This window comes from Perca flavescens, chromosome 9 (genome assembly GCF_004354835.1).
Source record: "Perca flavescens isolate YP-PL-M2 chromosome 9, PFLA_1.0, whole genome shotgun sequence".
In the NCBI taxonomy this organism is placed as follows: domain Eukaryota; kingdom Metazoa; phylum Chordata; class Actinopteri; order Perciformes; family Percidae; genus Perca; species Perca flavescens.
Window position 1 is genome coordinate 37,718,003 of NC_041339.1, and position 60,948 is coordinate 37,778,950.

The window sequence follows — 60,948 nt, forward strand, 5'->3', positions numbered from 1 at the left end:
AATTTACAAGCAACACCGAAAACTGCCATGAATTGTCAGAAATTGACGTGGGCCTTGCTTTCCAGTTGTCCCCCCATGACCCCCCCTCCCTCTAATTCTAGGGGAGGCTTTAACATGTAAATGAATATGCTGTGAGCTATACAAATGCAAATCGGGGTAGCAGAAGGGGGAGTTTTACCCCAGGTGACATTTTTCTAAAAGGTATTAACTTCATTTTAAGAAAATCTCTAAAAATAGATCTTTTTATTGTACTCTTAAATTTTAGCTTGAATTGATTTATTTAATAAAAGTATGCTAGATTAATTACTGTGTATGTCATTGGTAATGACTAATGTTATGTAAAAAAAATTCACAAAATAATTTATTTTAACAATTAGTTTTAATCAGGCTTTGCCACAAAGGTAAAATGTGCATTCCATGCATCAGTGCACCACTGAGCATAGTGGCATGACTACACTGACCTTTCTTTGGTCTTGCTCATCCAACATTGTCTGGTGGAATGGAGACAGAGGCTCCACTGGACAGTTTTCTAAGAGAAGTTTTCTGCTGACACCAAAACATTGTGCTTCACATAAAGCATATCAGCTGTGTCATTGCATGACAAGGTCCCAACCATTTGTCTTCTTAAAATACTGGCAAATTCAGCACCATATTCACATGTCCATGTCAAAACTTAGACTTCAATTGTCCTATTGTTATTAAGCTTTCCCAGTATTCTAATAAAACTCACTGTAATTCACCTCCACACCAGTGTGTGCGCTGTTTGCGCCCTGCTGGTTAATTTGTCCCGGCCCCTACAATGGGGTAAGCTTTGCTTCAGAACGCAAACCTCCGATGGCGCCATTTTGTTGCTACGACGCGATCACCTCTTGTTAGCATTACACTGACCGCCATTTTTTTTTTACGTCACTTGACTGCGAATAACTTTACATCTGAAGCGTTTAAAGACTCTATTTGTCCATTTTTTATTTCTAAAGAAACACGACAATGTATAAAAGGCTCCATTATCTTGTACCTCACGTTATGGCTCCGTAGCAGACGCTTTTATAAAAATAAGCTAACGATTGTGTCATAACCACGAGACTTACTGTTGCACAGTAGAGGAATTACCGTATAGTACAGGAGAAGCTTGCAGGCAGTTTCGACTTACATTAGCTGTTTAGGGTTAATTACTAATGTTAACTAGCATGTTAGTGATCAGTAATTAGCCTGTGTCTATGTTATCTCCTTACATATACCTACACTCTCCGTCTCTGTAAGATTGGGAATGATTGAGATTTCTCTCGGCACAGCTACCAGAAGACTTCACACTTTCAGACACGTTGCTCACGTCACATTCACGTTGTCTCTGTCAGTTGGAGGCTGCTCAGTAAAGCAAGAGATCACCGGAAAAGTTCTTCTAATATCCTTCACTGGTCTCAGACCAGAGACACGGGCTCTATTGGTCCATTACTGTCTATGGGCCCCTACCCCCGCCTTCACTGCTTCGATTTGAAAAAAAGTGGAGGGAGATGAGTCCGAGAGTTAGAGCAAAAGCTTCCAAAATATGGGAGTATTTCAGGTCAACTGGTAAAAGAGCTGTCTGTAGACTCTGTCAACCTTCACTTGGAAACACACAGGAGTTGTTCAAGATGTACAGAGCGTTTTTTTTTCTCCTCCATATCACCTCGTGGCTCCATAAAGATGCGCTCACAGAAAAGGAAAATACAATGTAAGTATGATTATTAATGAAACGGCGAGCTAGTCTGTACTTTTTATTCTTGATCGTACAATGACTGTCTTTGGATGTTAAACAGGCTACTTAGACTTGGCAGTAATGTTTTAAACTCCACCATGCACGCAGTTTAAACGCGAGCAGCACAGTTGTGTGCCTGGCTGCTTTCAGCGTGATTCATTACAGAGCTAAGCGGGAGAGTTGCTTTATAAAAGTGTATTTTTTGGTCTTGTAATTTAGAGGAAGCAGTCCGCCGTCTTCACAACTCGGAGATAAATTGTAGCAGGCGCTACGAACTGGAGCAAGAAAGAAAATGCTTTCATTGAATGAATTTCATTCATTATTCTGTATAAGGACATAGATAAGTTAATAGATACCGATCTAAACCATACATTTTTTTTTTACAGACTAACCTTGTCTCATAACGAGGCCGTGACCTATATTTGCTCGGAGCTACGTCTGTAAGTCCAGATTTACATGACGCTGATAATGACGCCATTGTGTGTATTTTTTTACTTTTTCATCTTTCCTGGTTTAATTTTACTGTGACTTATGTTTTTTTTTTATTATTCATACAACTCATTTAATTGTTTTCCAGCTGCCTGTAAGACATATTATGAGACAGCACGCAGGAGCTTCAGCGAGAACCAATAGGCTCGTTGGAGATGAACTGCGCCTCGCCTGTAAAGCGGACGAGAGCAGGCGGGAGCAGCCGGGGCAGTGACAAAAATCTGTTCTCAAGTCGGACAGTTTTCCAGGCGTTTCCAGCAGACTTCAGGCTGAACAGGAAGTGACATAAACACTGTGGTCCGATTCCGATTTAATAAAATGTTATCAGAACCATACATCATCTTGTACACAGTCTCCAGTTGTTTTTATTATGACAGAGTAGCTCTCAAAATGCTCTACATGTGATCTGTTGCTGGTTTTAATAAACACACACTGTAGATGATCTGTAATCTGAACAGATTTAGTCTCTCTGACTTCTAAACGTAACTATCAGACACACAACATGTGGTTTGTACAGAATATGTCTTTAAATCAGACAAATCGCAGTTAAAATCCCTCCAATTCAAAATCAATAAAAAGTTTATATAAAACGTCGTCATGTTGAGTCGATTCTGAACCAATCAGCTTTTAGATCAGCTAAGAGGCTGGCGTTTCCCAGCATGCCCTTGGTCCGCCTGGGTCCGCCTGGGTCTTGCAGTCGGTGGAGAGCAACTGCGGCGCTTGGCTCTCATGAGATTATCGTTACCCGCGTGTGCATGACGTCAGAGCAAGTCGGGATTCTATGCAGATTACAGTTACCAACAGCTCCGAGGCAGCCGCGGGTTGACGGTGCTGTAGGATTTGGCTACTCGTGAGCGTGGGATATTTGTTGTGTGTGCTGTATGTCTCCTATGCTTTGTACATAGTTTTTTTCTGATTTCATTTGTGTTTTGTGTCAATAAAGCTCTATCTTTGAATAAACAGCATGTTCCTGGCAAATCATTTTCCTTAGGATAATAATGACATGAATATACAACATAGCATACAGTACAGGCCAAAAGTTTGGACACACCTTCTCATTCAATGTGTTTCTTTATTTTCATGACTATTTACATTGTAGATTATCACTGAAGGCATCAAAACTATGAATCAACACGTGGAATTATGTACTTAACAAAAAAGTGTAAAATAGGTAGTCACCTGAAATGGTTTTCCAACAGTGTTGAAGGAGTTCCCAGAGATGTTAGCACTTGTTGGCCCTTTTGCCTTCACTCTGAGGTCCAGCTCACCCCAAACCATCTCTATTGGGTTCAGGTCCGGTGACTGTGGAGGCCAGATCATCTGGCGCAGCACTCCATCACTCTCCTTCTTGGTCAAATAGCCCTTACACAGCCTGGAGGTGTGTTTGGGGTCACTGTCCTGTTGAAAAATAAATGATGGTCCAACTAAACGCAAACCGGATGGGATGGCATGTCGCTGCAGGATGCTGTGGTAGCCATGCTGGTTCAGTATGCCTTCAATTTTGAATAAATCCCCAACAGTGTCCCCAGCAAAGCCCCCCCACACCATCACACCTCCTCCTCCGTGCTTCACGGTGGGAACCAGGCATGTAGAATCCATCCGTTCATCTTTTCTGCGTCGCACAAAGACACAGCAGTTGGAACCAGAGATCTCAAATTTAGACTCATCAGACCAAAGCACAGATTCCCACTAGTCTGTCAATTATGAATGGTCTAATGTCCATTCCTTGTGTTTCTTGGCCCAAACAAATCTCTTCTGCTTGTTGCCTCTCCTTAGCAGTGGTTTCCTAGCAGCTACTTGACCATGAAGGCCTGATTCAGTCTCCTCTTAACAGTTGTTCTAGAGATGTGTCTGCTGCTAGAACTCTGTGTGGCATTCATCTGGTCTCTCATCTGAGCTGCTGTTAACTTGTGATTTCTGAGACTGGTGACTCAGATGAACTTCTCCTCAGCAGCAGAGGTGACTCTTGGTCTTCCTTTCCTGGGGCGGTCCTCATGTGAGCCAGTTTCGTTGTAGCGCTTGATGGTTTTTGAGACTGCACTTGGGGACACATTCAAAGTTTTTGCAATTTTCCGGACTGACTGACCTTCATTTGTTAAAGTAATGATGGCCACTCGTTTCTCTTTACTTAGCTATATGGTTCTTGCCATAAAATGAATTCTAACAGTTGTCCAATAGGGGTGTCAGCTGTGTATCAACCTGACTTCTGCACAAAACAACTGATGGTCCCAACCCCATTAATAAGGGAAAATAATTTCACTAATTAACCCTGACAAGGCACACCTGTGAAGGTAAAACCATTTCAGGTGACTACCTCATGAAGCTCATTGAGAGAACACCAAGGGTTTGCAGAGTTATCAAAAAAGCAAAGCGTGGCTACTTTGAAGAATCTAAAATATAAGACATGTTTTCAATTATTTTACACTTTTTTGTTAAGTACATAATTCCATATGCGTTCATTCATAGTTTTGATGCCTTCAGTGAGAATCTACAATGTAAATAGTCATGAAAATAAAGAAAACACATTAAATGAGAAGGTGTGTCCAAACTTTTGGCCTGTACTGTACATATTTTGTTAATTCAACAGATTTTTACAGCCTTGTAAATACAAACACAATTTCACATGATGTCCCAGCAGCAGTTGAGAAACTGTTTGTTATCTCCGCTCTGAGGAAAAAGATAAACAGTAGAAAATCAATCAGGGTTTAGCATACAGTCCAATGAACAGTTCACTGCAAAATTACAGAAAAGGCTATTCTAAACTTGTGTGTTTTTTAAATGACTACATTTTACTACTCTTGTAATTATTATTCTGAGCCTGCTGAATCAGCATACTTACACATAATCAAACATATTGCATAAGCACACAGACAGTGTGGGTCAAATTAAAGTTAGGGCTCTTCAGCAGCAAGGAGTTTTCTCCACTAACATCAATAATTTTACTATGTGATTTTAATGTTTTTATAAATTTCTTGAAATTGATTATTATTAGTTATTATAAAAGTAAGTATATATTTTGGAAAGTATCCAGATCAGTCTTTGGATATTTGATTCAATGTTGTGGATGTTATTATAGATCTACAACATTGTATAAAAATTCACTTTAATCTTTTGAACTACACACAGGCTTGGGAGTTATGGGGCCCTATTTTAACAATCTGAGCGCACTGCGTGAAGCGCCTGGCGCTGGTGCGTTTAGGGTGTTTACGAATCCACTTTTGCTAGTGTAACGGTGGTAAAAAGGTCCATGCGCCAGGTTAAAGGGTTGTACTTACATGTCTTAATTATCATAGCTGTGTTTTGGGGGGCGTTTGTACCTTGGCGTATTGCTATTATGATGGAGGATTTGCTAAGCAGGAAGGAAAGATTTTCATGAGAAGAAACTGATCTGCTTGTGCATGAGGTGAATGCTGCGTTATTGACTTTAGACCAGGTTTTTGTTTGTCAGTGGCGCGATCACTTTCCTGTGCCTCAAAATAGCAATACACCCAGAATGCACCTGAGCACACCTCCATGTAAGACCAGCATGCCCAGAATGCACCTGAACACACCTCCCTATAAGACCAGCACGCCCATGGGGCGAACAGAAGGGCGCAGGTGCATTTGCTATTTAAACGACTTGGGTACTGGACGGGAAATTGCCAACTGCGCCGGTCTTAAACTAGCAACGACACTTGCATCGTGCTTTGCACTGCCTGGGTGCAAGATAGGGCCCATGATGATAAATACAAGCAGATTTTAGTCGACAAATTTGTCAAAATGTCAAAGATTCTGCCATACAATTTACACCAATGAATCTACTCCTTTAATATCTCTTTGTAGTAGGCCATTGCAGTCAACGTGGTAAATCAGTTAGCTATATGGAAAGACAAATAGCTTAGCTTAGAACAGTGACTATAAGCAGATTGAAACAGCTAGCCGGCCTCTGTCTGTCAACCCCATTGTGACGACAAGACTACAGTAAGTGACTGCGCAGAACACATAACCCCCCTTAATATCATATTGTAGTTTTTGTACAGATTAAACAAACTATAACATGTTAAGTAATTAGCCTCAGAGGTTCTGAAAGAGGAATTTTACATTTGGACTGTGCCAGGCAAGTTTTTCCCCTGTTTGCAGTCCTTGTGCTAAGCTAAGCTAACCGGCTGTAGCTTCATATTTAATGGACAAACATGAGAATGGAATAAATCTTCTTATCTAACTCTCGAAAATAAAGCAAATAATATGTCCATAAATGCCAAACTATTTTTTCAAAGAACATACAATGTAACTTTGTTATAGCCATACTCTTTTTGCAAATATTTTTGAGTTAGTATCTTACGTTTACTCCAGTTAACTGTTACATAATAGCAGCATTTTAAATTGCATTTAAGTGCACATACTGTGAACAATCAAACACAGTTATCAGTTGGCCACGTTTATTTTGGCTACAGTGAACATTCAGGCAAAGTTCAGTCCGGCTTTACATTTTTTTTTGCATTTAAAAGAGTTTTTCCATTTAGGATAAGGTTGATTTGTCACCCTTTTAGAGCTCACACTGAACAGTACTAAATTCTAACACTTTGCACATATGCCACAAAGCATCTGGCTACTAGGAAAACAAAGGAAGCTTCTTTGTGTGACTTGAGTATAAAAAATGGAATTAGGCCTTTGTCTTTGTGCTTAACTTTTATTCTGGATGACTCATTTTTATTTAATTTTTAATTACTGATAAGCCCCAATTTCCACCTTGAGCAGTCACAGTGGCCCAATCCCAAAGTGAGCCCTGAGGACTAAGGTCTAAGGACTCACAGACTTAATTGATCTCAGGTGCTAAGTGAGTGAGTGTGTGAGGCCACAAGGGCTCAGATAGGTATAAATGGGACTGGGACAGCACTTCACGTGTTACCTTGGCGATGTTTAATAACAAAGATGTTGCTGACACTTGCCGGTTTGGGAATTTAATTTTAAGTTTATTGCTTTCCACATGGCCAAGGCACAAGAGACGGCTGCCTGATTCCAACTTTTTTGGCAACAGGTTGGTCCAAAAATGTATTTACAACTTTCTTATCTTTAATTATTATTATAATAATAAACAAATTATTGTTTATTATTTTACTTAAGAGTACTTTATCAAGATTTACTCAGAAAGATTAATAAATCAGATGTGATGTAAACAAAATCTTACATACCATTACATATAGTATTTTTCTTTGTACAAAGGCTGACCAGTGCACCCCGTATGCCAGAGTGAACCAACATGTGCCAGTTATAGGGTGTATCTGGATGTCCAGAGAGGCCTCTCATGGCATTTTGAGCATCTTGAGTCAGAGGAGGGATCATGGATGGGGGCCAACGTTCAAAGTGTTGCTTTTTGTTTATTGGCTGGCCCACAGTGTTTCATACCGTGTGGCCGCAAGGGCTTTCGATGTGCCCAAGTCCACAGTGTGTAGAATTGTGCACAGGGTGGCCTTCGACATTCGTAGGTGTAAGGCCACCGTCATTTCCTTCCCTACTGCTAACATGCTGGGGGACATTGGAAGGGGATTTGGCCAGCTAGCCCAACATGACGCCTTTAATAATGCTGTGGGGGCCATAGATGGCTGCCACATTAGAATAAAACCCCCCCAAGCACAATCAGTATGATTATTTGAATCACAAGCAGTTTCATTCAGTGCAGGTTCAGGCCATATGTGACTCCTCTGGGAGGTTTATAGATATTTTCGTTGGTTATGGAGGTTCTGTTCACGATACACGTGTGTTAAGAAATAGCCCAATTTATGTTCATTCTTTGTACCCCACACCTGGTTATTTTCTTTTGGGAGATGGAGGCTACCCATGTCTCGAACGCCCCATCACCATTATTACGCCCTACAGACACCCACTACAAGGGAGGATGCAGGAGTGCTTTAATATGCGACATGGCAGGGCCCGGTCGATTATTGAGAGGACCTTCGGAGTGATGAAGGCACGGTGGCGGAGTACCTTGTTCAAGGCACTGGAGGTTAAGCCTGTATTTTGTTCAGAGATCATCCTGGCCTGTGCAGTCCTCCACGATGTGTGCCTGAAATATGGGGATGTCCTGGAAGAGCCAGAGACCCAGCCTGAGGATCCTGCCCCCCCTGCTCCAGTTCAACAGTTCCAGGAGAGAAGTGGAGCCCACATCAGAGACAGGCTATGTGCCCAGATTTCTACACCCCAACAACCTGGGACCATGTAAAGGCAGGCATCAGTTCTGTGGCAGCCTTTTTTGACATGTTGTATTAAAAATATAAGTTTGGGGTTGAGTAAAATGCCCTTTTATGTTTGAGCAACCTTGTGTTGTGTTAACCTTTTCTGTTCAATGATAAATATGGCATACTTTGGCTCATAAAGTTATGTATGACTATATTTCTGAGTTCTGTGGTTCTTGTGATGGATGCAAAATTTTCCAGGAAGTTACATTTTCATACAATATTCAGTTGTACGCCCTCAAATATTCTTACAATTAAAACTTAGAATCCACCTAATGCTAATCACAATTTAAACACCACACATGCAAATGAGGGCCAACTCAACTTTTAATGACATTGAAATGAGAAACAAAGTTGCCATTTAAAAATGTAAAAAAAAACGTAGGGTTCATGTCACAACTAAAGAAGACATCATCAAAAATCTATTTTTGCTTCTTAACCAATTCCCCAAATATACCTGTCAAAGTAGCAATTTGCTGTTCCCTCCTCGTGTCACGCTCTTCCTCTCTGGCATCCAGCTGCATCTCTCTCCTTTCCTGCGTCTCTGTATAGACCTTTAAGTACTCCACAACAAGGATAGCAATGCAGGTACAGTATTGATTGATTTTGTAAAGATGGAATTTCTTAGTAAAGATTTTTTTTGTTTGAATTATTCTGTACATTTAACTGGAATTCAGCATTTCAGAACTACAACCAACAACTATTTTCATTATATGTTAATCTGCTGATTATTTTCTTTCTATATTGTTTTGTCTATAAAATATCAGAATCTAAAGAAAAAATATATGCAGCTTCCTGGAGCCCAAGTCTAAAGCATAAATATGTTGGATTTACAATATAAAAGGGAAAGTAGCTGAAACAAGCTCGTTTTTTGTTTTTATTTCTTCAAAAAGTGTGTGTGTGTGTGTGTGTGTGTGTGTGTGTGTGTGTGTGTGTGTGTGTGTGTGTGTGTGTGTGTGTGTGTGTGTGTGTGTGTGTGTGTTCATTGACCTCTGTGGTAACTTTCAGACTTTATGGTATTTTTCTTTTGGACTGAAATATTGAAGTAAGAATGATTTACTGACATAAGCAACACAGAATTGTGCCATTTCTTTTTTTCAAGGAGAATTGTAGTGCGACAAGTCTACAGTTCTTGTATTGACTAAGTTGTGGCAGTGACATCATTGCTTCATTTAGCTGTCAGTCCAGTCAGTGTTCAGATTATTTCCCCTAGTATTCTAAGCTCTGAAAGCTTAAAAGTGCCATCATACTGTGGCTGATATGCAAAACATTAATTTTCTTCAGTGTTGGAGAACTTCTTTATTGAAACCATGCTTCCATGTTGCCTTTATTCTAAGTGCATTCAACATCATTTCATCAAGTATTCAACATTCAGACAAGTAAACAAATATGGGTTGCACTTTATATAATATAATAAGTATCCATAATTCATCATTTATTAAGCATTAGTTAACTATTAGTTAATGTTTTGTTCATTATTACTTATTTATTGTTCATACATAGTTCATCATGAGTAAAGTATTTGTTCACACAGTTTTAAATGGTTTGTTCATAGTAAATAAGCCTATCTTGAAAAATGTTTGTAAGTACAGTACAGGCCAAAAGTTTGGACACACCTTCTCATTCAATGCATTTTCTTTATTTTCATGACTATTTACATTGTAGATTCTCACTGAAGGCATCAAAACTATGAATGAACACATATGGAATTATGTACTTAACAAAAAAGTGTGAAATAACTGAAAACATGTCTTATATTTTAGATTCTTCAAAGTAGCCACCCTTTGCTTTTTTTGATAACTCTGCAAACCCTTGGTGTTCTCTCAATGAGCTTCATGAGGTAGTCACCTGAAATGGTTTTACCTTCACAGGTGTGCTTTGTCAGGGTTAATTAGTGGAATTATTTCCCTTATTAATAAAAAAGCAAAGGGTGGCTACTTTGAAGAATCTAAAATATAAGACATGTTTTCAGTTATTTCACACTTTTTTGTTAAATACATAACTCCATATGTGTTCATTCATAGTTTTGATGCCTTCAGTGAGAATCTACAATGTAAATAGTCATGAAAATAAAAAGGAAACACATTGAATGAGAAGGTGTGTCCAAACTTTTGGCCTGTACTGTATAATACTTCTCATAAATAAAGCATTTGTATACACACTCATAAATGGTTTGTTCATAGTAAATAAGGCTCTCAAAAATTAGGTTTATAAGTAGAAGTTTGACACTTTCTAAGTATTGTAAAAAACATTGGTAAATTAAATAATTTTCCCTTTATAAACTATCTACAAACTAGTAGTAATGTCGTTGTTTATTATTTGTAAAGCATGGTTCGTACATTCATTCAAATTAGTACAGCATTTGTAAATACAGTTAGTAAATGGTTGGTCCATAATAAATAAGCCCATGTAAAATGTTTATAAGTTGATTTTTTAATAATTCCTAAATGATGCATTAACCATTTGTAAATGACATAATTTTACTATTATTAACTAGTTACTCAGGAATGTATAAGGCTAGTTTAAACTAGGAAGTTGATGATTAACAGACTATCTAGACCTACATTTGCAACAACAAAATGTAAAGCCGGATTGAACTTTGCCTGAATGTTCACTGTAGCCATCTGATAACTGTGTTTGATGTTCCACAGTATGTGCACTTAAATGCAATTTAAAATGGGAAGTGTGTTCAGGTGTGACAGGTGGAATAATCAAGCCTGCATTTACTCAAATGTATTTTCATATTTGATATATTATATAATTTGGTACATTGAGACCGATGTAGAAATTCTCAGATGTGAACTCTTGGCCAGAGTGAGGCAAGAGGCCCTATGTGTGCTTTGGTTGGATCTGATCCAGATGTTTAAGTTCTGAGAATAACAAGTTAAAGGCCCTGATTGATTAGATGTCCAGGGTTGTTATGTATTTTGTAAGCATATAGCTGAATAACAACTTAGGTAATGTTAACCTATGACCTTTGGTGGGGGCCTACAGGATACTTGAGTGTATCTGAGCATGGGACCCTAACAGTGTTAGGATGAGATCATGAATACGGGTGTCCAGATAGGAGTTTCAGGATCAATGAGATTGTAAGGTCTATCCGAAGTTCGGAGAGAACACTTGGGTCTCTAGGTGGTCTCCATCATGAGAATCTTGTTCAATATTGAAAATAGCTGCCTATAATCTGAAATCATCGGAGTCGTCATCTGTGAGCATCTCCATCATCAATTTCCAGAGAGTACCATCTGTCAAGGTGCATTCTGGGCGTATTGCTATCTTGAGGCAGTGGGAAGTGATCGCGCCACTGACCAACAAAAACCTGGTCTAAAGTCAATAACGCAGCATTCACCTCATGCACAAGCAGATCACTTTCTTCTCCTGAAAATCTTTCCTTCCTGCTCAGGAAATCCTCCATCATAATAGCAATGCGCAAAGGTACAAACACGCCTAGTTTTTAAAGGTAATGGGAGATGACACTCTGATTGGTTTATTAGGCCCCCCAAAACACAGCTATGATTAATTAAGACATGTAAGTACAACCCTTTTAAACAATGTGCCTGGCGCACGGACCTTTTTACCACCGTCACACTAGCAAAAGTGGATTCGTACACGTCCTAAACGCACCAGCGCCAGGCGCTTCACGCAGTGCGCTCAGATCGTTAAAATAGGGCCCCATAACTCCCAAGCCTGTGTGCAGTAGTTCAAAAGATTAAAGTGAATTTTGATACATTGTTGTAGATCTATAATAACATCCACAACATTGAATCAAATATCCAAAGACTGATCTGGATACTTTCCAAAATATATACTTAGTTTTATAATAATTAATAATAATCAATTTCAAGAAATTTATAAAAACATTAAAATCACATAGTACAATTATTGTTGTTATTGGAGAAAAATCCTTGCTGCTGAATAGTCTTAACTTTACTTTGACCTACATGTTCTGTGTGCATATGCAATATGTTTGATTATGTATAAGTATGCTGATTCAGCAGGTTCAGAATAATAATTACAAGAGTAGTAAAAGGTAATAATTTATAAAAAAACACAAGTTTAGAATAGCCTTTTCTGTAATTGTGCAGTGAACTGGTCATTGGACTGTATGCTAAACCCTGATTGGTTTTCTACTGTTTATCTTTTTCCTCAGAGCGGAGATAACAAACTCCACTGCTGCTGGGACATCATGTGAAATTGTGTTTGTATTTACAAGGCTGTAAAAATCAGTTGAATTAACAAAATATGTATATCGGTTGCACATATTAACATCTTATTCATTAAATCTATCTTCAATTTAAAGGTCTTGTATTTAAAAGTTCTGTTTTATGTTCAAAGTATTCAATTACTAAACTAACTTGTGTACAGAATGTTTTCATGTTCAATCAAACCAATCTGTTAGGACTCACGCCATTGACCTATACAGCTTAGATATGTTTGTTTTATCAATTCTACATCTAAAATCTAAAATCTGATTTCTGGTGAAAGTATTTTGTACATCATTATTCCTGCTCCTGCTAAATATTTGAAGTACATTTACTACTGTACATTTTTGAAAGCAAAAATGGCAAAAAAGCAGAAAAAACTGTTCGAGCACAAAATAAATTGTATTTGATCAAATAATACTGTTCATCTTTACCAATAGCTTGAATGGAAAACATTGTACAGTGCAATTCAAACAAGTTGAAGTTGTATATATTGCATATATACCATAACCTTATAAAACACACTCACTAAAACATATGCCTTATGACAAATACTAAATAAAAAATAGCGTTTTTTTATTTATTTATATTTTCAAAGCACTTTGAGCACCACATGTCAATTGCCATTCAGTTCCATTGTACTACTATTGCCAATAAATCCAACTCACACCAAAATGATTTAGATTAATACATAGGAATACAGGTAAGAGGGGAAAATAATTGTTTTTCATTTATGCTAAACATAACATGCACCTTGACACGAGAGAGAAAATTGAAGAGGAGGACTGGTGAGACATCATAGAGGTGAAGTGGGGATGGTGGGGGGGGGAGTGGATAAAAGGAGGGTGCTTCAGATCGACAGTCCAGAGTGGATCAGGCTGAAGGATGAGTAGGACTCTGCTGTGGCTGCTGGCCTCTCTGGCCTTTGTCTCTCTGACTTCTCTGGCTGATGGAGCTGCATTGTAAGTAGACCTGCCTTACCTTTACACCCCAACCCCCCCAATGTTGTTGTTGTTTAGACTGCAACCAATAACAATATCCAGGGTCCTCTTGTATTCCAGTTAGCATTTTGTGTCACAAAAGTCTCTGTGTACTGTGGTCTTTGAAATGATGCCAATGAGTTGGCCTTATTCTTGTTCAGAGTTTGCACAGCAATGCATTAAGCCAGATCATGGGCGATTTTAGACCCTTTTTAGGGGGTGCTCAAGCCCCCCTAAATCTAATCTCAGGCCCCTATATATTATAATAATACAAAACGTTTTTTTTAAATAAATTGTATTGCTTCAAGTGAGAGTTTGTGAACATGTCTGTTAGTGACAGAGGACAAACAAATACAGGTTCAAAGGGCTTGAAACAGGTTTAATGTCCTGTGTGTCTGTCACCGATGCTATGCACCTGTAACCCAGTCAAGGAAAGGAAACGTAGTGTTGGCCAATCAGATGAGGTTGTTCCTTTGGCTGAGTCTCTATCTGATCTGTCAGAGGGAGAGCAGGAGTGCGCTTGGGAAGTTTAAAGGTCGTAGTCCCCAGAGAAGAAGTTGGTCATTTCATGGTACAGGTCAGAACCTACTTAATTGATTTTAAATTGCATAATACCACTATTGCCTGGATTTTAGATTACCTTTTAGCACGACCACAGTTTGTTAGGATTGGTAACAAACATTCTGATACCATTCTAACTAATACTGGAGCACCTCAGGGTACAGTTTTATCTCCCTTTTTATTTTCTCTTTATAATGCTGACTACAGGCATAGTCAGCCATCTTGTTGGGTACAAAAATTCTCGGATGACACTGCTTTAGTGGGTTTACTTAATCAGGGTGATGATCTTGCCTACAGAAGAGAGGTGCAGTCTTTTTACACCTGGTGTGAGTCTAACTTTATGAAACTGAACGTAGGAAAGACCAAAGAACTTGTTATTGATTTTAGGAAGAAAAAAGAGAAGGTCCTTCCAGTTACAATTAATGGGCAGTTGATTGAAATTGTGCAGTCATATAAATTCTTAGGTATATACCTGGACGAAAAATTAAACTGGAAGGAGAATACGAATGTCCTAATGAAGAAGGCTCAGTCGAGATTGTTCTTTTTGAGAAAACTTAGATCATTCAACATCAGCACAAAGCTCTTAAATGTTTTTTATCAAGGGATTTTGGCTAGCGTACTTTTTTATGCTGTACTGTGCTGGGGAGGCAGTATATCTGTTGAGGACAAAAATAGGATAAACAAGTTAATCAAGAGAGCTGGTTCAGTTATTGGTCTTAACCTGGATGTACTGCTTTTTGAAGGGCATCCATTACACCCTCTGTTCAAAGGACTCCGAAGCTCTTTCAGTGAGCGATTGGTAATGCCTCGGTGCTCTAGTGAGCGCATGAGAAGGTCTTTTGTTCCCGCTGCGGTTAGATTTTATAACCTACACTGTTAACCGTTGGATATTATATTATTTTTGTCTTTTATAATTTATTTATTTATTTATTGTCTCCTTATCACGGTCTATTGGTCTACTAGTCCAGAATTATTTGTTTGTTTATTTGTTTTTTAGTTGTGTATTGTGTTCGATTGCTGTATGGTTGGTGGCAAACCAGTTTCCCTATCGGGATTAATAAAGTTTTTTCAATTCAATTCAATTCAATTAAATTCAATTCAACCCAAATTGAAACGTAAGCAACTAAAATTGTTGAATGTTAGAACATTGGGTCAAACTGGTCGTTATTACTGGCACTTATAAAGTGTCAGGTTTAGTTCCATCATAGTGTCAAAAAACGTTAGCTGACATTCTTCAGTAGCTAGCTCAGAGAGGATCAGCTAATGAAATTACTGATTTAGCGGGGAGGGGGGTTAACACTTTTGCAAGGCACTGTATTCGTGTCACATTCTCATTAGTGGCTGAGCCCCCCTAAAGGTCTGATCCTTGAATCACCCCTCAGCCAGACAGAGCAAAGGTCTAAAGGCATGATGAAATGTTTTGTTGATCCAGTACTGGACTTTCATTAAGGTAGTCAACAGGATAATTGCATTGTATCTGGCGCATGAGCCTCACCTTCCGTTCTCTGTGTGTTGCCATTTAAAAAATTCCTTTGGTTTGAGCTATCAAGCTACAAGCTTAAAACGGCAAGTTTTAAACAGTCCCTCCAGGATTTTCACACAAATTCAACCAATCACCGTGAATTCGGTGCGACTCGCAATTTTGACCAATCACTGCAACTTTTCCGCAAATTGACCAATAACTGGAGTTTTCTGTCACTTCAACCAATCACAGCAGTCCCACGTGCCAGACTGTTCTTAAGTATGTGACTCTGAGGCGTACTCTGAGAGCCAATTTAATTTCAATTAAATTTATTTATAGTATCAATTCATAACAAGAGTTATGTCAAGACACTTTACAGGTAGAGTAGGTCTAGACTACACTCTATAGTTTACAAAGCCCCAACAATTCTAGTAGTTCCACCAAGAGCAAGCATTCAGTGTGACAGTGGCGAGGAAAACCTCCCTCTCAGGAAGAAACCTGGGACGGACCCAGCCTCTTGGTAGGCGGTGTCTGACGGTCCCGGTTGGGGGTGTGATGAACTTTTGCAATAATAGTCACAATAAAGATAATGGATCAGTGACTAGAAATAGTAGTTGTAGTAGTTCATGGCGTAGCAGAGCACTGCAGGGTGTCACAAGACGTAGCAGGGTAGAGCAGGGTGCAGAGCAGGACCACGGCGACAGGCTGCAACCATAATTTAGGGGCAACCCTAATCCAAGGGTTCTGGGCGAAAAGAAAATATATGGACTCCGGGAATAAACTCCTAAGAGTTAGGTTAGTAACAAGCATTTCTGGAACATGGAAGCACACAGATGGAAAGAGAGAAGAGAGAACAGGTCAGTGTGTCAAAGCAAGTCCCCCGGCAGTCTAAAACTATAACAGCATAACTAAGAGAGACAGGGATTGGGCTGTACTGGCCTGGCTCCCTCTACTTTGATTATATCAGTGATTATATGGTAGATGAGTCTAATGACTATGAAGAGAAGCAGAGAAGAGAATGGTGCCATGTCTGGCAGTTTTTCAGCATCGTTTTGAGACAGGATATTCCTAATTTTGGTAATGTTACGAAGATGAAAAAAGGCTGTTCTTGAGGTTTGTTTTAAGTGGTCGATAAAGGATATATCCTGATCAAAAATAACTCATAGATTTCTGACAGTAGTGCTGGAGGCCAGGGTAATACCATCCAGAGTAGCTATATCTTTAATAATGAGGTCTGGAGGTGTTTAGGCCCCAGCACAATAACTTCAGTTTTGTCTGAGTTTAACATCAGAAAATTGTAGGTCTTTGATGCATCCTTGCAGTTTAGCCACTGACCAAGCTGGAGTGAGAAAGGGTTGACGTAACATACGTACTTTGCCAAATTCATTTCCTCGTTTCTGATATGAAGACAAATCGTGTGTGAGTCGAACATCTCACATTACCAACAAAACGTACAGTGAAAAACCGTGCAAAACAATTCAGACCGTCCTGCCAACCTGTAGACACTTTAGAATGGCCACATAGGACTTGCTCTTGCTGTCTTTCATCTGGTGTAAACAATCCCAACAGCACACAATCTCCATCAACAGTGTGTTATGCAACAGCAAGCATTCATATCTCCAGCTTCAATGTTTTTCTCTTTTCTTTCTCTGACTTTCACAAAAGACATCATAAATGCATTTACACATTACAATTCTATTTTAGTTTCTTTAGTGTGATCATATAGTATTATTTTGTAAGTTTTTAAATAGAGCAGCAAAAGCATTATTTCAATAGCAATACTAAAACATTCTGAATGCACATTGGAACACCATTTTGTTTTCTTTTTACGACATATTGCCGTAGGGCAAAAACCGTGTAACAATATACAGTAAATAACCCACTTTCAACAACACCTACGTTGTGTCAAAATCACAACAGCACACAATCTTCATCAGCAGCGTGTCATGCAACAGAAAGCGTTCATATCTGTGTAGCAAAGAGTAGAACAATTACCATCTGAAATTACTAGAAAACATTACAGCCGAGAGCCAGCCAGCAAGTGTGTGGCTAGCTAACTACCATTAGCTTGGCATGCTACTAAAAGTGCTACTCGTGGATAAAGTTACTATAACATTCAGATGACATGCTAGTAGCGCTAGCCCTAGCACAGTTAGAGAGCTTACAGTTTATAAAGAGAGTCTCTGCAGAGGGCTGCACGTCTTTTTCAGCACTGTAGCATCTGTACCCCAATCTTCGTTTAAGTAGAAGCAGATTCCTCTGCCTTTCGTTTTCCCCGAAAGCTCCATGTTGTGGTCCGGATGAATTGGAAACCAGGCAGCTGAAGTGCGCTGTCCAGGATGCGTTCACAGAGCCAGGCTTCAGTGAAACACCGGGCGGCGGATCTGTTAAATTCCGAGTTGTTTTGGTTGAGAATCAGCAGCTCATCCATCTTGCTGGCGAAGGACTGGATTTTTGCCAGGTGGATGGATAGAAGCGAGGTGCATAGTCCCTGCCTCCTTAATTTCACCAGTGCTCCTGCTTGTTTCCCTTGTCTGCGTCTCCGGCAGATTCCATGGAGAAGTGCAGCACGTCCAACTAGGATTTGAATAGAATTTTCTGGGTTTGCGAAAACCAGAGAAAAAGTTCCTAAAGAGGTTTGCTTCTCTGGTAAAACTTACTGTTAAAAAAACGACAGAAAATGTAATGGACGCACAAAAACAAACAAAGTATGCTACTAAGAGGGCGCCAACTTGCATCTTAACCCACCAGGTGGCTCCAAAAATATATGTAACCAAACTTCTGCTATACATCTTACAGATGCCTCAGGCACATCTTCCTGACATCTGTTATACGTAGTACAGATTTCAGGAAGATGTGCCGATCAATTGATCCTGCATTAACCCATTTAACAAAACTGGTCAGTATAGGTCACACAAAATTAATTTAAATATCTTTACTAAATTACATGAATTGCTAAAGTATGATAGATAAATCATACACAATTACTAATAATAATACATTTTATTTATAAAGCGCTTTTCAGGGTACTCAAAGACAATTTACACAAGTTCAAATTATTATAGAAAATAGCACACAATAACACATTAAAAGCTATTCTGAAAAAAAAAAAAAAAAAAAAAAAAAAAACTTTTGATCATGTAGATAGATTTTGAGATCATTATCCTACTGTGGTCTATACTAAGGGCTAATCTACAAAAACATTATTAAAAGCTTAACACAGTGTTTTTTAAAGTCTGAGAGTCTCAGGCAAAGAGCCGGGGCACGTTCAATCTCAAAACGGCCCGTTTCCTGGGAACAGTGTGAAACGCCTTGAGTTATGTTTTCTCTCGTTTGGTAGGCGTGTCTCTCGACTGTTGGCTGTGTTCCAGGTCATACTCGATCAGTAGAGATGTGTCTGTAAACCCCAGGTAATAAAAACGTGCCCTTGCTCACAACAGGATGTCCAACGCACCCTGTTTCAGTTTAAAAAAACGCCACTTGGTTAGCCTTCCTCAATTTTTGGATGCCTATGGGATCATGAAAATGTTATTTGAACCCAAAGACACGGAACAATTGAGCCAAGAATAACATGTACTTATTAAGAAAATTCATTATTTTTCTTCATCTGTAGGAGTCACTGAAATATACAGTATTTCTCTCTTTTGACTACACACTTGTGAGCTTGTCACACTACTACTACTGAAGAAATTCAAGTACTGCTCATCACATCATCCACTGTCTATCATAATGGCAATTATTTCAGTAACAAATAAAGGTCCGTCTCTGCTACAGCCTCTACTCCAGTCTGTTGCCAGTCAGGGAAGTCCTTGATGGCCCTCTCGGCTTCGGACTCAGGAAAGTAGGATTCCTCGGTGCTGCTGTGGCAAGAACCAAAAATTTGGGTTATATTCGTGATTCGATGTGTAATTCGAATGCATGGAAGTTTTATTTTATTTGTTTTATTTAATTTTTTTTTAAGTTTTTGTTTCTTCTCCCTTTGTTTTTAAGAAGTGGTTGAGTCATAATTGTAACGTAAGTTTTTTTTGTTTTGTTTTTTTGTAGATGTGAATAGAAGACCGGTTTCATTAAGTAGAATACGCCAAGCCAAATGTTGTTAACATAGTTAAATTCTCTGCTAAATTTCTTCTCAGAGGCTTCAAAAGCCTTTCAATATAATTAAACAGAAAGGCCATTTGGTCAGTAAGAGGAGCTGCAGTCTGTGCAGTTTCATTTTGGGTGAAGTTCAAGATCCACAGGCTGTTTACTGTAGAAGGGATACAGCTACGGAAAAAAAGTTACGCAAAAATCCCGCAAAATATAGACTAATATCATAACATATTTGTTATACATTCACCCAGGAAAACACAACATCGTTACTCTAGAGTTTTAATTCAAACAACAATCTGTTTCCTTAACTTAACTAGTGGTTTTGGTGCCTAAACTTAACTCTCTGTATCCCATAGCCTTGACCGCTGTTAAAGTGCCATTCTGACAATATGTATTTAGATCACTTCCTAAATTAAAGCTTTAAATATCATGTTCTACATTGTCCCATAAAATAGGCCATAACTTTCTCTCTAAAAGGGCTAACATCAAGGTTTCACGGTAATCACAATTATTTAAAAAGTATTTACTTTTGATAGCAAAGGTGCCATTTTATGCTGTAAAAATGCAAGAATAAAGCCGTTAACACAAGTATACACAGAAAGTTTAATAACACGGTATTCAGAGTATGCACAGAGGAGTTATTGATATTGCATAATAAGGTGTACATGAGTAAATTGTCACATATGGTGCACGTGTTGATTATAAAGTCTGACAGCAGCAGGAAGGACATGTGGTATCTCTCCTTCACTGCACATTAGTTAGTTGGAAGTTTTACTGACTTTTGAATACAAAATTTAACCTACGACATTAGCGTTAACGTTAGCTAAGCTCACGTTACTGGCCTGGGTAACATTAACGTTATGGTTAGCCAAATTACGGTAAGATTAAATTATGGAACAACAGCAAGTAAATTAACTTACTACAACTGACATAGCTAACGTTAACTTTACATTCAGGTTCAGTCAGAGTAGTACATTTAGCAAGCTAGAGCAGGGATATTTAAATTTAAGCATGCAAAAACGTCGAAATATGTGTTACATTAAGCTGAAATAGTGCTTACCATGGGGTTTAACTGTAGCAACAAAGCAGTCTCCATCCTTACTGTTCAGTCTGGCAACTTTTTTCCTTCCTTCATCGAGTGTGGCGCGAATATGTTGCTGGGCAGAATTCAGATTCACTGTCCATCACATCAACAATGTGTGTAAAGTAAAAGACATCCAGACGCTCATTAGACGATGCTTCAAAATGACCAGCAATCAAGTGTAACAACATAGTTAATAGTATGTTGCTGCCATGTATAAGTATGTAACTTATATGTAACTTCCGGAAAATTGTAGGTCGGCACCTACTCTCAGCTCTTTTAAATCAAGGCTGAAGACCTGTCATTGTCATTTAATTCAATGTACTGGATTGGGAATTTTATTCCTGTATTCTATTCTATTATTGTTAATAATTTTTTTAATTTTTTATTAATTGTTTTTAATTCTCTATTCATTTCTGTGTTTTAATGTTTTATGTAAAGCACCCGAATTGCGCTGCTGCTGAAATGTGCTATATAAATAAAATTGTCTTGCCTATAGATTTCCATCATAATAAGACATCCAGACGCTTAGCAAACGACGCTTCAGAATGACCCGCGATTAATTGCAGATGAAGCGATCTTTTCCATACGTCGTGGCGACGTTTGTGTGCTTATTTGGGAGGGGTCAGCGCCCTTCTACTTCTAGTCCATTGCGACTTATCTTTCGAAAAAATATCAACGTTAGTGAATGGGGACAGGCAAATCATTTTTTGATCCCGTTTGAATTGAGCCATATAGCTTACAAATATGATGTTCGTCAATTTAAAAGATAATTTTTCAACCGAAGAAAGTCTCAGTTTATTGTTGAACTGTTGAAGTATAAGACTGTGAAAATACGTAAATAGTAATACTACACACTTCAATGTTGCATGGATGATGTCTCGCTGAAGCTACGATGTGTGTGTGTAGTTCACTGAGTGGTTTCACACTAAACTAAGTGGTACTACGACAAAGCTACGGCTAACTGAGACTTTCTTCGGTTGAAAAATTATCTTATAAATGGAAGAACATCATATTTGTAATCCGTGGTTCAATTCAAACTGGATCAAAAAAATGTTTGCCTCTACCAGTTCACCACCATTCATAGTTTTTTTTTCGAAAGATAGGTCCCATGAGGTCCACCGGAAGGGCCGGGGAAAAAAACATAATTCTGTTTTAATAATTAGGTTTTTTTAGACTTCCTATCATTATAGCTTTTTTCTTGTGAAATACTGAAAATGTTCCCTTCTTCAAGCACATACATATCTTACAGAAAAAGTCACACTTAGTAATAATAGCCGACAATAGCCAATAGCTGTGACGAAGGGTTACAAGGACATTTTTAAGGGGTCACATACAAAACAGGTCAGGAACTACTTCTGTAAGAGATTCACTCTTAAAACCTTTGTACAAACAGATACACCTGTAAACCATGGGTATAAATACTGGCAAATCTCCATTATAATGTGTGTGTTTTATACTTCTTTAAATAAAAAAGTTTGTCAGTACATCATAAACAGCATGTGGTCACCTCTGCACAGTGTAGTATAGTCCCATTAATATCTTTCTCTGTCTCACCGCTGTTCTGCAGGAAGCTGATGTCTGCCCCTAACTTGTTGCGGGTAGGAACAGCAGAAAACATCTTTGTGGAGTGTCAAGACTGCACCGGGGGAAACATCCCGGTTCAAATCCACGTGATGAACCATCCAGCCAAAACCAGAAGGCTGACATCCACATCTGTGACCCTTACCAGTGAAAGAAACTTCCAGGAGCTCGGGCAAATTACGGTAAATGAAATACTGTCAATGTATACATGTTACTGTTACTTAGCTTCATTTTCTAACACGACCAATAAGAATCTAGAAATGAGTCCAGAAATGTACATGATGTACCCCAGCCTGCTCCTGATGCACGTACTGCTTATGTCTCATCATTCTGGTTTCAGATCCCTGCTGACAGCTTCAGTAAGGCTCCTACCATGAAACAGTATGTGTACCTGCAAGCTCAGTTCCCTGACAAAGTGCTGGAGAAGGTGGTCTTAGTGTCCTTCCAGTCCGGGTACATCTTCATCCAGACTGACAAGACCCTCTACACCCCCAACAGCAAAGGTGACTTCAATACTAGGCTACATAACTGTTAAGAAACACACTGAGAGACTTGTTTTTCCTAAATGGAATGATTGTACTGTAATTTAAAGTAAAATAAACCCCTCTTGACATAAGCGGATTAGTAAATTCAAAAATAGATACACCATCCTCCAACCTTCAGCAGCTCTTTCTTTCTCTGTCAGTTCTTTACAGGATGTTTGCAGTGACCCCCCGTATGGAGCCCATAGAGAGAGATGCCGAAGCCCAAACCGATGCTATTATTGCCATTGAGATTGTGGTATTGTATTTTTATCTTTGATAAGCACAGATTGTAATGTAATGTTATGTAGTCAGCTGAAACTGAGAGCATGAAAGCATCTTAATGAGGTGATATCACACAAAAAAACAGTAGATTATTTCCCTCCAAATGACCGAAATTAAAAAACACATCCACAGTTAACCTTGTGTCTTTGTTAGGTATCTGGTGACTCTAATAAAACATGTCCTGCTACTTATTGTAAAAATAAAAGAAAGCAAAAATAAATCTAGTCGTCAGGTTGCACATTGAACTCTTCTTTCAGTGGAGATGGTTTAGAAATACCTGAAAAAGTGGTTGGTAGACAAAAGACATGAATAAAATATACCGTGGACTTACTAAATCTATTTGTAAACTGGCTCTGCTCTTTGTTTATGGTTGTTGAATAATGTTTATTTTTAGACCCCTGAAGGCATCATTTTACCATGTGATACAGTCTTTTTGAGATCAGGGATCCACTCTGGAGGTTTCCCACTCGCTGAAACTATCAGGTTAGTATTTTATTTTTAATTACTGTCTATACATTCTGTTCTTTAGTGGTGCATTTAGATGTTAACATGGAACACAGGCGACCTTAATTGAAAACATAAATGTCTTAAATCAAGATTATGCAAAGCAAATGTCAATATGTTTATATCTTTCTACGATGACAATTGATAACATGAAGTCACACTGCGCAGTTTGCTGACCAACCTGAGAACTTTAAACCTGTTTTATTTCCTCAACTTCTGTGTTTCTGTAGTCATTGCTCTCTGTATTGTAGTATAAATGTGAAGGGTATCTCAATTGGTGTAAGACATAAATAGCTTCAGATTCACTTCTAATTGAATATGTATATTTTTTGCTTATAAATAATATTAATAATGATAATAATTTTAATAAGTGTGTGTGTGTGTGTAGTACCGGACTGTGGAAAGTGGTGGCGAAGTTCAAGAGCAACCCACAGCAGAGTTATTCTGCAGAGTTCGAGGTCAAAGAATATGGTTAGCCCCATGACAGCACTTTTATTTAACGTATTAAAGTATTTATATTTAACATTTAAAAAACTTTAACATTATTTTATTTTAATACCCACAGTAAAACTCCTTTCATGTTTCAGTGCTGCCCAGTTTTGAAGTTAAACTGATACCTGAAAGCTCCTTCTTCTACGTGGACAGTCGAGAGCTCACCGTCAACATCAAAGCGAGGTAAGTGAAGGTTCTGGTTTCGTGGCTAGAGACCTGATTGGGCGATTGATTGCAGGAAAGAATAAAGGGGGATGTTCAGAGGCTGTTGGGCCTCTTACTCTTTTAGTCTGTTAGTCAATTGATGTTTTTTTTTATTTACTTTCTTTTACTTACCTTGTCCCTCTCTTGTGGATTTAGCTATCTCTTTGGTCAAGAGGTAGACGGGATGGCCTACGTGGTGTTTGGGGTTATGCAAGACGATCATAAGAAGAGCTTTCCAAGTTCTCTTCAGAGAGTGCAGGTGATCACATACTTTGACGACTGTTGATTGTTTGTTCTGCCGTATGCATATATGTTATGCAGCTTGGCTTGTATTTCAAGATGCATTTTTCTATTATGTCACATTAGATAGAGGGAGGTATTGGAGTGGTCAAACTGGAGAGAGAGCACATCACACAGACTTTCCCAAACATCCTTGAACTGGTGGGGAGGTCCATATATGTAGCTGTCAGTGTGCTGACGGAGAGCGGTAAGAAAGAGAGTCATGGGGTCCTATCTTGCACTCAACGCAATTGCCTTTGTACACCGACGCATGTATCATTCCTATTTTGCACCTGACGCACAGCGGACTTTTCCCTCCACAGACAGTGGTACTAGTCTAAAGTCAGTGGTTCTAGTCTAAAGTCAGTGGTTCTAGTCTAAAGTCAGTGGTTCTAGTCTAAAGTCAGTGGCGCTAGTCTAAAGTCAGTGGTTCTAGTCTAAAGTCAGTGGTGCTAGTCTAAAGTCAGTGGTTCTAGTCTAAAGTCAGTGGTACTAGTCTAAAGTCAGTGGTGCTAGTCTAAAGTCAGTGGTTCTAGTCTAAAGTCAGTGGTACTAGTCTAAAGTCAGTGGTTCTAGTCTAAAGTCAGTGGTACTAGTCTAAAGTCAGTGGCACTAGTCTAAAGTCAGTGGTTCTAGTCTAAAGTCAGTGGCACTAGTCTAAAGTCAGTGGTTCTAGTCTAAAGTCAGTGGCGCTAGTCTAAAGTCAGTGGCGCTAGTCTAAAGTCAGTGGTTCTAGTCTAAAGTCAGTGGTTCTAGTCTAAAGTCAGTGGTGCTAGTCTAAAGTCAGTGGTGCTAGTCTAAATTCAGTGGTACTAGTCTAAAGTCAGTGGTTCTAGTCTAAAGTCAGTGGTTCTAGTCTAAAGTCAGTGGTACTAGTCTAAAGTCAGTGGCGCTAGTCTAAAGTCAGTGGTTCCAGTCTAAAGTCAGTGGTGCTAGTCTAAAGTCAGTGGTACTAGTCTAAAGTCAGTGGTACTAGTCTAAAGTCAGTGGTCCATCCATCCATCCATCCATCTTCGTCCGCTTATCCGGTGTCGGGTCGCGGGGGGAGCAGTTCCAGCAGGGGACCCCAAACTTCCCTTTCCCGAGCAACATTAACCAGCTCCGACTGGGGGATCCCGAGGCGTTCCCAGGCCAGGTTGGAGATATAATCCCTCCACCTAGTCCTGGGTCTTCCCCGAGGCCTCCTCCCAGCTGGACGTGCCTGGAACACCTCCCTAGGGAGGCGCCCAGGGGGCATCCTTACCAGATGCCCGAACCACCTCAACTGGCTCCTTTCGACGCAAAGGAGCAGCGGCTCTACTCCGAGCTCCTCACGGATGACTGAGCTTCTCACCCTATCTCTAAGGGAGACGCCAGCCACCCTCCTGAGGAAACCCATTTCAGCCGCTTGTACCCTGGATCTCGTTCTTTCGGTCATGACCCAGCCTTCATGACCATAGGTGAGGGTAGGAACGAAAACTGACGGTAGATCGAGAGCTTTGCCTTCTGGCTTTTTTCTCTTTTTCGTCACAACGGTGCGATAGATTGAATGCAATACCGCACCCGCTGCGCCCGATTCTCCGACCAATCTCCCGCTCCATTGTCCCCTCACTCGCGAACACAACCCCAAGGTACTTGAACTCCTTCACTTGGGGTAAGGACTCATTCCCTACCTGGAGAAGGCATTCCATCGGTTTTCCTGCTGAGAACCATGGCCTCAGATTTAGAGGTGCTGATCCTCATCCCAACCGCTTCACACTCGGTTGCGAACCGATCCAGTGAGTGCTGAAGGTCGCAGGCCGATGATGCCATCAGGACCACATCATCTGCAAAGAGCAGCGATGAGATCCCCAGCCCACCAAACTGCAACCCTCCCCACCCCGACTACGCCTCGATATCCTGTCCATAAATACTACAAACAGGATTGGTGACAAAGCGCAGCCCTGGCGGAGGCCAACCCTCACCTGAAACGAGTCCGACTTACTACCGAGAACCCGGACACAGCTCTCGCTTTGGTTGTACAGAGATTGGATGGCCCTGAGAAGAGACCCCTCACCCCATACTCCCGCAGCACCTCCCACAGTATCTCCCGGGGACCCGGTCATACGCCTTCTCCAAATCCACAAAACACATGTAGACCGGTTGGGCATACTCCCAGGCTCCCTCCAGGATCCTTGCGAGTGAAGAGCTGGTCCGTTGTTCCACGACCAGGACGGAATCCGCATTGTTCCTCCTCAACCCGAGGTTCGACTATCGGCCGAACCCTCCTTTCCAGCACCTTGGAGTAGACTTTACCAGGGAGGCTGAGAAGTGTGATACCCCTATAATTGGCACACACACCCTCTGGTCCCCTTTTAAAAAGGGGAACCACCACCCCAGTCTGCCACTCCTTTGGCACCGTCCCAGACTTCCACGCAATGTTGAAAAGGCGTGTCAACCAGGACAGCCCCTCCACACCCAGAGCCTTGAGCATTTCTGGACGGATCTCATCAATCCCGGGGCTTTGCCACTGTGTAGTTGTTTGACTACATCAGTGACTTCCGCCTGGGAAATCGACGACAATCCCCCATTATCCTCCAGCTCTGCCTCTAACATAGAGGGGGCGATTAGTCGGATTCAGGAGTTCCTCAAAGTGCTCCTTCCACCGCCCTATTACCTCCTCAGTTGAGGTCAACAGTGTCCCATCCTTACTGTACACAGCTTGGATGGTTCCCCGCCCCCTCCTGAGGTGGCGAACAGTTTTCCAGAAGCACTTTGGTGCCGACCGAAAGTCCTTCTCCATGTCTTCTCCAAACTTCTCCCACACCCGCTGCTTTGCCTCTTTCACGGCAGAGGCTGCAGCCCTTCGGCCCTTCGGTACCCTGCAACTGCCTCCGAGTCCTCCGGGATAACATATCCCGGAAAGACTCCTTCTTCAGTCGGACGGCTTCCCTGACCACCGTGTCCACCACGGTGTTCGTGGGTTACCGCCCCTTGAGGCACCTAAGACCCTAAGACCACAGCTCCTCTCGCCGCAGCTTCAGCAATGGAAACTTTGAACATTGTCCACTCGGGTTCAATGCCCCCAGCCTCCACAGGGATGCACGAAAAGCTCCGCCCGGAGGTGTGAGTTGAAAGTCTGTTGGACAGGGCCTCCTCCAGACGTTCCCAATTTACCCGCACTACACGTTTGGGCTTACCAGGTCTGTCCAGAGTCTTCCCCACCCTCTGACCCAACTCATCACCAGATGGTGATCGGTTGACAGCTCTGCCCCTCTCTTCACCCGAGTGTCCAAAACATACGGCCTCAGATCAGATGAAACGATTATGAAATCGATCATTGACCTTGGCCTAGGGTGCTCTGGTACCAGGTACACTTATGAGCATCCCTATGTTCGAACATGGTGTTCGTTATAGACAATCCATGACTAGCACAGAAGTCCAACAACAAACACCCACTCTGGTTTAGATCAGGGAGGCCGTTCCTCCCAATCACGCCTCCAGGTGTCTCCATCATTGCCCACGTGTGCGTTGAAGTCCCCCCAGCAGAACAATGGAGTCCCCCACTGGAGCCCCATGCAGGACTCCAGTCAAGGTCTCCAAGAAGGCCGAATACTCCGAACTCCTGTTTGGTGCATATGCACAAACAACAGTCAGAGTTTTCCCCCCCACAACCCGCAGGCGTAGGGAGGCGACCCTCTCGTCCACCGGGGTAAACTCCAACACAGCGGCGCTCAGCCGGGGGCTTGTGAGTATCCCCACACCCGCCCGGCGCCTCACACCCTGGGCAACTCCGGAGAAGAAAAGAGTCCACCCCCTATCCAGGAGTATGGTTCCAGAACCAAGACTGTGCGTAGAGGTAAGCCCCACCAGATCTAACGGTAGCGCTCCACCTCCCGCACCAGTTCCGGCTCCTTCCCCACAGAGAGGTGACGTTCCACGTCCCCAGAGCCAGCGTCTGCCGCCCGGGTCTGGTCCGAGGCCCCTGACCTTCACTGCCACCCATGTGGCATCGCACCCGACCCCAACGGTTCCTCCCACAGGTGGTGGGCCCATGGGATGGAGAGGAGTTGCCACGTAGCTTGTTCGGGCTGTGCCCGCCGGGCTCCGTGGCAAACCCGCCACCAGGCGCTTCGCCGACGAGCCCGCCGTCTGGGCCTGGCTCCAGACGGGGCCCCGGGCTTCCTCCGGGCAGGGTCACTCCATCTCTGCTTAGCTTTTGCATTCGGGTTTTTGAACCATTCTTTGTCCGGCCCCTCACCTGAGACCACTTTGCCTTGGGAGACCCTACCAGGAGCACAAAGCTCCAGACAACACAGCCCTCAGGTTCACAGAGACACACAAACCTCTCCACCACGATAAGGTGATGGTTCACGGAGAGTCAGTGGTGCTAGTCTAAAGTCAGTGGTGCTAGTCTAAAGTCAGTGGTACTAGTCTAAAGTCAGTGGAGCTAGTCTAAAGTCAGTGGTGCTAGTCTAAAGTCAGTAGCGCGTTATTCAGATGCTATTTTAGGGGCGTATGCTTGGCCATAATGTAGCGTGAAAAAGAAAAATATTACTGAAAATGCGCTTCAGGTGTTTGGATAGATCAGGAGGAACTTGACAGTACAGTCCTAAAAAAGTCCCAGCATTCTTTGTGGCTTGTTGTGTTTTACACAACATTTCCATGAATCATGGATGTGTTGATGACATAAATGAGGAAATATTAGAGGATTTAAGGAGACGTGATGTTGAACTACGGCGGGATTGGACACGCGATGTGCTCCTGGTGGAGCGGGTGGATGGAGATGGAGTGGGGGGGAGGAAAGGGCACAACAGGAGCAGGTGGTGTGTTTGGAGGCCCACGCTCCATGGCTGCAGTAATCCTCTCCAGACTTGAGGAGATGCGCCCGAGAGGAGCAGCAACATCGCCACCCGGCCAAGACGGCATTTATTACTTTGCCGAATCTCAGACAGCTCCGCTGGCGGCGCCAGGCTAATCCGCCCGTTATAACAGCAATCCGCCATGGAACAGCCTGCTCTTAAAGGGGATGTGAGATGACGCTCTGATTGGTTATTTCCACGTTACGCCCAAACCACACCTAGCTACTTCAGACCAACTCATTTTAGATTTGCGTTGAGCGCAAGAGTCATTTATCCCACCGTATCATAGCAACAGCGCCAGAGATCCGCCCACAAAGCTACTTGCGTTTCATGTTTGATACTTGCGTTTCAGTTCATTAAAATAGGGCCCTGAGTGTTTGTGCTTGTTCACTATGTGTGATCGTGTGTGTGTCAAATTAACTGTCAGTATTATTATTATTATTATTATTATTATTAATGTCATTGTTTTTGTTTTTGTTATTATTATTATTATTATAGCAGCCTGGGCAACATGTGGATCATCTTTTGAACCATGTACACACTAGATGGTCTTTGGCTAGCAATGGCAACCAGAGCGTTGTCCTTCTCCACAAAATAACTCAAATCAGCAATGTGGACAATAATAATAATAATAATAATAATAATAATAATAATAATAATAATAATAATAATAATGATAATAATAATAATAATAATAATAATAATAATAATAATAATAATAATAATAATGATATTAATAATGATATTAATACTGATAGTTAATTTGACCCACACATGATCAAACATTGTGAACAAGCACAAACACACAGTCTCAAGAAAAATACAGATTTGAGGATACGTTGTTCTGTATCAGTTAATCTAAAAGAAAGTAAATTGATGTTAAAATCTGTTGTGTGTTTCTGCATTTATTGACAGGTGGTGAAATGGTGGAGGCAGAGTTGAGAAGTATCCAGATTGTTACATCACCTTACACTATCACCTTTAAGAAAACTCCCAAATATTTCACCCCAGGAATGTTCTTCGATGTTGCGGTAAAGTACTTATTAAAAAATTATACAAAAGTATGGTTACTTAAATAAGAAAAATCCTACAGAAAATATTTCATTAGTGAATACAGTTACTCTAAAAAGCACAGATACAAACACAGATCGAAATATATTCTGAATATAAAAGTTGCATAACTGTAATTAATATGAAATGTTTTCATCTGTCATGGATTGTCATTATGAAACAAAGGCTGATTTTCTCAAACAGGTGAGATTCCAGAGAAAAAGAGAAATTCACCCATTTGGGTCACTATATACTATCTTCTGCAAGCCATTACACTCAGTGCACAGCTAGTGCAGTTTGCATTGAAACTATTCTCATAACATGAGTGAATTTAATATGTTTTAATAACATTTTTTCTGATTGTTCAGCTGTTTGTGTCTCTGATGGCAGGTTGAAGTTGTGAATCCTGACGGCACTCCGGCAGAGCGTGTTCCAGTGGTGGTCGACCCAGGCCAGGTGCAGGCTTTAACCACAGCCAACGGCATGGCAAAGCTTTCCATCAATACAGAGGCGAGGGAACAAAGACTGACAATCACCGTAAGTTTTTTATATATATATTTTTTGCATTGCAAAACCGTTTAGCAAAGTATGTTTTACAATGATGTAATAACTCTTTATTTATTTATTTTTCCCCCCAATCTCTTTATTTATTTTTCCAAGTTAGTGAAATTCACATAAACAATGTATCTTACAGATAAGTATTAACAAAAGGAGCTTCAAACCCATATACTGGATCTTCCTCACACCTGTCTTTCAGGTCCCTATAGCCCACCCACAAAAAAACCCACAGCACTCATACTCGATAGAACAAATCAAAAAACAAAAATAAATAAATAAATAACATTCAAGAAGGGAGGGAGGGGGATTATCTCAGGGCTCAGTTAAAACTTGTCAGTTTCTTCATTGATAACTAATGTGTTGACATGGTCTAAAAAGGGTTGCCAGAATTTTCGGAAAGTCTTAAGGGAGCCTCTTAAAGAATACCTGATCTCTTCTATCCTTACACATTGCAGTACCTCAACAATCCATCTGTCATGTGTGGGAGGGAAGGAGTGAGACCATTTAAGAATAATGAGCATCCTAGCGAGGAGTGTGGTAAATGCAATCACCTGCTTTGCGGTTTTAGACGTGATGAGTGTGGGAGAGATTCCGAAGAGGGCCGAGAGGGGGTCGAGGTGTACTGGTTTGACTAGGACTGTGCTAATTGTACCAAATACTGCAGACTGATCAGCGTTTATCAGAGCTGGCATGATTTTTTCGAGGCAGCAGGCCAAAGCTTAGCTAAAATCATGAAAAATATACATTCAATAGTGAAATATCCTGTAACTGTCACTTTATTATTTACAATAAAGTGATAGAGGCCTCCGACAGCGTGGGGGGTAGGTGACCCTTCAATACCGCTTCATTGAAATCTCTAACCAAGTAAGGGGCAAGCACAGAAGAAAAAGCTGTGACTTGTTTCTTTGTAAGGATTTAATAGTTTATTTTATATCAGAAACAGTTAAGGGTTCACCAATAGTAGCAGCAACCTCTTCATTAACCTAGGGATATATTAGATGATCAAGGGGATTAGGACCTTCCCAGTCATGAGAGGAGGACTAAGAATTAGATTAGATTAGATTCAACTTTATTGTCATTGTGTAGTGTACAAGTACAAAGACAATGAAATGCAGTTTGCGTCCAACCAGAATTGCAAAAAAAAAGCAGAAAAGTGCAATGTGATATACAAAGTAAAGACAGGTGGTGCAGAAGAGTAAAGGTTGGCAAAATAATCAGAAAACGCGTGGCAAATTACTGTAGGATCTGTCAAGATGTCTCTTGAAGGAGATTTAATTCTAGGGACTAGTCTAGAAACACTTGCCACTCGAGCCTGATATCCAAGCAGTTTGCTCGCCTTGTGCCCCTTCTCCAAAAATTGCTGTTTCGTCTGCAATAGTTGCCTCTCAACCTTACCCGTGTCATATTCAGATTTAAACTGGAGCTGCTTTTTATAAGCCAGAGCAGAGGGACTGGCAGAATATTGGATGTCAAGTCTTTGGATATCGTCTGATATTGGCGCTTGCTGGAACTTCTTAAAGTAGGATACAAAAGACATAATCTGTCTCCGTATATACAGTATGCCTTAAAGGCCTCCCACAGTGTGTTGTTACTGATTTCTGCGTGTCATTAACGTCAAACAACTGAATATGTGAAGTTAGAAAATCAGAGAATTTGGGCTCACATAGCAAATGGGAATTGAAGCTCCAAAATTTAGAAGGCTGACTTCCGTGAGGAAAATGGATATCTATGGAAGTAGTGGTGTGGTCGGATATTACTATACTGTGGTATTCACAGGAAATGATGTTGTGCAGAAGCCTTTTGTCAAGTAAAAAATAGTCAATTTGTGAACAAGTGGGATAGACGGGCTAAAAGAATGAAAATCATTTTCCAGTAGGGAATTTGGTCCTCCAAGGATCTACTAGGCCCAGGTTTGCCGCATGAAACCACTCAGAAAAATATTATGGTCATTGGGATTAGGCATAGCAGCGAAAAAAGTATTTATACATTTCTCATCATCCCAAGTCGGGGCATATATGGAGGCCAGGACCACCGGAGTACTTTGTAATATGCCTGATACTATTACATATCACACATTGGGATCAGAAATAACAGTGGAAAAAAACAGTGGATGGTTTGAAGCAATGTCCCTGTGTATAATAATAGCTGCTACTCCAGCCCTCTCGAAAAATCTAGAATGAAAGATTACTGTTACTCGCGATTTCGGGTCTGTTTAATGTCAAATAACAAAAATGTTGACCTCTGTAGGGATCCTTCCCGTAATGTTTTCAGACATTTGGAATAATAATCTGAGCATGTCGTGGCAAAACAAGCGTGGATTTTCTGAATTGAGGTGTGCAATTACAAATTATCATTACATTACAGCTTGTTTCACCAGCGCCGACAGCAACGGTCTTGCTTAAAGGGGTGATAGAATGATTAAATAGGGTATTTTACACTGTTCCTTAAGGTCTCCTAATTGGGTATGTAACATTGGTTGGGCTGAAAATTGCCCGAATGCTATTTTATTAGGCCCTTAACTACCCTGTGAATATGGCTCTATTTGGAACAAGAGCTTTTCTTCCAAATATGGTATGCTCATGAATATTCAGAATGAGCTACGCGCTGATTGGTTTGAGCAAACTTCATAGAAACACATGGGAGACTCGACAGCAGGCCTCATATTTCAGACACGGCAAAGTTATACATTGTTTGTCGGGCTATTTCGTTATTAAATTCACTTCTGAGACTTTTTTAAGCGAAAAATCAACTATATAAAGCTCAAATATGGGCCGTTTTACAAAAATTGATGGCTAATTGCAAATTTGGTAAGACTGTGTGTCGGAGTTCAGCCGCTGGTGCTGCCTCGCGGCCCGCCGGTGCTACACAACATCTAACTAAATGTCTTATAAACCTAACAACGGTGTCCGATTTCAAGTTAATTAATATTTGTGAAGACGAGGTGTTTCGTTAGCTGTGACTGTCCCTTCAATCCTAGCTACGGATCACGGATAGTTAGCTTCCTTTTCGGCATAATTCGAGTATATTTACAGTTTGAATTTCGTCACGCCACGTATACAACATCTAACTAAATGTCTTATAAAGCTAACAACTGTGTCGGATTTCAAGTTAATGAATTTTTGTGAATTCCAGAGGAATTCTAAGAGGAGGCTAGCTAGCTCTCATTGATAGAGCTCCATCCAGCCGCAGGCTCTATCAATGAGACTCACGGACAAGCAGCGTTTATTTCCCCAATCGTTTGTTTAAATAACTCAACACATTATAATTACACACATTAAAAGATTAACTGGAACCTGTGGTAAGAGAATGCTGGCGTAACAAGCTCGCTAGCCGCGCTTTCACTCACATACACCGGGCATTTAGCTAGCAGGAAGAGGGGAGCTGGAGGCCCTGGAGCTCTGTCAGAGCAGCGGCGTTTCGTAGTCCATTAGCCCAAAGCGGTGACTTTGCGTGGGTATGGAGTGCTGTGGGCTGCCAGCCGTGACTGAGCTCCATCTACCTCATAGCAGGCCGGGGTCTGTGAAGGAAGGCAGGCCAAGCGGCGAGGCAGCTACACAGGCAGCACCGGCCTCTGAACTCCGACACACAGTCAAAATTTGCAATTACATCACTTTTCGTAAAACGGCCCATATTTGACCTCTACATAGTTGATTTCTCGCATAAAAAAGTCTCAGAAGTGAATTTAATGGTAAAATAGCATATGAACAATGTATACAATTGCAAAGATCTGCACGACGTAGATTCAGAAGACTAACTGATCTCAGGTCAGCTGTGTAGCCTATGCAAATGTTGGGGCGTGACAAAGAGAGAGACTAGAGCCAAATGAGGAGGAGCCGCAATAGTTGACATCAACTAGGCGGCTCGTTGAGATTCGCCCGTTTTCAGAGGCAGTTTCAAATAGTGAGATTTGCAGAGAAAAGAGGTGTCAATGGGATTTAGAGGTTCTATGTATGTCCTAGTTACCCACTAAACTGTCATTATTCAACTATGACAAGGTAAAATCAGTTTTGCATTCTATCACCCCTTTAATACTGGACTAAAGGCCTTTTTACGGTTCTGCGGAGGCTCCACGCAGAGCTTTCGCCGTAGCCTAAGTAAGTGGCCTGATGTTTATACTTGTGCACTTGTGTGTAGGTCGAGCCGGCATGTGTGTGTGGAGTGAGGGAGAAGTGAGAGACTGACGATAATTAGGTTTGGAGCAAGTACCGACTCCGAGTCCTAGTGAGAGAAACAAAGTGTCTCCCCTGTTCTTTCTGACCACGGTGGGAAATCTGGAGCAGGAGAAGTTACCCCTCTCCTTGATTTCATGTTGTTTATGGAGAACGAGAACCAGGACATGAGTCTGGGGAAAGGCAACCCTACCAAGCCACGACCGAGCGACGTGCGTCGTGCGACGTGCGTCGTGCGTCGTGTAGTTACATTTTTCGAGAGATGCACGTCAGGCTACGGCGTAGGGTCCGGCGTAGGGTCCGCCGTAGGGTCCGGCGTAGGGTCCGGCGTAGGGTCCGGCGTAGACGCAGAGGGGTCTGCGAGGGTACGCCTTCGATTCTATGCATGACCATAAAAACCCTTAAGATTGTTGTTCCCATCAGTCCCTTCAACCAGTTACCCTTTAAAACCTACAGTAATCAAAATTTTTTATATTCACTTGTACTGGTCTAATCAAGTAGAGCTATCACTGAAGATTTCACGGCTGATTTTCTTGGTTCTGCTGCTCAAACATTTTTACTGTACAGTATGTAAATGGTGAACATACTGTAGTCGAGCATCTTTAAGCAAGACCAAGATATCTTCTCCAAAACAAAGCTATAAGGGACCGTTCGGTATTTATGGAATGGACCACCGGAGGATAATAGGGGAGGGTCATGTCTTTTTATTCTTTGTTAATGGGAGGGTCATCCAATTTTTTTTTGTCTAGGGGGTAGGGTCACCCAGCTTTTGTAATCATGAGAACAGCAAAATTTCAAAGTGGCTTGTGTGGTGCATATTTATCCATGTAGCTCCATGTAGCTCTCTCAGTCTCGGCCCCTATCGCTAGCAGTCCCTCCCTGTTTAGTCCGCCAGACATGAACTGTAGCTTAGAGACCGTGGGATTTCCCAAACTGAATAAATCCCGCTCGCACATATAAACATAAAACTGCTTTGCTGGCTCCGTTGTGTTGTAACTAACATATCTGCTGAAAAAATAATTGTATTCATTAGCATGATTGCCATACTGTTTAGTTCAAAAACATCCAAAACACTGTACGAAAACATAGTGGACCAGATGCAGGCTTTTTATTATTTATGAAAAGTCAAAGCTCGTGCCACGGACAGCACCAAGCCAGCAAGGCATTAGACGGGAGGTCTGCAGGCTGCAGCCATACCTGACTCAAATATCCTTTCGGTCCCGGTGATTATTTGTTAAATTGTGCAGTCCTTTGTTGAATGGTCTTAATGTTTTATTGTTTTATTTCATGTGAATACTAGTTTACTAGAGGACTAACTTAGTATTTGAAGTAATGCAGGAAGTGTGCATTTAGTTTCCATGCTTATTGTGTTTCCACAACAATGTTAGTGATTAAATCTACTGAAATGGCCACCACACCATAACAGAGGACTGTGATGTGTAAAATGAGAATGCAGAGGTTTAATCACTTATGTCATAACTGTAAAAAAATAAAATTGACAAATGTTAATCTTTTCCAAGTGCTAACCAGTACAAAATGCAACAATACATTGTTGGGAAACTCCTCCGGTGGCCCCTGAAATAAATAACGAATAGTCCCTAAGGAAATGGAATATAGGCGATGATTTAATGGTAATGTTCTGTTTCTGAAGATGATTTGATTAAAAAAATATTGAATAATGCAGCTTTAGGTAATATAAACAGAATAGGGTAAGGTGGATGAAAACAGCCATTGTCAACTTAAGTTTAGATGTAGTTTGAGACGATTCTTATTGGATGTTAATTTAATTCAATTCAATTTTATTTATAGTATCAAATCATAACGACAGTTATCTCAAGACACTTTACAAATAGAGTAGGTCCAGACCACACTCTAAAACTTAAGCCTGGCTCACACTACAGGAGTTTTAAAATCCTAACCGATTTTAAAATCTGGTTGCAGCACACAAATCTTAAACATGCTCACACTACAATATTTGAAAATAGTGGGGCATCACACACTACAAGATATTCTTAAGATAATCTTGCCAGATTTAGCACCTCACGTGACGCGATCTCACAGGGAAGTGCACGTAAATAAAATGGATACTGTGTCACAGCAACTTGCTTTAGTAATACTTATTCTTTGTACCAATAAGAAAGAAAAGAAAATAAAACGAGCGTGGAGGAGAAAATGGTTCGGGAGACGGGGTGACCATGGATTGTCTGTTCTTCAGCATGTAGCAGATGATCATTGACCTAGATCTAATGTTTACATTTGCTAGCTAGTGCGCTAGCAACTTTGTACACTCAACCGGTAGGTCCAAATCTGAAGCGACCTCTCCCCAGCTCTTCTCTTTATCATTCCCATTATGAGACTCTTTTGATGAGACATTAAACAGGCACTCGTGCTACCATCCTTTCTTCCAACTCAGTTGTCCACCGGACCCGTACTACAGCTGCTTTCGCGGACATTTTCAAAATTTTCCGTCTCCTTGCAGACCTGTCTCTCATTGGCTATTGTGGAAGTACAGACGTAATCATAGTCGTTTCACGCCCGATTATAATCCTAGATATCAAACATGTTTGATATTATCGGGGCGGCCCCATGTGTCTGCGAGCAGATCGGGAGGTGCAAGATTCGATCTGTGAACGCCTCACATTACCAGATCATCTGCGCCGAAAATCGGAACCGATCGAGGTCCTCGACAGATTCTTGGGAGGGGTAAATTGGGCATAAATCGGCCTAAAACTCCTGTAGTGTGAGCCAGGCATTAGGTAGGCAGTGTCTGATGGTGCCTCGTTGGGGGTGTGATGAACAGTAGAAGGTTGTAATAGTTCATGGCGTAGCAGGGAACTGCAGGTCGTAGCAGGGTTTAGCAGGGTGTAGCAGGGTGTAGCGTACCGTGCTCAATTAAATGACAACATTTAATTCAGCTATGAGACTAAACAAAGTAGCATACCAATGGCCGGCTTTTTGTTGTACTGTCAAGCTATTGTATGAAAATTCTCGTCAATTCTTGTTATTGTATGTCTTTTTGTTAGTCCATAAAAGTGATTATTTATCACTAGGCTACTGTGAGGCAAGGTCTCCACAGGATAGGATAGGATTTTTTATTCAGCGGTATGTGTATGCTGACCTGTGTGTGTTGTTAATTGCAGGCAAGGACCAATGATCCTCATATTACACATGAAAGGCAAGCATCAGCCACCATGGTAGCTCTCCCATATATCTCTCCAAGCAACAACTACATCCACATAGGTAAGAGACATCCTGAAATAACATTAGATGTTGAAAACATGTGGGGGCTTTGGCGATGTATGCACCATGCACTACATCTTTTTAGTGTCCAACATTCATCACAACATGATACATTTGCAGGTGTGGATACAGCTGAGCTGAAATTAGGAGACACCCTGAAAGTTGCCCTCATCCTCAAGAGGCAGGAAAATCATGACAATGACATCACATACCTGGTGAGATGTTTTACACCTGCATGTGTGCATATACAAGTCTTTTTGTTGCATCCCACAACCTGTGTAGTCTATACATCTCGGATAAGAACTGATGTTATCTATGTCCATAGATCCTGAGCAGAGGTCAACTGGTGAAAAATGACCGTTTCAAGACAAGAGGCCATATATTGATTTCCTTTCCAGTCACTGTTACCAAAGAAATGCTGCCATCGTTCCGCATCATAGCCTACTACCACACAAATGGCAATGAAGTGGTATCAGACTCTGTTTGGGTGGATGTAAAGGACTCCTGTATGGGCTCGGTGAGACACAGATAGTAAGATGTGTGTGTGTAGCGCCTCTCTAGCGTGGCTGGCTATAGTGAGAGGTGGCTATCCTGAGTTCTTTTAAACTTCTATCCAATTAATCAAATAAGTATTTTCAAAGCATTTTCACATATATTATTACACAACAAATATGTAACATTTTAAATGCTGTATTTAGTGAAACATGAACATTACCCAATATGCAAATAATAACTTCATTGCTGAATCTTAATTTTTTAACCTTGAATTCTATTTATTAAACTATGAAATGATTTATTCAAATCTGTATATCTTATATTAATGAATACATTTCGGGGTTACATGTGTAACTGCTTTAACGTTGCCTCATTCATTGACCTCCCCTTTACATTAGCTGAGGCTGGAATCATCCAGACCCTATCCGTCCTATGAGCCTCGCAAGATGTTTGGTCTGAAGATCACTGGAGACCCAGGGGCCACAGTGGGACTGGTGGCAGTTGACAAAAGCGTCTATGTCCTCAACAACAAGCACCGTCTCACCCAGAAAAAGGTAATTTCTTAATCTTATATTTAACAAAAATAGTTGACAGTGGTTTTATTTAAAAATGCTATGTATAGCATAGCAGATATATATGTATAGCAGATAGTATATCCTGCAGTAAATACATTGCATGTGTCAATGCGTCTCGTAAATGTGTTTAATGCCGTAACAGAACTGTCATGTGAGTTTATAGATATGTCTGTTTAACTTGTGTAACTAGTGTAACCCTATGTCTTGTCTGGTTGTATTTGTGTGTGTGAATGACTTTCGCTCTGCTCAGGTGTGGGATATTGTAGAGAAGTACGACACCGGCTGCACACCAGGTGGAGGGAAGGATGGAATGGGTGTGTTCTACGATGCTGGGCTGTTGTTTGAGTCAAACACAGCTTCGGGGACTCCCTACAGACAAGGTGACACTGATTTTTCTTCCCTTCAGCATTCCTTTCAATGTCTAACTTTGGGTTAAGCCCCCTCTCGTATTTACAGACACACTGATATATCATAACGAGTCAGGGCCCTGATTCATACTCTCACCAGAGGTGTGCCTGTGCCACCCAATATGAAATAAATTATAAATTATTTTCTTCAAAAGACAACATCCGCCATGCAGAGTCTGCCTACCAATGCTGTGGGTCTGGTGAGGGTAGAGAAAATATTACGGACCATATAATAAATGCACAGTGCGAGTATATTAAACAACAATAAGGTGCTAGCTGTTTAAAATAAACTAAACAAAACTGTCATCACATACGTGTCGAGGCAGCTATAGTCGCCTCAGGGAGCGGGGCATCCACCGGGTCGCCTAACTGGACAACTGGCTACTGCTGGCGTGCTCGGAAATGATGTTGGCAAACCTGATCGATGGGGGTCAACAAGGAAAAGAGTGAGTTAACACCGAGAAGGGACACAACTTTTCCATGTCTGACTAAATTTGCTCACAGGGAGTGGATACTTTTAGTTCCACTCTGGCACATTTGGTTGGGAAACAGGTCTGTACGGTCTGTGTCTCAGGCTATTGGGACTAATGGTGTCAGCACTGTTGAAATTTTTAGCATTGGATGGCTTTTCTTAGACTGAACCCTGTGCACCACGGACCCCGCAGGGTTATGGTGTTAGTAACAGATAAACATGTGAGCGATATCTCACTCTGTTTGTGCATCCTGCTTGTATACGATTCACCCCTGGTAACCTTCGGGCAACCCTAAAGCCCAATCCTGCTTTTGTACCAAAATGTGGCAAGAAAAAGGACCTGCAAGAAAAGGGGGACCAGTTCTTTCTTTCTCACCGGATAGTCGACGCTATCACACTGGCCTGCTTCAGCTCAGGTCTTAAGGTTGGAACTGGGTTGTGGGCACATTCCAGCAGAGGTTGCAAAACATAATACACGTGGTTTTTAAAGGTATCCCTATCTATTATACAGAGCAAAACTCACGTCTAGTTACAGCTTGGTTGGGTTCTCATAAAGATATTATCTGCGTTGCGTTTCCAGAATTGAAATGCCCGGCCCTCAGCAGGAGGAAACGAGCTGCTACTATAATGGACATCACAACCAGCTTAGGTAAGAACCACAGCTCTAAACCAGCCAATAACCCCATATACAGTCATCTTCTGTCACACAGTTCAGGCTCTCCACAATCTCATTGTAGTAGTTGTAGTTGGACATCTTGTGTCGTTGACTTTTACAATACTTACCTTTGCCATCCTATATATTAGTGGAAAGATAAAAGTGAGTTGAAACACTTTTTACTTCATACGTCATTTACTTCATATGTCAATCTGTTCCTTCATACTGCTCTTTTCCATACTGAAGAGACAGGGAGCCCTCATTTCTTGCAGGTTTTCCCCTCCCTTTTCCATTTTATAGAGTGTGTCCCATGTTGTACTGATTGTGATTTTGCTCTATTTTATTAAAACTGACCTGACTAGAATATTAAATAACAAATAGAAACATTTCTAACAGCTTTCCAGTTCAGAATTCTTCTCCCCCTGTATCTTCTTACCTCATTTTTAATAACACTTTAGATGAGGAAGATGACAGTTACGTGGACAGCGATGAAATTGTTTCTCGCACCAGCTTCCCTGAAAGTTGGCTGTGGTCAGACTTCATACTGCCTGCTTGTCCTCATGAAAACCCTAACTGGTGAGTCAACTACAATATAGACACAAACAATACACCGAGTGTTAAAAGTGTTAAAACGTGTATTTGTTTCAGTGACACTACAACATTGATGAGAAATTTTCCTTTGAGAGAATCAACGACATCCTGGCAGTTCACTGGCATTAGTCTGTCAAGAACTCACGGTGAGGATTCAGTGACTAAAAGCTTCCTTGTTCTTAAGTTGGGCCTTTACCCTTAATCCTCTCCCATCTATTACAGTTCTCTCTCTCTCTCTCTCTCTCTCTCTCTCTCTCTCTCTCTCTCTCTCTCTCTCTCTCTCTTCTCTGTTTCTTTACTTGTTTTATCGTTTTTTTTTCATCTCAACTTAAAGGAATCTGTGTTGGGGAGCCATTAGAGGTCATTATCCGGAAGGAATTCTTCATTGATCTCAGGCTGCCGTACTCTGCTGTCCGTCAAGAGCAGCTGGAAATTAAGGCAATCCTCCACAACAACAGCCCTGATCCTCTCACTGTAAGTCTGTGTTACTCTGCTCTGGTGTTTCAGGTCCAGACCTTCCTCACTTAGAGAACTGACAACCGTTAAGGTGATTGTGCAAGCAGCTTATAACGACATACTGTATATTAGCGTTTGTTGTTAGGTGGTCACTTTTAAAAAAAATTAACCACCTTTTACAGACTTTTTCTACTATTTCATTGTAGTAGTTTTACGTGACTCATTTAAAGTCTCAGATGTTTTTCTGACCATTACTAAGTATTTTTGCTTAAAGTCATGTTGTTCAGTTTCCTGATGTTACTGCATGTTTAAGACTGCAACCGTAACATTAAATAGAACAGTCATGTGATTAAAACTGCAACTGCGGTTTAGTGCATGCATATATATATATATATATATATATATATATATATATATATATATATATATATATATATATATATATGTATATATGTATGTGTGTATATCATTTTGGGAGTCATTGGCAATCAACCTATTCTGTCAGATAAGTATGAGCATGTGTTCCAGAAGACGTGCTCAGCAGTGCTGCGGAGATTTTTCATTCATTCATTTTTCTCAGGAGTTTGCAAAGAAAAGTGCAAAGACAACAGTACATATTGGACTGACATACAGTCTCTTTCTCCATATTTGCCCCTTTTTTAAGGTGCTTGTGGATCTGACTGAGGAGGAGCATGTATGCAGTTCAGCTTTTAAACGTGGGAAGTATCGCCAGAAAGTCAAAATGGGGGCCCAAACTACACAAGCTGTACCCTTCATCATTATTCCTATGAAAGAAGGACAATATAACATTGAGGTCAAAGCAGCTGTTAAGGATTCTTTGCTCAGTGATGGAATCATCAAGAAGTTGCTGGTGGTGGTAAGAAAAAACAGACTCCATCTAGGGGGTTTAAATCTTAGTCATATCATATACAAACTGTTCTCTTTAATGTTCAAGCTGCAAAAAAAAAAAACTTTAAACTTAACATATACATTTACAGCGTTATGGTTTGAATGTACAGTATATGGATTTTATAGGCAGTCAATTGCTTGATTTGTCTGGGCTATCCAAAATCACTGTTATTATCCATTAAATGATATGACAATGCTATGGATAGGGTTAGGCAGAAAAACGACTTGGTTAGGTGCAGGGAAAGAATCATGTTTCGGGTAAAACATTGTGGAAATTCTTTATTAGGAATAACCCCTTGAGATGTAGCATCTCGTTTTCAAGGGGGTCCTTAAAGGCAAACATTTGGGTTAAAATAAGTACTGCTTGTTTAGCTTTGTTGTTGTGGTTACAGTAAAAACCATGTGTTAAAGGTTATTAAATTATAGTATGTTTAAAAAAAAACATTGACTGCCGGTTGGAAACAGTAAACCTGTAAACTCCTGTGTTAAAGTCAGTTAAAGGAATCCTTATCAGACAGAATAAATCACTCCAGAATAGTTGTAATTTCTCATGTTTGTCCTCGCTGTTGTTTTTCCAGCCTGAAGGCGTACTGGTTAAATCTCCTCAGATTATACTCCTAGACCCCACTACTAAAGGTGTAGGTGAGTTTTCCCATTAATTAACCACAATATATAGTAATTTATGATTATGTTTTTACCATTATCTACCTAATACCCAACTTGTCCACTGTTTCTCCCTTTAGGCGGTAAACAAGAAGAAACTCTCAACAGTGGAATTCCTTTAAAAGATTTGGTTCGAAACACACCTACTAGCACACAGATCTCGGTGACAGGTCAGATATTATGTTATATTTCGGCATGTTATATCATACAGTGGCTGTACAATGAACTCTGCATAGGTGTTAAAGGTCCAATATTTAATATGTGTACTGTAATAAATCCAAAAATGACCCCAAAGCATCATCAGCTATTAAGGAAATATGCTATCTTTTCTGACAACAATGCTAATGCCAGTATTTTCTCCTTTTGAAATTTTCGTTCCCTGACTAAATTTCTGTTTGTGTTTTGGGCTGTGTGTTGTTATCAACTGTCCAGTTTGAACATGTAAACCCAGCGCGCTACAGCTGTACTGTTAGTACAGCCATGAAATCAGCAAACAAAAAAAACGGGCTCAATGGAGATAGATTCTACCCGACCTAAAAAAAGCGGCATGTTTCTAGTTGCGTGACCAGAGACAAACCCCGGGTAAATATTGGAGTTGTTTTTGAAAGATGGAGACAGCCTGGAGCCCAAAAGGAGGCCAAGTTGGCTGATTTCCTCCTGAATGGAATGGTAATAATTAAGAAAGAACCCATTAGTCCGACATGAGTTTAACCTTCTTCTTTATTCGCGAGCGTACACGTTTTTAGTCATTCACTAGGCAAACACAGATGACGTCACGACTGCGACCACGGTGGCCTGCAGTTGCTTATCATTACATCTCCCCTTTAAGTGGGTAAACTAAAATTCTTAACCTGAGATACACATCTCATCACATGAACATTGATATCATGAATTTAGCATTCTTTAACTCTACTCTGGGGTAGACTTCCCTTGGTCCACAGCAACGTAGGCATTATTCTGCCCTCGATAGTTGCTGTTCCTATGTGGATATGTTGAACAGTCCTTGAGTGGTTGCGGTGTAACCTCAGTGTCACCACATTGTGTGAACTCAGATATTTAAACAAATTTCTGCATTCCGGTGATTCATCACATCTTTTCTAAATAAGTACTAATAACGTGTGACATACATTTATCATAGAACATAATGTCATATTGGTTTAACAGTCAATGTCTCGTACTCATTATTTCTTTACTTTGTTACACAAACTCTATAGAACAGAGGAAGCCAAGTGAAACTACACTATGGGCTAGATTTACTAACACTAGCGCAGTTTGCGCTGCGTCTGTTTATGCGAGTTCGGTAATAGCACCGGCTAAGCTTCCACATTTTGCGTAGTATTTATTAACCCTGACACCCATCAGCCAATCAGCGTCTTTCTCCGCCCACTATACTGTAAATTGCACTGTAGCGAAGCGGTACTTGTGCTATGATATGGCTGAGTGCAGACTGTGATATTCCCACTGCTGATGCTAGGACTGTTTGAAATGATCCTGCTGCCAATATTTGTAATGTAGCGAGGAGTTTAACAACTGCTGGAATGGGATGTGAACAATCTGCGGTTTTACCCAAGTGTCCCTGTTTGTAAATAGCCTGCATCGGTTACGTCCGTCTTTGCGACCAAATAGCACAAACGGCTTGATAAAAGGGTTTCAATAAGCTAAACTGGTCATTTTTATTCAATACACTTCACAGGTTTGGGTTTGGAGAGTTGTTCATCCACTGGATTAAAACACTGTACACATCACCCAGGGCCACCATTACCACTAACGGAATCACTTCGAAGAGCTTCACACTGCATCAGGGCACCAGACAGGGATGCCCTCTCTCGACTTCCCTCTTTGCCATTTTCATTAAAACTCTCGCAGCAGCAATACGACAAAACGGCATAATCAACGGAATTCAGATAGCCAACGAACAACACAAAATCAGTTTATATGCAGATGATGTTTGACTTTATTTACAGAACCCACACTTAAAGAAAAGTTTCATATCATCAACAGATTATCCAATGTCTCGCATTAACCTATCAACTGGAACAAATCATTTGTATTACCCCTCTCAGATAACACATTGGATTTTGGAGCTCAGGACGCTTCCCTCCGACTTCACACAAGCAACATCAAGAAAATCGAAGAAGAATATAAACGCTGGTCTAAACACCCACTCACACTCATCGGAAGAATAGCTGCAGTCAAAATGAAAACCCTAGCCCTGATTAACTACCTTTTTTTCTATGATCCCCATCACTCCTACAGACAAATGGTTCAAAACTCTCAATTCATTAACAACACATTTTCATTGAAAAAAAAAAAAAAAAAAAAACAGAATATCACTTTCAACACAACAAAATAAAAAATCACATGGTGGGCTTGACGCACCAAAACTTCCATTGCTACTTCCTGTCAAATCAATTAAAGTACATGGTTAAATGGATCAATATACATAAGCACAATTACCTGTGGCTGGAACTGGAACAAAACCAATGTACAAACATCCCGATTGAAGATCTCCCCTTCCTCTCACAATCAATCAAGAAATCCAACTTCTGCCAACACATTACCATGTATTCAACTCTGACAGCCTGGTGGAAAAAGAAACAAATCACAAAACCATCACTAGAAATAAACAAGTTCACCCCACTCTGGCACAATCCAGTGTTCATGTTACAGAACAAACCTTTTTACTTCTCCACATGGGCACAAAAAGGAATCACACACCTTCACCACCTGTTTGAGAACAACCATTTCATGTAATTTAACACATTCACATATACATACGGGGGTTGGGAGAGAAGAATTGCTTCAATATGAACAACTTAGACTTAAAATTAAAGACAAAATCGGACTCACCAACAACACATTACAACCCTCTCAGCTTACAGAAGAACTTATGAAAATTAATAACTTAAAAAAACTAACCTCCCGGCTATATAATGATTTCCAACCTAAATACAACAATAACACTCCCAACAACCAAGTGGGAAACTGATCTGGCCTTCTCTCCCAACCCTGATTACTGGGAACAAATCTGTAAGAATACCTTTTCCATGACACAAACCTGCAGCTTATACAATACAAAGTCATTCACAGAACTCACATCACCCAAAGGAAAATGTTGACTCTTTCTGGATCACGGTCACTGAGACACTGTCCACCACCCTGAGCTACAGAATCCCATCGCAAAAATTCATGAATCCGTTGTTCATTTCTCTAGCTGTCGCTAAAAAAATAGTCCTCCAAAACTGGAAATCAAAGAAATCTTGCCACATCAATCACTGGACAAATGTAATCTCAGAATACATTTCAATATAAAAACATAATGGACACAGAAAGAAGCAAATGTCAGCCTTTGAAGACACCTGGTCCCCATTTCTAACGTTTCTAATTTCAACAAAAACATAATTACAAGCTGTGTACATTACCAGACATATAACTCACTCCTCCATTATGTAATACCCTGCCCTCCCTATTTCTTTAACATTATTTATATCATTTAATTATTTTAATTATTTATTTATTTTTCTTACAGTTACTTTACTCATACACACATGCACACACTATCCACACTATCAACACTTATGCATAACTTGTTTTTCCAACTCTCTTCAACACGCAAACCGTGACCAGCTAATGTGAATCACGGATCATTCTACCCAATCACCAATAATATGTCCTTGTGTTTGTCAACTGTCCTGTCCAGTCCCGTCTTGTGAGTTCTGTTATTGTCCCGTCTCACTTCCCTCTGTTGTCTGTTTCCGTACATGGTGCTTTAATCCCCCCTGCCCATCAGATGGATCCAGGGTCTCACTCAAACAGGGTGAATGGTTATGGTAGGGCAACAGTTAATTCACTGAATGTAATTCTAAATCTCAATATAACATACTGTGTATATAAAATATATTGCTTTATTAAAAATAAAGTTGTCCTCCGAGGAGGCGGGTGGTGGTAGGAAAAAACAAAACAAGACAAAAAAAATACAATTAGCTTCAGGCTAATTTATCACAGCTATTAGGGATGGGCATTTTATATAATTTCAACATTTGTGTAGCCCAAGTTGGTTCCTCGCTGTAAATCAGGAAGAGAGGACCTTCTGTTTGCAGTGTGTTTAGCGAATGTTCCCATTATTCTAAGCCAATAAAGTGTGTATTTCAGTCGGGTGGAAAAGGACAGCAAGGTAATGGTATTTTTAGCGGTTCCTATCATAATTCTAAGCCGACGAAGTGTCTGTCTGGGGTTTGGAGAGGCCGGCGAGGTTGTGGAGTTTTTAGCGGTTCCGACGGTAATTCTAAGCCATAAAAGTGTGTTTGTCAGTTGGGTACAGAGCTCCGCGTCAGCACGGCTTTTATGATTATTCAATATAGCCAGCATCTAACGTTAGCTACTCAGCTGTGCTGTGGAGTAATGTCTGGCTATGTGAGACAAGCGTCTAGGGACATTGTTGGATGCGCCGGTCTCAGCCAATGTGAACTTCGAGTCTTGGGAATTTGTACTGCAGTAATTATTTTAAACACTAGTTGTCAGTATTATATATTGCACCTTTAATTGGTAAATGATCACCTAACTAGTTTTGGGAACCTTTTGTTTGTTTAATTGTTTCTTCCTGTTGATATATAATAACATTTTGTTTTGTGTGTGTGTGTGTGTGTGTGTGTGTGTGTGTGTGTGTGTGTAGGGAGAGAACAGGTTTCTGCGCTGGTGGAGAACGTTGTTAGTGGGAACTCTATGGGTACTCTGATCGTCCAGCCCAGCGGAAGTGGAGAGTCGAACATGGCCGGCATGACTCTACCAGTCATTGCAGCCACATATTTGGACAAAACCAACCAGTGGGAAACTGTGGGCCTTCAGAAACGTAACGAAGCCCTCCAACACATCAAGACCGGTGGGCTCAAAGATGTATTTATTAGCACAGATAACAGAAATATTAATGATTGATTGATTCCCCTCCGTGTGGGATTTTAAAGTTTCTGATTGGCAGAATTGGTATAAAAAAGCAGTGTGGTAGACAGTCATGCATGCTATATCCTTGCCCCACATAAACTACCTAGAGAGAATTAATAATCTGAATGCCACACATAGACTCATAGACCATGTTTTAACCAGGATTATCAATCAGTACGAACAGAAACCTATGCCATCAGAATCATTTGGCAGATGCTATAATCACTGAATGTAACAGGACTTCTCAAAGTGGCTGTGTGTTGTTTGTGTCCAGGCTACCAGAATGAGCTTGTCTTCCGTAAAAGTGATGGGTCTTTTGCTGTGTTTCAGCAGAAAGAGAGCAGCACCTGGTGAGGCATCTAAACATCCATGAACTCATATATAATTGTTTGCACACCCTCCTCTAATTTAGATTCTCACAATGTGAGGATGGTGTTTGTCATGTGTGAATAAATGAAACTAAGCTTCCTCTCCTCTCTAAGGCTGACAGCTTATGTTGCCAAGGTGTTTGCCATGGCTAACAATCTGGTGGAAATGCAAAGTCAACACATCTGTGAAGCCATCAGGTTTCTGATTCTCAACGCACAGCAAACTGATGGCGAGTTTCGAGAGATTGGATTTATGTACAGTAACACAATACGTGTGAGTGTACTGATTTCATCGACAAAAATTTTTCATCTTGGTGCTACAAAAATAGCTAATTAAGATGAAAACATGATATGAGTAAAAATGTGTGTGTGTGTGTGTGTGTGTGTGTGTGTGTGTAGAGTGGGGTGGTAGAAAGAGAGTCAGATGCCTCCATGACAGCCTTCTGCCTCATTGCCATGCAGGAGTCTCGCCCACTATGTGCTGCCAGTGTTAATGTGAGTACCTCACATCAAAACAATGTTTTCTCTTTCTCCCTCACCTCTATCATTTCTTCATGTACTGACTCCACACCAGTGATAACGAAACAAAGACTGAAGCACTGAACCACTATAAAGCATCTGACCATTTGCAAAGCCCCACCCCCCCTTAGTTACTGTTGCTACTCCATTCTCCTTTCTAGCTTTCTCTTCTTGCACAGGACTGAATGCAGTTTCCAATAAGAACAGGGACAGGTTTTTCGACTCAAAATTAATATTCTTTTTTTTAATATTCTTTTTTTATTTGGTTCTTTATTTCAGACATAGGAAGACTCAACAAAACACCACTAGCCTATATGACAGATTTTAATACCAGGTGGAAAAGGGTCCCAGACACCTCTCTGATATGAGTGTGACGTAATAAGGCCTCGTCTCTGTCGGTCACATGATTGTGGTGAATTAAAGAGAGGCACCAAAACATCTTGCTGTGATACACTTGCTTTGAAAGGTCGATACTGTGTGGAGTAGTCTGTTTTGAGAGCAACATCCCTACCCCACACCCCAATAGTAATTGTAACTAATGGCGGCTCACTATAGCTCCTAAGACACAGAAGAGAGAGGGGACATTCCAGTCTCAGCTTTTCTCCCAGGATCAAATGTTACAACATTCCTGAACAGATATGGATTGAAATAAATGGATTACTGTTATCCGACTGTTCTCCCATTATTCTCCTTTCTCCTTCCTTCGTCTTTTCCTTCTGTTCAGATGCTGCAAACCAGTATAGACAAAGCAGTGGCCTATCTGGAAAGACGTTTGCCCCACCTCACCTACTCATATGCTGTTGCCATGACGTCATATGCACTGGCCAATGAAAACAAACTGAACAAGGAGATCCTCTACAAATTTGCTTCCCCAGGTATCGTCACACAGCAACATTCTTAAACTAATAGTAGATAATAATAGTATATACCGTAACTTCACAAAATATATGATCTTAATGTGAAATGTTTATTGACAAAATATCTGATTTTTGAATATATTCTATATCTGTATTGACCTTAAAAATCCTTTCTCAGTCGGGCTGTCATATGCACAAGCCTCTATATAAATCTTTGCTATTAATGACTAAATGACCTTACAAGGATAAAAGCTTAGTTAAAATTAAACATGATATTAAATACAATATAAATAATAGATATTAAATATAGATGAGAGATTGGGGTATAATTAGTGAATTCATTTGGTTCCAGGTACAGCATCGTGCTATAAATATATTTGTGTGTGTCTTCCTCAGAGTTGTCCCACTGGCCAGTATCTACGGGACACGTTTACACACTGGAGGCCACAGCTTATGCTCTTCTCGCTCTGGTCAAGGCTGAGGTGAGCATGTCCTAATTGTGTTTTTTACCACAACGTCATAATATAGAAAACATACAACTGAGTCCTCATCAATGCTACCTCACAAATCTGGAAACAAAAGTCAGTGAAATGACTGAAGACTGGATGTCTCTCAATCATGTAGAAGCTCTATAGTAGGCTTTGGAAACTGGCAGATTTCAATCTAATCTATAACTCTAACAGAATCAGGACTTATCTTTATATTTACTAAAGTCTTCAAAGTTAAAGTGCTCCTATTATGCTCATTTTAAAGTTCATAATTGTATATAGAGTTTATATCAGAATAGATTTACATGGTTTAATTTTCAGAAAACACCATATTTTTGTCATACTGCACATTGTTGAGCTCTCTGTTTTAGCTACACAGTGAGGTATCTCACTTCTGTTCCATCTTTGTTGGGATTCGCACATGCTCAGTACCTAGGTATGCAGCTAGCCAGTCAGAAGCAGAGTATGAGGGCGTGCCCTGACAGTACCTACGTAAGGACTACTAGCCAGTCAGAAGCAGAGTATGAGGGCGTGCCCTGATAGTACCTAGGTAAGGACTACTAGCCAGTCAAAAGCAGAGTATGAGGGCGTGCCCTGACAGTACCTACGTAAGGACTACTAGCCAGTCAGAAGCAGAGTATGAGGGAGTGCCACGCTAGCAGCTAGGTGAGCATTATAACGTGCGTTTCAAAGTGACCACGTTTGTCTCTGAAGTAAAGGCAATACAATACAATAGAGCTGTTTGGAGCAGTGTGTGGACAGTGTTTTATCTGGAAGATGGTAAGTCCCTTTGGGGTGGACTTAGTAAACATTGCATGCACACAAAAGATATATAACACAATAAAGGAAAGGGAAGCCAAAAAGCATAATATGAACACTTCAAGTCAACCACAGATAGTTTCAACCATTGATTTGTCTTCTGTTAATAAAGGCATTTGAAGAAGCCAGACCTGTTGTCAGATGGTTCAACACACAGCAGAGGGTTCACGGAGGCTATGGATCAACTCAGGTAACACAGACCCCTCTCTCCATCTTGATACCTGCAGCTTATGTTACCTCATAACCTATTTGGCTTTTAAATTGTGTTCCCCTCCCTCACTCTTTTTCTCTCTAGGCTACTATAATGGTGTACCAGGCTTTAGCGGAGTACTGGGCTAGTGCTAAAGAACCAGACTATGATCTGAATGTGGACATCTTGTTGCCGGGTAGGTCAAAGCCTAACAGGTACTACTTCAACAGGGACAACTACTACACCACCAGAACATCTAAAGTGAGAAAACACACAACATATGGGATCATCATTCCTGATGTTTTCTGTATGTATTTTCTGCTGATGCCTGTGTGTGTGAGTGTTTGCATATTTAAATCCCCCAGATCGACGTTATAAACCAGAATGTAACAGTAACTGCAACAGGCACAGGAGAAGCAACAGTGACAGTAAGTACAATTTGTTATTGTTTTATCATCTGTTGTGTGTACAGGTGACCTACAGTATTTCAGTATTTCTCAATCACTTTGTCTCATTTGTTGAAACAGTCGTCATTCTGGCAACCTGGCAACCCACAAACTAATTCAAGGGGCGTGTGTGCAGCTCAGCTGATCTCTGGTCAGCCAGCTAACCTAACGTAGCTGTTAGCTTAGCTGTTGTTAAAACAGCATGGCAGGATGAAACATTGAAATACACCACCAAATTTAAGCACAGTATAGTTTCCATTTTATACCCCCCCAACCTAAATCTTGGCAGGCATGCTGTAAAGACAAATGTAAACAGTATGTTTACAGTTTACAGCGTTTGTATGCATAAATACCAAGCTAACATTATGTGACAGAAACATTTTCTATAAGTTCCCTAAAATAAAAGAAACTGAAAATTAGCATATTATTTCTCCATCACTGTGTCCTTTTTGAATAGAGACCAAAGCCTTCTTTTAGATCATTTTAAAGTAGATGTCAATTAGTTCATCACATATTAAGATACACTTTTATCTATGTGACAGATGGTGTCTCTGTATTACGCTAAGCCTAAAGAAAAGGAGAGTGACTGTCAGAAGTTTAACTTGTCAGTGCAGCTCCTCCCAGGTAACTTGGTACCCTCTGGCTCTTTCTTTATTCATCTTACTGCCAAGTACCTTACCTTATGAGAAACAAAATATTCAATTACTCAACATTATTTTGCTCCTGCAGATGTGGATGGGAATGAGAACATATACAAGCTGAAAATGGAGATTTTGTAAGTACAATCAAACTGTAACATGGACATTTATAACCAGCTAGCCCCTAACTTACCCTTTTCCGTTATTTAATTATTCTGTCCATTATGTGTACAGCTATAAGGATAAGGACAGAGATGCATCCATGTCAATCCTGGATATTGGCTTGTTAACTGGCTTCACTGTCAACACAAATGACCTGGACTTAGTAAGAACTTGTACAGATACACAAAGGCATAATACTCACATACTGTTCACAAGTCTTTTATAATGGTTTGTCTGACTGTGTGTGTGTGTGTGTGTGTGTGTGTGTGTGTGTGTGTGTGTGTGTGTGTGTGTGTGTGTGTGTGTGTGTGTGTGTGTGTGTGTGTGTGTGTGTGTGTGTGTGTGTAGTTGTCTAAAGGAAGAGCCAGCATTATTGCAAAATATGAGATGAACACAGTCCTGTCAGAAAGAGGCTCACTCATCATCTACCTGGATAAGGTTAGACATCTCTGTTTACTACCTCTGGACTTTTTCTCTCTGCCTCGTTCTTCCTTTCTTTATCTCTATCTCACATTGGTCCACAGGTTTCTCACACACGACCAGAGGAGATCACTTTTAGGATCCATCAGGAGCTGAAAGTGGGAGTCTTACAACCAGCTGCTGTGTCTGTCTATGAATACTATGACCGTGAGTCTCAGACACACTTTGAAACATAGGATGCCTCCATGTTCGTTGCTGCCAATATATTTCAGAGTAGATAACACTGGATAAGCAGGCATTATTATTATATACTTTTTAAAATTATTTTATGTACATTTTCTGAAATCATTATTTCCCATTGCAGAAACACATTGTGTTAAATTCTACCATCCAGAGAGGAAAGCTGACAAGCTACTGCTGCTCTGTGCAAATGATGAATGCACATGTGCAGAAGGTAACCAGGATGACGTCAAACTGACCAAATCCGTTGTGTTATGGGTGCAGGCGGAAAATAGCGGGGCTTGGACACAATACAGTTCAGTTCAAAGTAGATACTTTATTAAACAAAAACTATAATAAATAAAAAATGTCCAGAGGTAATCCAGGCAGGAAACAAAACCACAGGGAACCTGAGACGAATAAATCCAAAGACAAGACAGCACAGACCTCAACAACACCAAACAATAGTCCCACATCAGACATAGACAACACAGACAATAAATACACAAGGTAATGAGGAGAAACACATCAGGCTGGGGCAGACAATCACAAAGGTGGGAAGCAATGCTAGACCACACCAGAGTCTGTCTATGGAGAGCCTGTTCACTCCCTATCTCACTCCCTATTAAGCCCCATTGTACCAACCCGGAATTTTCCCGAGAGTGGAAGTTCTCCCCTTATTAGACATTCTCTGACCACACATAAGAGAGCAGAGACTACAAAATAAAACAGGAAATGGAAAACCAACAGAAAACAAGAAACCAACTAAACATAGAAAATTGATACTGGACAATACACATAAACACACTGTAAACATAAATTTGTTAAATCTGAAATTCTTGAACAAACACCTAAACCCAACACTAACATTGTTCTACGCATTGGTCAATAATGGGGGCTTATCATCCTGCATTGTCTGTTAACAGCAGTCATTTATTATTTGACCTCAATAAAGTTGGGGGACTTAAGGCTGAGAGAAGATTAGACAAGATAAAGAGTCTACAGCCATGCTAGTGGCTCTTAGAGGCTGTACCTACTGTATATACAACAGCACTTTAGGCTTAATGCTAATATGCTCAAAATGGCAATGCTTACATGCTGTAAATTAGCACATATAGTGATTATCATTGTCACCATCTTAGTTATCATGTAAGCAAGCTAATGCAAATGCAATTCATTTACAGGTGTTTGGTCATGAACAAAAATATAGCACAAATTAAGATTTTGAAAAAGTTTGAGGTTCTTCATTACAAAACAATGATGAGAGTAGTCGTTGGCATTGAAAATCTTAGGCCTCAGGCATATTATCAATACAATCTGAATCTAGGACAAAAGAATAGTGCAAAGCTTGGCCTGGTAGAAGACCCAAGAGAGAGAGAGAGAGAGAGAGAGAGAGAGAGAGAGAGAGATAACAGTTCATAATTAAGTATACCAAAATAACAGTAAGAATATAAAGACACTTTACAGGTAAAGTGACATGTGATGAGCTCAGAGCTCAACAGTCTTATGGCCTATAGGATGAAGCTGTCCCTGAGCCTGGTTTGTGGCTGCGGTGGTTTCTGTCTTGGGTAATCCTTTTGGCTTTCTTCCTGCACCGCTGGGTGTAGAGTTCCCCCGTCCTGGTGATGTGCTGAGCTGTTTCCACCACCCTGTGTAGAGCATGGTTGATGGCAGTGCAACATCCATACCAGGCAGTGATGCAGCCGGTCAGGACACTCTCAATGGTGCACTGGTAGAAGTTGCTGGAGTCCATGTTGAACCTCCTCAGCCTGTGGAGGAGGAAGAGCTGCTGTCTAGCAGTCTTAGTGATGGTGTTGGTGTCGTGAGTCCAGGTCAGTTCCTCACTGATGTGAACCCTGAGGAACCTGAAGCTGCTGACTTTCTCCTCTGCAGTCCCATTGATGGAGATGGGGATGTGTTCTTCTCTCTGTCACTTCCTGTAGTCCACAATCAGTTTCTTTGATGTACTGACTTATTACTGAGATGGAGGATGTTGTCTTGGCACCAAGATGTTGACCTACTCTCTATAGGCCGTCTTGACGCACTCGTTGTTGAGGCTAATGACATTCCGTCAAGGCAACAAGCACCTGCAGGATCTAGTAAGATCAGAGCAGTGGTCTAGCTAAAGAATAGTTCATTAAAATACTTAAATAGTGACTATAGCTGCACTCAACCATCAACCCATCAACATGTGGTTATTTAATCAGTTGTGTATATACTTTATGCCTATTGTGTATTTTCAGAGAACTGCAGTAAGCAGAAGAAGGACAAAATCCCCAATGAACAGCGAACAGCTAAGGTCTGTGAAAATACACAGACCAGCATAATAGATTTTGGTAAGAGAGTGTAAATTAATTTATTTTATATCATACAACAATGGATGTGTATGTTTGTGTGACTTAGAGATTGAGAGGATAAGTACAGTAGGACTAAATGAGGGAGAAAGTGAGCTAACATTCTGCAACTTGTCTGTCCTCAGTGTACAAAGTGAGACTGGTAAATTTTACAAAAGATTTGTCCACTGACATTTTCACAGTGAAGGTACTGGAAGTCATCAAAGAAGGTATGTATTTATCATTGAACTGCCTGAAATGTACTAGAAACTGAAGTTCCTAAGGTGCCTTAAAGTGACATGACAATGATAGTGACATAACAATTTGTTATCCTCTTTCTGAATTCTTGGTGTTTCCAGTCAAACAATAAAAGAAATACTCTCATTCTCTTTCTTGCAGAAAGTTAGATGAGAATATAGGTAATGTTTAATCTTTCACTCATGTTTGTACGCTAAGTATGAAGCTACCTCTAGCAGCCAGCTAACTTATCTTGCATCGCCAGGCAACCAGCAGATACTTAAGTAGGTTATTGGTCCCGGGCCAAGAAATAGTCCACCATGTAACCTCTGTAAAAAAAGAATTGTTGTTTTTTACATTTTATTTCTTTGTGCAGATTAAACACGGAGATTAGAGGCATTGGTAATTCGATTTTGTTACCATTGGAAAGATTTAGCTAAATAAGCCGGCTGTTGGCTACATATTTCCTATAACAGTGGTATCAATATGGATATCAATCTAACTCTAAGCTAAAAAAGTGAATAAGCATATTTCCCAAAATGTCAATTTTTTAAACATGATTCCACAGGGTATATGTGAGAATACATAATTAATGCTTTGTACTACATCCTTAAGTATGCATTTAACTAAATCCTAAAGTACCTTTTCTTTGTTCTCCTATTCTTGAATTACAGGAAGTCTTGATGAGAGTCCTCAGAATAAACAGCGCACATTCCTTAGTCATTCCTATTGCAGGAAGTCTTTAGGTCTGAGGATGGGAAAAACCTACCTTATCATGGGCACGTCCAATGATATTCACATAGTTGACCGACCTGAATTGTAAGTTTTTTGTCTTTGCGTCACTGCTTTCTTTTAGTAAATCAAGAAAAGTTTTCTTGTACTATAGCTTAAGTGTTACTGTTAACACTACTGTTGCTATTCATCCTGTTCTCATGAACCATTCGTTCAAGCTACGAAAAGTTAAGCACTGTAGTTCGTAAGCATTCCATGTTGTTTTTGTGCTATATTCACTACATTGACGGCCGCCGTATAAGAACGTGGCTGCGTAGGGAGGTGGTCAGGGTGGATGGGTGGGCGTTAACATACAAGACTTTCAAGAGAGCGGATTCCACTTCCTTGGGAAAATTAAAGTCTTTCACCCAGGAAATGCGTTTTTCTTAAGAGGGTTTTAATCCAGAACCATGCTATTTTTCCTCTTTGGTCATTTTGGTGCCTGATCTTAACTTTCGGCGCGGAAAAACACTCATATTTTGTGGACCTAATTTAACCATTATTTCAGCTAAAACGAGTGGCAGCTCGCAGTGCTTTGTACCCAGCTCAAAGTCACGTATTTTCGTGTATCTGAACCACCAACTACCGCTGACACAATGGAGGTGTGTAGCCAGTGTCACCAAGCTCTGTAGCGGCTAATCAACTAGCAACTGTCACTCGGCGTCATGGAGCTCATAGCCAGCCGGCAGCACGTGACCACCCAGCATCATGTGACCAGGCGGCGGTCTCCTAATTTCATAGGATATCATAAGTTTTGGTGTGCATACATTTTCACTGCTTTCTATTAGTAAATCAAGTTAGGCTTTCTTGTACTCTAGCTTAAGTGTTAGTGTTGATATCGATAGTGATTGTGGGAAGGGATGAGGAGGCTTTTCATGTTTATGTTACAGAGTGTTACGGATGTGTGTTGTTCACTTTGCTTTCCTCAGGTATCAGTATGTATTCGGAGAGAGCACCTGGATCGAGTACTGGCCCACAGCAGCAGAGTGTCAAACTGAGGAACACAGAATTACCTGTTTGGGCATGGAGGAGATGGTTAATCAGTACCAAGTCTATGGATGTCAGCAGTAGTGAAACTCAAGAAAAGAAAATGTTCATTTAAAAAGAAAATATTTTGCATAATTGTTATTATGTCAAAATGTGCCTATTATGATACATGAAGGCTTTCAATGTTGCTCTGTATTGATTGAAATGTAATGGTTTTAAATCTCATTCTGTGTTTGACAAATATACACTGATTACTGTTATGGTAATAACTGTATAGTTAGCTTCATGTTTAATAAATAATTGATTGAAAGTGATAATGTTGAGCTCAGTGGAGTGATGCATAGAGAATTCAATTTAAAATGAAACAAATTTGAAATTGGTTGGGATTCCGAATTTATATTGGCAGACATGACATAGGTTTAGTATATACAGAAGCATGTCATCTGCATATAACAAAGCCTTATGTTCTTTAACACCAGGAATTATTCTTTCTATTGTGGTTGAAAGTCTAATTTGTACAGTGAGATCTGAAATAAGGCTGGACTCAACTAAGTCTTTTAAGTATTTTTTCTTTGCGTTTCCATAAAAACAATGGGCCTCATTCACCAAGCGTTCTTACGAAGAAATGTGTTCTTAAACCCTTCTTACGCACTTTTTTGTGTTGTTTTCTTAACTTGGATTTGTTCTTAGCTAAGAGCAAAATCTACAAACACTGAAAAGCATTCTTACGCACAGTTGAGTGATGACAATTTGCTCCAAATGATTGGTTACTGCATTTTATTCAATTCTACAATGATAGTATTGTACTGTAATGTGTTTCTGATCATTTGTTGAAAATAAATCATATTAGTTTGCCGAGGAAAAAACGAGTGTCAGCCATCTTGAATCTTTGATCACCCTGTCGGGGTTGTATTCGCTATAACAACCACCTCGCTCTACATTATCCCCCTTATTACATGGCTTGGTTGAATTCTAATGTAGAATGCGGTCTGTTATTTCTTGATAACAGACCGCTGCTAAGGATAACACACCATTGCCATGCAAAAGCAGAGCGTTGCCATGGACTCAGTTCTGTTCAGTCTGGAGGACAGCTATCAATCAATCCGCTGAAAGAAGTCCGGATAATTTAGCCTATCAGCTGTGGCAAAAAGTGGGGAAACGTGGAGCAACTTCTGTCCTCCAAGCAATGACAGCAGATGTGATGAGCGTTGTTAAGAAATCTCTAAAAGACGTTTTCTTCGATTTCTGGAGGAAGGAGGAGAGGCTTGGGTCGAATTGAAAGTTAAGGAAAAGGTTTAATGAAACTGCATGAAAACGACAAGACAAAATACAATCAAACATAAAACATGAAAACACTGCAGCTGGCAGCGGACTGAATCCATGCTTCTCCTTTTGGAGTCACATAAAAACAGTCATGTGACATGACAAACAATACGCTGTAAACAGCGGACTTCAACGTGCAACAGGGTCACAGATTGAAGTGCCGAAATCACCTCAGTTTCCGAATTATATTCCTGTGGAATTGTGGGTGTTTCCCTGAATGGAAACTGTCCCAGGTTAAAGACACCCCTCTGATTTCAGGTTTACCCCAGGTCACAGACAAAGGTTGTTTCACATGGTAGTGCCGATTCTGTTCAAGTTTACAGAGTTTGCATTTTCTTTGTTCTAATCACGTCTGGCCCTGCATGGAGTGGCTCCCCAAAACCAGAAACAATAGTTACCTTTCCTGTGGGGACAATGAGTCTTCTTCATATGCTAAATGTCAGACATGACCTGATTAATTCTTTAGAAGCTACAGACGGTGTGAGCCAGACCAATGCTAATCAGTGTAGTTATTTGATTAGATCTAGCAAGTACATTGTTTTCAAAACATAAGCCGGGTTTTAACTTTTTAACTTCAACAGCGTCTATCGCTAGTATCTTTCTATACCATCTATGATCGCTAGCTACGCAGTAACAGCCGTAGGGACAACAACGCTAATTAGTTAGCTTACATTGCAACTTGTTTAACGTTAACTTACAGGTGTGTCAACATGCAGCGGCTCTGCAAAAAGGAAACCAGATGAATGAGGACATAAAGGTCCACATAAATATTCCCAAAGAAGCCATTCACCATGTCTCACTTCACCGTCAACAGAAATGTTCAGTTTACTGTAAATTAGAGCAGCCGATAGCCCGCTAGCTCACTACAACGCTTCAGCTACAACACCTAGCTAATGTGTATATTCCTGCAGTGATTAAAACAGCAGCTGGGTCATTTGTCCACCACGGCAGCACCCCATAAAATATAGGCTACTACCACAGCCCGTAAGGTGGTGTTGAGTAGCTAATAGACGAAGGATTGCATTACAGAGTTTTTACGTTGCTATGGACGCAGGATTCCAACCATAGAGACGGAATGGACTATTTTCTCTAATGGAAGCAATACAATCTTATTTAAATCAATAAACTCCCATTTAAATCAATATTTTGTCAAGTTATTAGTCAAATTATTGATTTATTTGAAATAGTAACCATGTAATAAGCGGGATAATGTAGGCGAGGCGGTTGTTATAGCGAATACAACCCCTTCAGGCTGATTCAAGACCCCTCCGCTTCGTGTCGGGGTCCTGATCACCCTGTCGGGGTTGTATTCGCTATAACAACCACCTCGCTCTACATTATCCCCCTTATTACATGGCTTGGTTGAATTCTAATGTAGAATGCGGTCTGTTATTTCTTGATAACAGACCGTTGCTAAGGATAACACACCGTTGCCATGCATAGCAGAGCGTTGCCATGGACACAGTTCTGTTCACTCTGGAGTTATCAATCAA

General features: G+C 40.6%; 1 protein-coding gene across 1 annotated transcript; it reads left to right on the forward strand.

Annotated features, from left to right (window-relative positions):
- Positions 1–13,522: 13,522 nt before the first annotated feature.
- Positions 13,523–58,995, forward strand: LOC114561496 (complement C3). The gene is made up of 42 exons (XM_028587549.1): positions 13,523–13,600; positions 22,382–22,577; positions 22,736–22,898; positions 23,081–23,175; positions 23,596–23,684; positions 24,094–24,176; positions 24,293–24,380; positions 24,558–24,660; positions 24,768–24,888; positions 30,416–30,531; positions 30,941–31,087; positions 38,418–38,517; positions 38,638–38,732; positions 38,843–39,034; positions 39,411–39,566; positions 39,838–39,967; positions 41,047–41,115; positions 41,580–41,697; positions 41,770–41,858; positions 42,047–42,186; positions 42,833–43,045; positions 43,656–43,719; positions 43,821–43,910; positions 48,413–48,619; positions 48,953–49,028; positions 49,161–49,320; positions 49,446–49,541; positions 50,290–50,440; positions 50,819–50,904; positions 51,842–51,919; positions 52,025–52,180; positions 52,285–52,347; positions 52,908–52,989; positions 53,095–53,140; positions 53,238–53,328; positions 53,514–53,603; positions 53,690–53,792; positions 53,950–54,039; positions 56,048–56,140; positions 56,284–56,367; positions 57,049–57,193; positions 58,075–58,995. Exons 1-42 carry the CDS (start codon positions 13,524–13,526, stop codon positions 58,214–58,216), a joined length of 4,773 nt encoding a protein of 1,590 aa, XP_028443350.1. The 5' UTR covers position 13,523; the 3' UTR covers positions 58,217–58,995.
- Positions 58,996–60,948: the final 1,953 nt, after the last annotated feature.

Bases quoted from the DNA above. Each gene is read 5' to 3' on its own strand.
- LOC114561496 (XM_028587549.1), top strand. From the start codon at position 13,524: ATGAGTAGGACTCTGCTGTGGCTGCTGGCCTCTCTGGCCTTTGTCTCT. The intron at 24,177-24,292 runs GTTAGCCCCATG...TTCATGTTTCAG, and splicing joins GTTCGAGGTCAAAGAATATG to TGCTGCCCAGTTTTGAAGTT. The intron at 49,321-49,445 runs GTGAGTGTACTG...GTGTGTGTGTAG, and splicing joins TGTACAGTAACACAATACGT to AGTGGGGTGGTAGAAAGAGA.